This window comes from Mus pahari, chromosome 3, assembly GCF_900095145.1.
Source record: "Mus pahari chromosome 3, PAHARI_EIJ_v1.1, whole genome shotgun sequence".
NCBI lineage: Eukaryota > Metazoa > Chordata > Mammalia > Rodentia > Muridae > Mus > Mus pahari.
Window position 1 is genome coordinate 13,147,842 of NC_034592.1, and position 71,069 is coordinate 13,218,910.

The window sequence follows — 71,069 nt, forward strand, 5'->3', positions numbered from 1 at the left end:
GTCCCCTTTTCTGACCCCTCTGGTCTCATACCAGATCGTTCCCGTCTGTCTCCCCCTGGTCCCATTCTGCGGCCGTCGCGTTCCCCGCTGGTCCCATCCCCCGTCGCCGTTCGACCCCAGTTCTGGTCCCATCCCCCGGCTCCTACACCCGTCCGACACCTCCCGGTCGCATCCGAAACCACTGCGTTCCCCGTCGGCTCTCCTCTAGTACCATCCCGGAACCGGATTCGTTCCCCGTCCGTCCCCCTGTAATCCCATCCCCCGACCCCGGACCCCGCCGCGCCCGCCCACCTAGGCCATAGGCCTTCGCACAGATCCACTGCAGGTTGGCGGCGATCTTGGCCCGCGCCGCGTCGTAGCGGTCCAGCGGCACCAGGTCGGCGCCCTCCGGAGGCGCCTCCATCCTCTTCCAGCCTTCGGCGGCAGAGCGACCGCCCGCGTCCACCATCTGCAGACAAAGGCCGCCGCGGCCCGGCCGCAACAAAGACGCCGCCGCCCTCCCGCGCCGCCCGCCCGGGCGCACGGCCCTTACTTCGCGGCGGCCGCCGCCACCCAGGCTGCTGCTGGATGCTGCGGGCGCCGAGCCGAGGCCGAGAAGGCGCCGAGCGGGACGGGCAGGCGGCGGCGGGCAAGCGCCGGCCAAGGAAGGCGCGGGGCAGGCGCGGTGCGAGCACGGGCCGGGGGCGGCGGCGGAGGCGCGTGCGCGGCCCCGGAGAAGCGGCAGCTGAGGCGGAGGCCAACGGGTGGGAGCTAACGCGCCGCTGCCGCCGCGTCACGCAGGCGCACTTACCGCAGCCCCATTGATCCCCGCAAGCGCAGTAGGCACCGCCCGTAACACCGCCCTCTCGCCCCGCCCTCCTCCAGCAGGCTCCGTACCTGTCCCCTTCTTCAGACGCTCTGGACACACCCTCAGCCCCGCCCCCAGCCCGGTCCTGCCGAGTAGGCACGCCCCTCTAACCTAGCCCAGTCGGTGTCCTTAGTAGCTGTGGACACACCCTCGGCCCCGCCTCGACTTCGTCCTCAAGGCTGTGCACGCGCTAGTCCATCCGCCCCCTCCCCCTCCCCTGCCACAGTGAACCCGCCTCGGACACGCCCCTGTCCGGATCCCGCGCAGGCGCAGTATTCTCTTCTGAGGGCTAGCCTGTTTCCTAGCAACTGGAGAGACTAATCTGCCGCCCTGATGGAGCCTCGTTCCTGCGTCCAGAGACTGGTTCGCCTCTACCTCTGGCAAGGGCTGCTCTCTGAGAACCGAGCGCCCTTAGAGTCTGCACCGGTGCTGCATCTGTGGACAGAGATGCCAAGACGTCTCCGCCGGGACTGGCAGAATGTGCGCGTCGCTGAGTGTACGCGGCTCGAGAACTGCGCCTGAGATTAGCCCAGAGAAACAATCCCCGCAGCTCTCGGGAGTCCGGAGCAACCGGGAGCCCCGCCTCCTCCTCGGTGGGCACTAGCAGATCTCTCACCGACGTTTGGCATCTAAGGGAAATGGATGCCAGCCTAGGACCATCGTCGCGTGTGACCTGCATTTTAGTGCTTGAAGGGAGCAATAGTATATTTTTGAATTCTGGGTACGGAAGGAGAAAGATGTCACTGAAGAGCGGACTGTGTGCGCACCAGCCCCTGGGAAGCCTCAGGAACCCTCCGGCCGGGGCGTGGGTGACCTTACTGACCATCATCTGCAAACTTCAAGGTGTTTAACTTCTGTCATTGCCAGAGCCGCCCTACTTATGAAGAAGGCAGTATGTAGAGTGGATGCTGTCCCTCAAGTCCGAGGAGAGAGTGCATGTGTGTAGTCAGAAAAAGCCACGGATGAGCCTGGGCATGGTATCCCATGTTTGTAATCCCTGCAGTGGGGAGATGGGGGCAGGAGGATCTAGATGAAATTCAAGGCCGGCTTCAGCTACTGGAGATGAGATCCTGTCTCAAAAAACAAAATAGCTGGGTGCTGGTGGCGCACGCCTTTAATCCTAGCACTTGGGAGGCAGAGACAGGCGGATTTTTGAGTTCGAGGCCAGCCCGGTCTACAAAGTGAGTTCCAGGACAGCCAGGGCTATACAGAGAAACCCTGTCTCGAAAAAAACAAAAAAACAAACAAACAAAAAACAAACAAAAAGTGGATAGAGGCCTTGTACTTGCTTCTTGGTCATGATGTTTTGTCCAGGAATAGAAACCCTAACTAAGACAAATTGGTACAAGCATAGTGGGGTGGTATTCCTGTGACAACCTGACCATGTTTGGGGGAGGACTGTGGAAGGACTTTGGAACTTTGGACTAGAAGATCCATTCCATGTTAAGAGCTCTGTGATGGGGCTGGTGAGATGGCTCAGTGGGTAAGAACACCCGATTGCTCTTCCGAAGGTCCAGAGTTCAAATCCCGGCAACCACATGGTGGCTCATAACCACCCGTAACAAGATCTGACTCCCTCTTCTGGAGTGTCTGAAGACAGCTACAGTGTACTTACATATAATAAGTAAATAAATCTTTCAAAAAAAAAAAAAAGAGCTCTGTGATGTGTTGTGTAGGAGCTTGGAAGATAATGTTGAGAACAGTGCAGAAAATGGAGGCCTAGCTTGTGTAATTTCAGAGGGAAAATTAAAGACTTTTCAGGGCCATTGCTATTTTGGATTGTGAAGATTCTGTGGTTCTGGTTAGCTGGGGCTGAAGAACAGCTGTGATTAACAAGATACCAGAACTACTAAAGTGAAAACTTTGCATTACTGGAACTATTGATGCTGGTTAGCTGGAGCTAAGAAATTAGCGATGATTAAGAAGATACCAGCATCACTGAGGTGACATCTTCTGGGAAGTATTATCTGAGAGCATAGAAGCTGTGTTCTAGAGATAGCCAAGGTTGTACCTTGGGCTGTGGCTGGACTTAGTAATGTGTAAGAGTTACCCAGGTGGTACTGGTTTTGAAGGCATGAAGGGGTCATGCAGAGCAGCTGAGGCTCGGCACTGTGAGAGGCCATGGAAGGCCATTGGTGAAGGTGCAGCCTCAGTTGCAATTGATGGCCCAGGACATTGTTTTGGAGATGCCAGGACCATGAGATGACCACCAAGAACAGAAGCAGCAATGGACTACAGGCATCTGGAGCCTAGAGGAAAAGCTGTGTGCTACAAAGGACAGGGCTGGAGAAGTGACCCAAGCCCTTGGAGGAGCCCAGAAGATCGTGAGTTGGATCCCAGACATTGGACAGTTGGAGTTTAATTTTTGCTTTTGATTGTGACTTTGCCCTGATGTTTTTCCCTCTTAAAGGAAATATTTGAGTGGAGCCCACAGTTGAGACTTTAAATTGTAAAAAGACTTTGAATTTTAAAAGATATTGGATATTTTTCTGCTTGTGGACGTTGTACATCGTGGTGCGGAGCCTAGTGCGCACCACGATGTACAACGTCCACAAGCAGGATGAATAAGAAAGTAAGGATTGAGGCTTACTGGTAATGTGTTTGTGTGTCAAGTTGACAAGGGGTCAATTGTACTGGCTAGTTTGGTGTCAACTTGACACAAGCTGCTGCTTGTGGACGTTGTACATCGTGGTGCGCACTAGGCTCCGCACCACGATGTACAACGTCCACAAGCAGTCAATTAGTGTTCAAGGGTGGGAGAGCCCATTGTGGGTGGTGCCATCTCTGGGCTGGTAGTCTTGGGTTCTATAAGAGAGCAGGCTGAGCAAGCCAGGGGAAGCAAGCCAGTAAGGAACGTCCCTCCATGGCCTCTGCATCAGCTCCTGCTTCCTGACCTGCTTGAGTTCCAGTCCTGACTTCCTTGGTGATGAACAGCAGTGTGGAAAGTGTAAGCCAAATAAACCCTTTCCTCCCCAACTGCTTCTTGGTCATGATGTTTTGTCCAGGAATAGAAACCCTGACTAAGACAGGCCTCATGTGGCAAGTATCTCGAGCCCAGCACTTGGGGGGGGGGGCAGAGGCAAGTGCACCTCAGTGACTTCAGAGCCACCCTGTTTCTAATTGAGTTCCAGGTCAGCCGAAACCACATAGTGAGACCCTGTTTAAAATAAAATGAGATAAAAATTGGTTAGGGCTGGGTACCCATGGAGAGACGGAAGAGAAGGACATTTGGGCAGAAAGGAGTGAGAAGTAAGCCTAGTGTCTGTCTGAGGAGCAGTAGACTGGGCTGCTATGGTAGGCAGAGCTAAACCCCAGTGTGTAAAACCCGCAAGGCCCAGAGCTTGGGGCCAAAGGTGGTGGGACAGCAGAACTTGGCCGGACTGGGATGGGGTGGGGGGAATGCCAGGTAGGTAGCAGGACAAACCTGAGAATATAGGAGAGAGAGGAAAGGGGGCCAGGGATGGTGGTCTGATGTACTAGCCCTGTATCCTACAGCTCTGAGGAATCCATTTGCTAGTTGAATGGTTTCAGACATGTTACCTGTGGGTAGAGAGCATTCTTACCTCCTCCCTGCCTTGTCTAGAACCCCGGTGCCCTGTGGAATACCAGGGCAAAGCAGACTCCTTGTCTTGTGAACTGGAGGAAGCATCCAGTTTGCACTGACTGTGATGCTGTCCGTTTTGATAGGTGTCCCTTATCAAGCTCAGGAAATCCATCCATTGTCCATCTGTGTGGTGCTTTGTTTTGTGCCTGGCGGTGATGTAGAGGCTTTTATTCTGTCGTTTATAACATTGTCTGGTGTTCAGATGCTGATCCTCCCCTGTACGCTAGAAGAAATCCCACTTGGCATGGAGCATAATCCTTTTTATACATACTACCTAGCTTTGTTTACTGTGTCTTGGGTGTTCATGGCACATTGTAGTCTGCAGTTTGCCTGTGGTGTCTGTGAGTGGCTTTAGAAGCAGATTGCTAGTGGCCAAGGAAAATAACTTGGGAGTGTTTCTTGTATGCTCTTGCTTCGGTTTGACTTAATTATTTGAGCCACAGACTTACTGCCATGCTGGTCTGGAATTCATTCTCTACGCCGTCACACTGACCTCCAACTTCTGGATTCTTCCTGCTTAGCCTTCCACAGTGTCAAGATTGTAGATGTGCACTGCCATGCTTGGCCCTTCCCACGGTTTTGGGAAGAGATGGTTTCCAAGTATCTGATGCGCCTGCCTTGACCTTGCCTCAGTGGCTGGCTCGGGATGCTCGGGATGCTCGGGATGAGGAGAACGAGGTGAGTGCACGCGCCATGTGCACTTGTGCAGTCAGAGGATAGCTTTCCGGAGTCCACTCTCCTCTCCCTCCGCGGATTCCAGGGACTATAGTAAGCATGTCAGTCTCTTTTAAACACACACACACACACACACACACACACAGAGAGAGAGAGAGAGAGAGACAGAGACAGAGACAGAGAGAGAGAGACAGAGACAGAGACAGAGAGAGAGAGACAGAGAGAGAGACAGAGAGAGAGACAGAGAGAGAGACAGAGACAGAGAGATGTTATGGGAATATGTTTTTGTTTTAATCCCAAGTGTGGGATATAGGGTTACTTCAGAGTGTCCACAGCAGCTGACTCATGCTTTAGCAGGGGTCTGATTTTGCCAGCAGCAGATAGTTTCTATGATTGTGTGATGTTTGGAATTCCAGGAACTTTTCAGAGGCTGTATAAATGCTAGGACCTCAAGAGTTTGTGTGGACTGTTGGTTGGATTCTGTTGGTTGTAGTTTATTGAGCAGCATGTGCAAAGAAGAAAGAAGAAAACATTAGATATCCTGACAGTGAAGATCAAAGTTGTCTCAAGGAACTCTACACCGTAATCATCAGGAAGTAGTCTAATTACCGTCGCCCCCTTCCTACCTAACTTCATTTGGGATTTCTTTCATTCTCCCCTCTATCATTTTTTCTCTCCTATCTAGTGTTAGAAGGGCAGAAGAAGGGTAGAAGAAAAAAGAACCCACAAAGTAGCTAGCCAAAGTCCAGCTCCAAGGGATCAAGCATAGGGACTCTGCGGTGGCCTTTCAGACAGACTTAGTTCATTGCTAGAGGATCACCTGTCTCTTCAGTCAAGTTCTATACTTTGTGTCTTTCTTTTCTTTTCTTTTCTTTTTTTGGTTTTTCAAGACATGGTTTCTCTGTGTAGCCCTGGCCATCCTAGAACTCACTTTGTAGACCAGGCTGGCCTCGAACTCAGAAATCCACCTGCCTTTGCCTCCCAAGTGCTGGGATTAAAGGTGTGCACCACCACACCCGACACTTTGTGTCTTTCTAGGAACCTGTCCATTTTATCCAAGTCCAGGGGTTTGGGCCTAACCAAGATGGAGAGGCAGAGGAGGGGAAGGAAGTTTGGTTCAGGAATCTGGAGAATGGCTTTTGGTTTTGATGATGACTTACTATCCCTGACAGACACTTTTGTGGAACAAAGGACTAAGGGGACAGGCATCCTCAGAGGGTAGAATCCATCAAGGCAGGGAAGGGATGGCAGCAGGAATGTGAGGTGGCCAAAAGGAATGCCTGTGCTCAGCTGGTGACCTCATTTCTATTCAGTCTGGATCACCACCCTGTAGGATGGTGCCACCCACATTCAGGATGGGTTGTCTCACTTCAGTTAAGCCTCTCTGGAAATGCCCTCATAGACATGTCCAGGAGTTTTTCTCATACATGACTCTAAATCCCCCAAAGTTGATACTCAAAATTAACCCTTTTTAGAAAGTTTGAGGTAAAATGAACAGAAGAGTAGGGAAGATATGGGATGCAGTTACTGTAGGAGAGAGACAGGGCCCAGGGAGGCATGGGATGCAGTTACTGTAGCAGAGAGACAGGGCCCAGGGAGAAAGCCAACTGACACAGCTGCTCTAGTGTCCCACACTTCTATAAGGAGCACTTTACCCATGTTCTATAAGTAAAGCCAAATAAATTCATTGGTTCTGCACAGTGAACTTTGATTTGTATTTGGGGACTTATGCTTATGCAGAGGGGATTGGTGTTGTCTCCCCAGGAAGAGAATTCTCACAATAGGTGCAGTTTTAGGAGGGAATCTGGCACTGAGGAGCTACAGAAGGTACAGATGGATGACAAACTCACAAACTCACCTGCCTCTGCCTCCCCAGTGCTGGGATTGAAGGCTTGTGCCATCATGCCCAGCTATGCCAGGTCTGTTTTAGGATTGGCAAGATTATATCATTGGGATGCTCAATGATCTACTGGAACACTGGGAAGACCTGGTGCTGGATGGGACAGCAGGGTGCTGGCATCATACAATTGGGCAGAAACCTAACAGAGAGAGCCTTCCTCCTTCCTCAGCACCAGGAAAGAAAGCAGGAGGTGTAGGGGCAGGAAGGTTGACTGGGGTGGGTACTAGCTAGTTCTGCACTGGTGGCAGAGCAGGGGTACTATGGGTTAGATGCAGAAAAAGCCGGGGACAATTGTCTGGACTGTATCCCCTGGACAGGAGCTGAAACATGAGCAAAGGCTTGGGCAGAGCTACTGAGTTGGACCGGGATAGAACCATCAAAGGATATGCTGGAGTCGTGAGTGACACTGGTCCACGTGGCTAGCAAACAGGTGTAAGATCCAGTAACACAAAGTGCCCTGGGCTTAAGGAACAGCCCTGGGTCACTTGAGACCAGCAGCAGACTGCACAGAGGAAGAACAGACTTGAGCTTAGAGGAACAGTAGCCATCCTGGGATGGTTAGGGCTGATTGCTAAGAGGCTAGTGAGCTTAGTCCTTGGCCATTTGATCAGGCTTCTGCACAGTGCTGCTGTCTTAACATGGGAAGGAGCGCCCCACCTGAAGGCAGGCTGTCCTAGCACCTAGAACAAACTCTACAGGAGAGAAAAGAGGCAGCTTATTGGAGAAGCTATCAAAATTCTAAGGAGGCATAAGGAACAGCTTCTTCTTCTGTCCATCCTTGAATCCTCAGTCAGGATCCAATGAAAGTACAAATCAAACAGTGGGAAATGGCTTATACCCCCACCTCCCAACCTCCCAACAAGCCTGCAGCCAAAGCAGGAGGAAGCCACCCTGCCCTGAACCTTCCAGAGTCTCCCAGAGGAAGGCAATAGTAAGGCAGGCAAGCCAGGACCAGCTCCCCTAACCTGTCTTCTCACAAATTCTGGTTCAAACTGGTCCTCCACCCCCATTCAGACACACAACAGGTATGAACATGAACAGGTATGCTTTAAGTCACCATTGTTGGGCATGGGCTCATCACAAATACCCAGGAGATAATGATGCAGCTAGGAGTTGCAGGGTTCTGAGGACCACTCCCAATCTGTGATGACAGTGAGTAGGGTCCATGTCCCCAAAGGGAACAGTCACAGGCTTGATGTGTATGACCTGCTAAACTCACCATTTCCTCCTCTCTTCCTGGCCCTTGCATCAGAGTTCATACTCAAGCGTCCACACAGACAGTAGGGAAATCAAAAGCACCCTGGCCCAGTGTGCATTGAGAAAGACCACTAACCATCCCACCATGGCAAACATGAAGTTCTGGAAAAGATTATCAAGACAGAACCAACAGGAAGCTGGAAAGAGGCCACCTGGAGGGGCTCCCGAGGGCCCTGAGCAGGGAGGCCTTTGTAACAGTTTACCTGGGACCTGGGACAGCTGTCAGTCTCCATCCCAAGAGCTAAGAGTCTAAAGTGTTCTCACATATACTATATACACACAAATCTAGCAGCACCCAGTTTGAATTATGGCAGTAGCTCCTGTTACTAAGAGGCTGGGTGGCCCACTGAAAGTGCCCCCCCATCCCCTTCCTGGACTCCTGTTAAGGAGCTCAGAGGTGAATTGGGAAGGAGGCTGCTCCAGACCCCAGGGCAGACCCCCTGGGGTCTCCCACCAAAGCTTTATCCCTCTGTGACATGCCTGTGCAAAACCACGTAGAAGCTAGATGTGATTTTAGTAAACCTGTGACTTCAGCACTTAGGAGGCTGAGGCAGGAGGATGGCAAGTTTAAGCTAGCCTCTGCTACATAATAAAACCCAGTGTCCAAAAAAAACAAAAAACAAAAAAAACAAAAAAAACCAACCAATCAAACAAACAAACAAAAAAAACAGACACCAGAATGGCAGTATGAACACAGAACTCAGTAATGTCCCCATCACCTGTCCTGATGACTGTTCCCTGTTCACAAGTGTTTACTGGGTAGAATTTGAGCATTACCGTTGAAGATTATACAGCCATTTGCTTCCTGTGAGGATACAGTGAGCCTGAGTCAAATTGTCAAGATGGGTTCAGTGAGAGACCTTCTCTCAAAAGATAAGGTGGGCCGGGCACGTGGTGGCACATGCCTTTAATCCCAGCACTTGGGAGGCAGAAGCAGGTGGATTTCTGAGTTTGAGGCCAGCCTGGTCTACAAAGTGAGTTCCAGGACAGCCAGGGATACACAGAGAAACCCTGTCTCGTGGGAAGGCTAGAGAGATGCTCAGTGGCTAAGAGCTATACTGCTTTAGTTTTATGCTTGACACGAGCTAGATTCATCCGAAAAAAGAGAGCCTCAATTGAGAAAACACGCCCATTTTCTTTTGTAAGGTATTTTCTCAATTAGTAATGGGTCAGGGGGCAATCCATTGTGGGGGAGGCCACCTCGGGGCTGGTGGTCCTAGGTTCTATAAGAAAGCAGGCTGGGCAAGCCAGCAGTAGCAGGTCAGTAAGCAGCGCCCCTCTAGGGCCTCTACATCTACTTCTGCCTCCAGGTTCCTGCCCTGTTTGACTTCTGTCAGGGACGCCTATGTGATGTGCAAGTGTAAGCCAAATAAATCCATTCTTCCCCAGATTGCTTTGGTTATGGTGTTCAATCACGGCAGCAGTAACCTAACTAGAACAAGAACAATGGCTCAAGTGACCTGGATTCAGTGCCCAGCACCCACATGGTAGCTCACGACGATCTTGGACTCCAGTTCCAGGGGTCCATTGCTGACTTTTGGCTTCCACAGGCACCAGCAACACATGAAGAATACATACATATAGCAAGATATCCATATACATATAAAGTAAAAAAAGTGATGATTTTTTTTCAAAACTAAAGTGAAGAATGATTAAGGAAGATACCCCCATTGGCGTTGTGCATCTATACATACACTGACAGAAACTTAGGTGGGAGCATTTTTCTGTGCTATTTTGACTGATTTGTTTTGTTTTGAGTCAGGATCTCTCTTTTATGTAGCCCTGTCTATCCTAGAATGGGACATGAATACCAGGCTGGCCTCAAATTCACAGAGATCCACCTGCGCCTACCTCCCAAGAACCGAGATTAAAGGTATATGCCACCACACCAGGTCACTATTTTGACAGTTTTGTTAAAAAAAAAAAAAATGGGGCTGGCATAGGCTAGAAAGATGGGTCCATGGTTAAAAGCGCTTACTGCTTCTGCAGAGATCCAGGACATAACAGCTCAAAACTGCCTCTAACTCCAGTTCCAGGGGATCCAACTGCCTTAGTCTTCTACACAGCATACACAGCATACACTTACACAAGAAAATAAATATTTAGCCGGGCACTGGTGGTGCTCGCCTTTAATCCCAGCACTTGGGAGGCAGAGGCAGGCAGATTTCTGAGTTCGAGGCCAGCCTGGTCTACAGAGTGAGTTCCAGCGCAGCCAGGGCTACACAGAGAAACCCTGTCTCAAAAAAAAAAAAAAAAATTAGAAAAACAGAGCTGGGGATATAACTCACTGTAGCACACTTGCCTAGTGTGTGGAAGGCCCTAAATTCCATCTCTGTAATGACAAAGAGGAAAAGAAATTTAAAGCAGTGAAGTGACTTTTAACTTGCTAAGTGTGGTGACCTACGCCTGCTACCCCAGCTCTACTGGACAGGCTGAGGTTAAGGGGTTGAAGGTTTAAGGCCGGCCTGCGCCGTGCGGCATGCCACTCCCTAGAAGACGTTGGCTTTTACCAGATTATCCAAAGGGTGACTAGCACAGGTCTGCCATGAGGTGTCGTGGGTGTGGGTGATACCCTCCGCCTTCATCATCTACCCCTCACTACCTGAGGCAGTCAGGGGAGCTGGCCTTGAGGGCATGGAAACAGGAGAGCTAGCCCTGTCCCCTCACTGGCTGTATCTGAAGCCAGAGAAGAAAATGTACTTTTGACTCCAAAGCAGGTCTGGAGCTGACAAAGGGCTGCAGCCTAATGGGCATGGCGTGGACCCGTCCTGAGCTGGACAGATGTGCAAATGTAAAGGGAAACAACAACAGACTGAATAGCACAGTATATCGCAAACATTTTTTGTAGTGTGTGTGTGAATGTGTATATGTAACTGTATTGCAGAGATCAGAAGACAATCCTCAGGAGTCATTTTCCTCCTTCCACTCATGGACTCTGGGGATTAATCTCAGGTCATTGGGCTTGGTGGGCAAGCACCTGTATCCACTGAACCCTCTCACTAGCCCTCCTTCAAGGTTCTTTTTAGGAAACAAAGCCCTGTTTTTCTACAAAGCCTACGCCTTTGATCCCAGCACTCAGGAGGCAGAGGCAGGCAGATCTCTGAGTTCGAGGCCAGCCTGGTCTACAGAGTTCCAGGACAGTCAGGGCTACACAGAGAAACCCTGACTCAAAAAAAGAAAAGAAAGAAAGAAAAGAAAAGAAAAGAAAAGAAAAGAAAAGAAAAGAAAAGAAAAGAAAAGAAAAGAAAAGAAAAAAGAAAAGTAACTGGTACCAGCACTGGTACCAAAGCCATGATTGGCCACATTTTGACAATATGCCAAGGTTGACTTCGTTGTTTTCCCCTACCCCCACTGAATTCCTCATAGCTATGCAGAGCTTGAAAAGAAAAATAATCCAAAGTGCTAAAACTGATAGTTTCAGCAGTTTGCAGTCAAGAAAGGTATGCTGGATAGTTTGGCAACTGCTGAAGTGTGGCTGTGTTTATATCCAAGAGATAACAGGCAAACGTGGCATCACTGGCTATAATGGATTTATTTGGATTCATATTTGAATGTTCTTAACCACATATGATAGGACTGCTATCCAAATAAAGGAAGAGCCATGAATAAAAAGCAAGACCCCTAAAAAATCAGCATGTCTCCCCCACCAGAGCTTCACCTGATGTGTAGACTCTCCTGGGTAATTGGGGAATGTGTTAATTGAGGTGCTAAAGGGACAATGGAAAGTGTATGAAAGGGACTACAGTATCTCTACCCTAGCCTCTCAGCCAGCACTGGGCACCAGCAGAGCCCAGCACAAGCGGGAGGCTGCCTAACTGCTCCCCCAAGGAGAAAATGCTCCTTAAACTTCGTGAACTAATTAAATTCAAGTTATGCCTCTCAAAGACTAAACAGTGGGAGTGTTTGTTAGTTGGGTAGAGCCCAGCACTGAGTGGTCGCAAACTGTAATGGGAGGTAAGGTTTGTGAGCTGCCCAGGAGTTCCAAGCTTGAATCCCAGCTTGTGCCCAGCCTGACCTTCCTTAATGTAGCCATCTGTTCCTAAGTCCTTCAAGATGCAGCTCACAAGCTCCCAGGGGGTACCCACTTGTATTCTGCTTAGGCATCTCCTGTTCATTAACTGACTAAAGCTCCTTGCATTGCCATTAGGCCTCTGGAGACAAGCAAGCTTTCCCAGGCTTTTGTGCATCCAGGGTTATAGTTCCTAAGCTGAGACAGCATAGCCCTATCCCAGTTCTGGACCTACTACAAAGCGCCTGGCATGCCTGCCCTCCAGGAACTCCCCACTCCACCCAGTAGTAGGCAATGTGCTACCAGCAACTGCACAGTGGGCTGAGTGGCCTGGATTCTGTCTCCTTATTTATTAATCAGGATCTTTGGACCACACAGCCCACACCAGCTCAGGATTCCAGCTTTGTGGGGAATGAGATCAGCGGCCTGGATGGTGGCAAGTAGAAAAACCTCCAGGCTACCCGAGTCCAAATCCGGGGTCTCCCAAGCCCACAGTGCCTCTGGCCACCCCGCTCTGAGTGGTCTTCACACATTTCAAATCCAACTGTTTCTGGGACATAAGCACTGTTTACACTCTCATCGTTCTGGGACCTTCTGAATTCCAGACATAATAAATGTTGCAGAATATACCCAAGGCTTGACTTTGTGTGCCCCAGAGGCAATTTTGTCTTTACACATTGGAGATACGTCCACATTTCTTTGGGATGCACATTAAAATAGGTGTGAAGGGAGATGGGACTAAGCCCAGCAGAGACCCAGGTCTGAGCAGGCGCCCAACAGCAGTTTCCAGACTCTTGCCCAGGTAAAGAAACTGAAGCATAGCCTCAAGGTAGGAATTAAAAAACCCTCACAGGTAGCCCCTTAGTTCCAAAAGATCTTCCATAAGCGGGATAAAACCAAACATCAAGACCATGCCTAGAAAGAGGTTCTGAACACCCAGGGAGACAGCCACTGTGATCAGGAGTCTCCAGTGAAGTCCATGGAATACAGCTGCTCCCCCAGAAAAGAACTAGATGTTCTGTGTCTCCGCACGGTCAGTGTTGGGGGTGGGGAGACCAGACACATGGCATCACCTTCTTTTTTTTTTTTTTTTTTAATTTTATTATATATAAGTACACTGTAGCTGTCTTCAGACACGCCAGAAGAGGGCGTCAGATCTCATTACAGGTGGTTGTGAGTCACCATGTGGTTGCTGGGACTTGAACTCAGGACCTTCAGAAGAGCAGTCAGTGCTCTTAACCAGCGAGCCACCTCTCCAGCCCCCCCTTTTTTGGTTTCTTTTGGCTGGGTCCCACGGGTGAGCAGCAGTCAGTGCTCTTAACCAGTGAGCCACCTCTCCAGTCCCCCCCCCCTTTTTGGTTTCTTTTCTTTTATTATTGGCATCAGCTGGACTACATGCTGCCTTAAACATCATGTACTGGACAGGAAAGGAAGAACGAGAAAAAGGACACAGGAGAGAGGCAGGAGTAACGGCAAGATTCCGTAATAAAAATTGTAATTCATTCAATAGGTTAAGTTTTGGCATTATGAAATCAAACACCCCTTCCCACCCTCCAAAGTTGCAACCTAAGTGAGAGGGTCACCCGTGGGACCCAGCCAGGTATTCTGCATTCCCTCACAGGCTGTGTCAGGCAGCGTGTGGGTGTAATTCTTGTGAATGGTCTCAACTTTTCACTTTCTTTACATAATCTTTGCTTCTTAGACATTCCGGTTCACTGAGGTGACATGTTTGTGGGGAAACATGCTGGTCTGCCTGTGGCAGGCCCTTTCCCACCAACTGGGATTTGAGATATCCACGACATGAATGAAGTCTCCTCTGCAAAAGCCCAGCTTGCCATCCTCCTGGAGGTCAAAGCCAAAGAGTGCCTGGATGTTTGCTGGCTGCTATGGCACCTGCTCTATCCTCGTAGGAATATCTGCTGGTTCCTGGACACAGATGTTGATCTGTGGTAATCTACCAGCTCATTCAAAGAATTAAACTTCACCATCCACAGGAAACACTTCCCAGCTCCAGCTTGGAGCACCTTAAAGTGCTGCACATCATTTCCCCAGGAGCACATTCACTCGCTCGGATCAGGAAGGCCATGTCATGCCGCTGTTTGCTAAGCATTTCTTTTGCCTTAGCTCTGGGGATTTTGCCAAAATATACCAGGGATGTGGTTTCATTTCTATGTAATTCTTGGGGATGAAGCCATCTTTCCATTTGAGTTCTGCCTTATACCAGTTCTGATCACATTCTTTACTCAAAACCTTAAGGATGTCCCCCTCTTTTGAAGCTCAGCTCATTGTCAGCAGTAGCTTTGAAGTCATATTTGGCGATGGCTTCCATTCTGAGCATCACTCATGACCTTCCTGTCCATCTCCTTGTCTACTCCCTTCTTCTGCCAACCCTCCACTCAAGATCTTCACCTTTTATAATTTGCTATGGTTCTCCATCTCCCACTCCCTATCTTCATTTGCCTGTGCAGCTGTGCAGCTTTGCAGCTCGTGGGCACCTCCCAGCTGGGCTCCCATGGCATCCTGCTGACAGGACATGCAGGTACTATAGGCCTTGTACAACCAAGCAGGAGACAAGATCCCAAAGAACCAGTCCCTAAATCACCATGTTGTAGTCAGAGGGTGTGCATGGACATCAAAGCATCCCAGGTAAAGGTGGCAGGGGTCTAGCAAGGGCAGAAAGCCAACAGTCAGCTGACAAAGGAGCATGTGGCTCATGCGCTTGCCTCTGGGTACTATGTACACCTTCCCACACACCCTATTCCTGGTCCACAATCCAGTGTCCCTAAGAAATCTCTATATGACCAGCTCTTGAGTGTCCTGTCCACTTCCTTAACTGTTCCTTGACATGCATCTCAGACTATAGTTTCTCAGTCTAAATGTGCAGAGTTCAACCCCAAATATACCTGGGAGTCTTAAGGCCAGTTAGAAACATGCCATTCAAGTATTTCACAATAAACCATTGGTCTCCTGAGCTCTCATCACAGCCATACTCAGGCCCAGTGTGAAGGTTTGGAAAGTAAATTCTGGGAACTGGATCTCTATCTGCTGAAGACCCCATGCTTGAAGCTACCTTCTAGCCATTCCATCAAGTTTTGTCACCACCCCTACGGCCCACCTTGCTTGAATGCAGGATCTCGGCACAGGTCCTGCCCCCAAGAAGGTTGTAGGCCATGGACCCCAAGGCCTCCCTATAGCCACAAGAGCTCCCTTTTGTCCCCAGTGACAAGTGTCACCCGTGGATCTGCACAGAGACCTATTCACATTCCCTAAGGGACATGGACATACAGAAGTTGAAATGACACAACTGCCCTGTGTTCAATAGAATGAATGCTCCAGGCCAACTGTTACGTCAGGCTTCAGTGTCACTGGACCTATGTCCATACCTCATGGCCAACAAATACAACTCAGAGGCACACAACCTACCTCAACTGGCTGAGAAGTCACTTGGCCATCAATAATGGAGACACAAGCTAAGCTTAAAGCAGGTCAAGGCACAGATGTCCGTCCTCTCTGCATCCCAGCTTTCATTGTAAAATGATAAATTCATGCTTTGCCAGCCAGCCATGCAACATCAACCCCAAACAATGACTGCCATACAGTGTTCACCCAAAAGGCTCCACAGAAGCTGTGTATTAAATAGCAGGCAGCAGTGACGCCACGCTCTCCCCGATGGCCAAAGCAGGAGTGGAAATTTGGCACTTAGGTAGTTACTCTCTGAGGCCCAAGGGCAGCCATGGTTACCACCACTATGGTTCTTCCCCGAACTCGTGACCCAGAGCCAGGGGTTGGTTCAGCAAGTAAAACTGCATGTGAGTCTGATGACCCTGAGTTAGATACCTGGGGCCCATACAAAGGTGGAGGGGGAAAATGGACTCCACAAAGTATGCTCCGATCTTCATATATCATGGTACCTCAAACTCTCTCAAACACACCATAAGCAATTAGAGGTTCTTTTTAATGTCTAAGAACTACAACCCAACTGAAACACTGTTCTATGCTTACCAGTGGCTGAATTTAAAGAAAGTGCATTTGCAACCTCAGGCTAAAAGTGGGCCAAAGGCGGCACACAGTAGCAGAGGAAACACATCTGTAAGAACAGCCAAGAGCAGTCAGTCAGTGGTGACGCACGCCTTTAATTCCAGCACTTAGGAGGCAAAGGCAGGTAAATTTCTGAGTTCAAGGCCAGCCTGGTCTACAGAGTGAGTTCCAGGACAGCCAGGGTTACATACACACACACACACACACACACACACACACACACACACACACACACACACACACAAACAAAAACCTGTCTCGAAAAACAAAACAAAACAAACAAACAACAACAACAACAAAACAGCCAAGAGCAGGAAATCTATTCTTTCCAAACAAAGACCCCTTTCCAGAGCCAGTTCTATGAAGATCTTTATTTTATTTGGATGTGTGTATAGAGGCTACAAGAGGAAATCAGATTTCCTGAAGCTGGGGTTGGAGTCAGACAAGTGGTTGTGAGCCATCCAATGTGGATTCTGGGACTTAAACTTGAACAGCAAGTGGTCTTAAGTGACGAGTCATCTCTCCACCCTCCCTCAGAGATTCTGAACCACGACTCTTCAACACACTAGGCTGACAGGCAGATCCCGTCAGTCTTTTGTTATATGTGTTCTTGCACACACATGCCAGAGTCAGTGTCTAATGTCTTCTATCACTTTCCAGCTTATCTTGTTAACCCCCCAGGATCGAAACTCCACTTACCATCTCCAAATACTGGAATTACAGCTGTGTGCCACCGTGCCTAGCTTTTTCCATGGTGCTGGGATGTGAACTCAGGTCCCCTTGCTTGTACAGCGAACACTCCAGCCACTGAACTACTTTCCCATGTTCTTAGAGTCTTCTGGCTCAGCTCCAACACGGTGAGCGCCAAGGCTGTGGCTATGCCTATACTTCACCTATGCTGCTGCTTCTCAGACATGCTTAAACACACTCAAGAGCTAAATGCTTTTTACAGTAACCCTACAGGGGTCACAGGAAGGGGACTAGATCATGAGCTAGCACGATGAGTCAGAAGAGTGTTTGCTTTTTAGGTCCTTGCTGCAGGAGCCTGCTGAGCTGGGCTTGATCCCTGGGACCATGGCGGAAGGATAGAATCAACTCCTGAGTAGGGCAGGTGTGATCCCCACATTTGTGTTCTGGCACAAGGCACACGAGTACACACACCCATGAGCATACACACACACACTGCTCTACCTGCTGTGCCTGGGGGGGAAGGCCTGCTACTTGAAATGTCACAGCCCCAAACCCAACTTGAGCTGGGCTCAGAGGATTCAGGTTTCCAAGTGAAGAGGTAGCCATGAAAGCTTAGTGGTGGTGGCGCACACCTTTAATCCCAGCACTCAGGAGGCAGATTTCTGAGTTCAAGGGCAGCCTGGTCTACAGAGTGATTTTTAGGACATCCAGGACTACACAGAGAAATAGTCTAGAAAGAAGTGGCAATGACACCTGCCCTGGGCAGAGGCAACGTGTGCACAGCCTAGGGGATACATGTGATATCCTCGCTGCCATGAAGTAACACAAGTAAAAATAGGAAAGGGTTTATTTATTGAAGACACCATCTGTGAGTCAGTCTGGTTAAATTAGCACACTTGACAGAACACTTTGGATCAGGACACGCCTTCTTTTAAATACACTGGGCTCCACAAGCAAACACCTAAGGGTCATTCAAGTAGCACTCCAGGAGCCCAGCAGAGAGAGTATCTGGAGGGGACGGGGCAGCAATCATTCACCTTCCCAATGTGACAGCCAGTCTGTAAACACCTGTCAGAAGCTAGGACTGCAACTTTCAAACCATGTGGCAGAAGTTGATAAGCAGTTAGGTCTGGAAAGGAGAGTCCGCGAAGCTGTGGTCCAGGCAAGATCCCGGCTGGACCCTGTGCCCACTGCCTCATAGGCTGCTGAGACTGCACAGCCAAGGAGCACAGTAGGTATCACCTACGTGCGATTCAGCGTCTGGAAGATTCTAGAGATCTGCAACATGACTGGGCCCGTCTCTGGGTCGTTCATCCACTGGGTGCTGTTAAGCGGGTTCTCCAGCATGTCTTCAAATGCTGTGGAGAGACAACAGAGCTGAGCGGCAGCACCCACACACCAACTAGCATACTGAGCCTTTCTCAATGGCCCTGACATTCACCCTTACGAGCCAACCACAGTGCCTGAGCTACTGACCAAAAAGACTTCAGAGGCCATCGGCAGGGAAGTAGACTGCCCGTGTGATCACAGCACCCCAACTCAGAGCCATCAGCAGGTTAGAGTGGTCAGCTACGCATGCTTACGTCTTTGACAGAGCAGTGGGCTGCCTGTGTGCTCACAGTATTCCAGATCATAGTCCACTAGTCGGGTAGTCAACAGCCTAGACTCATGGCATTCCGACTCTGGAAAGCCACCAGCAGACCCAAAAGTCAGGTTGGCAAACACCCTTTCCACACACCACAGGAAACAGCCGTGTGAAAAACCCTTGGGGCAAATATGCTTTAGCAGATTCTTTTCTTTCTTTCAAGACAGACTTTCTGTATAACCCTGGCTGTCCTGGAACTCACTCTGTAGACCAGGCTGGCCTTGAACTCAAGAAATCCCCTGCCTCTGCCTTCCAAGTACTGGGATTAACTGCAGGTGCCACCAGCAGATTTAATTTTACCATCCTGGAAAAACCTACATGTTCAACCCTAACACAGTGAACATGTCATGGAAGGCTGGAGTATAGCCCAACAGTAATCATTTGCTCAGCATGCACAGGCCCCAGGTCCATCATTAAACACACACACACACACACACACACACACACACACACACGCACACACAGTATTTTTAAAAATAAGAACCTTTTCTTTTCCTCTTTTCTTTCTTCCTGGTTTCTCAAGACAAAGTTTCTCTGTGTAGCCCTGGGTTTTCTAGAACTCAATCTGTAGACCAGGCCAGCCTCAAACTCAGAGATCCATCTGCCTCTGCCTCTCACAGTGCTGGGAATAAAGGTGTATGCCACCGCCACTACCTGGCAAACTTTGATTTTCTAGAGTTTCACAAAATTAGGGCTGGGAAGATGGCTCAACAGATAAAAGCACTTGTCATGCAAGAATGAGAACCGGACTTAATCTCCAGTATTCATATAAAAAGCAGGGCATGATAGCACATGCTTGTAATCCCAGTACTGGGGAGGTAGAGACAGAAGGACCCTGGAGGCTTACTGGCAAGCCAGCCTGGCCTACTCAATTTCCAAGTTAACAAAGGACCTTTGGGAGTTGGCAAAATGGCTTAACAAGTAAAGGAGTTTGCCATCAAGTCTGATGACCTGAGTTCAATCCCTGGGACATAAAAGGTAGAAGGAAAAAAAAAACCCCAACTCTTGCAAATTGTCCTTTGACATCTACATGTTGATGAATGCCCTCCCCACACAAATAAATAATGTAAGAAACATGGTAGGCAGCTGTGGAATGCCACCCCTGGTTGACTTCTGATGTTCACAGCACAGACACATGTTCATCTTCTACACACATAAGAATATATGCGCATGTACACTACACAGAGACATGGAAGGCATCTGAGGCACAGACACATGTTCACATACACATGTATACTACACACAGTGACCCTAGAAAATTAAGGCACATCAGGATTATCTGTACCAGGTAATACAGTAACAATTAGCTTTGGTTTCTTTAAAAAAACACAAAAATATTATGGGAACACATTTTTGTTTTAATCCCAGGTGTGGGATATGGGGCTGCTTCAGACTGCCCACAGCAGCTGTCTGTGACTTTGCCAGCAGCAGACGGTTTCTGTGATTGTGTGATGCTTGGAATCCTGGGGACCTCTTCAGAGGCAGTATAAACGCTAGTCCCAAGGGGTAGAGTGGGTTGTTGTTGGCTGGTTGGTTGCTCTAGGTCGTGGTTTATTAGGTAGTCAAGCACAAAGACAAAATAAGGAGAAATTAGGTATCCTGAGGACAAAAATCAAACTTGCCCCAGAGGAACGCAACACCCCCAGTCAGCAGAAAGTAGTCTAATGATACTGTCACTCCCCCTCCCCTCTATTCTTTTTTCTCCTCCAACTAGTGTCAGGGGTTGAAAGGGTGGAGAAGGGTGGTAGAAAGAAGAATCCACAAAGTAGCCAAATATTGTTACAAGGTAGTATCAATGGGCAGGTGTTCTTTACCTGCACAAGCTTTAAACAAGTGTCATGACTGAAAAACAGACCATAATACCCAGAGCAAAGGGAAAAGAAGAGATGCAGAGCCCAACAGAAAGTATTCCACAGCGCTTGACATGCAGTGCTCAGATGGCTAAGCAATCAGGCCATGGCAGTGGAAGGAGGAAGTTTCAAGGTTGGTGGCAATGGCAGGAGAATAGGAGAACATGCAAACAGGACATAAGCAAGACCTCAGTGCCCAGCCTCTGACCTGCTCATCCCATGCTGCTTACCCTTGGGAACGCAAGCTGCACTCAGAGTACAGGGCACAAGAAAAGCCCTTCTACAGCCAGACAGAAAGCAATTTAAGTGACCAAAACCAGGGTACCATGTTGTCACAGTAACACAATACATCTATAGAACCAGCAGTATGCATTCACCAAACACTGTCTCAGATGGTGAGAACAGAGTCACACAAGCAGTACTATAGGACCGTTGTCCCACTAGCACAGACACCCACATGCCCAGAAGCCAGGCAGGCACACACCCAGCACAGGGAAGGCTAAGGTGGGAGGACAGCACAAGGTTGAGGCCAGCCAGGGCTACATAGCAAGTCTCCGAAAAACAGAAGCACCAGAATGACATACACGCATGAAAGGGGTTCAAGGTGACTTCTACTTACAAATTTGCTAAAATAAATATATTTCTGATAAAACATAAAGGTCATGGGATTGGAGATTTCTTAATTTTTGGAGTTTATTTCTTTATAAATTGGAAGAGCATACCTCATTGTGCAGGAAGGTCAGAGGACAGTTTGTAGAAGCCCCAGGAGGTTGTCAGATTTGGTGGCAAGTATCTTTACTCACTGAGCTAGCTCCCCAGCCCAGGGTAGTTGTTTTTATTTTATTAGTAAACATCAAAAATATCTAATTAGAGCTTGAGAGAGGTATATATATTCCTGCAGGAGATGGCACGAGCTGGCCATCCTGCTGGTGTGGACCTTCACAGGAGTTCTGCAGGGATGGCATCAGCCCTGCAGTGCAGCTGTGGCAGAGAGCCAATGTCCACTGCCAACTCAGTCCTGTCATGCTGAGTGCTGACGCCCTGCCCTGTGAGCAGTCACAGACCTCCATCCTGCCCCTGGGCCCAGACCCCATGAGGTACAGACTAAGTGTGCTCTCTTGGGGTGGTTTATTTCAGAAAAGAGAAAGAGCTGACACTAGCTAAATATACACTTGACAGTCTAAAGAAGGTAAGACTAATCACCCAGTACCTAAGTGAAGGAAGGGCTTCTCCTATCAGGCCAAATGCACCTTAAAGCACACTAACCAATACACAGCCAAGTCAACATTGACACATGAAAAGAAAGCTCAGTCACAGTGTGTACTTAGCATGCCAGGAGCTGAAACCCCAGCACATAAAAAAAAAAAAAAAAAAAAAAAAAAAAAAAAAGTCCTCTGGGCAGATCTCAAGGCAACACCTATTTCTTTCTTTTTTTACTTGTTTGTTGGTTTGTTTTTGTTTTTTCGAGACAGGGTTCTTCTGTATAGCCCTGGCTGTCCTGGAACTCACTTTGTAGACCAGGCTGGCCTCGAATTCAGAAATCCACCTGCCTCTGCCTCTGCCTCTGCCTCCCAAGTGCTGGGATCAAAGGCGTGCGCCACCACGCCCGGCACTTATTTCTTATACTGGCTGGTTTTGTGTGTCAACTTGACACAAGCTGGAGTTATCACAGAGAAAGGAGTTTCAGTTGGGGAAATGTCTCCATGAGATCCATCCGTAAGGCATTTTCTCAATTAGTGATCGAGGGTGGGAAGGCCCATTGCGGATGGTGCCACCCCTGGGTTGTTAGTCCTGGATTCTATAAGAAGGCAGGCTAGGCAAGCCAGGGGAAGCAAGCCAGTAAGTAACATCCCTCCACGGCCTCTGCATCAGCTCCTGCTTCCTGACCTGCTTGAGTTCCAGTCCCGACTTCTTTTGGTGATGAACAGCAATGTGGAAGTGTAAGACATTGCTTAAAAAAAACAGGTGGTGGTGGAGTACAGTTTTAATCTTAACACCTAGAAGCAGAGGAAAACCTCTCTGAGTTCAAAGCCAGCCTGGTCTACAGAGTAAGGCCCAGGACAGCCATAACTACAGGGAGAAACTCTGTCTTGAAAAAACAAAACAAAACAACAACAACAACAAAGATCTACAAACAGCCTGACAAGGGTTAGGGGGAGGGATGTCCTCAGTGTGAAAGATCAGAGACAATGAAAAATACCAAACATAGCCTCAAATACATAATGGACAACTGTGTTCCTTATACTGCACATGCTACAGCCACACACCTGTAAACATGCACGCATGTATACTTTCAGCTAAATGATGGATTTAGAGAAATTTCAAAACTCTCCAACAACCTAAGAGAAATGTCTTTCTGACCAAAAAAAAAAAAAAAAATCAAGGAATCAGAGGACTTCAGTTCCCAAAAGCCACCTGATAGGAAACCAGAAATGGGACAACACGCAGTAATCTAGAAAAAGCCAGTGTTCAGACTGTGTGAAGGACTTCTTCCGTACATTCTAGGAAGAACGTAGAAGGAAGAGACATGGAAACAGGTGAAAGCCCTGTGCTGTACCCACAGATGAGCTCCATCTAGACCAGAGAGCACAGGACACTTTAGGCCCAGGCAGCAATTCCTTCTCTTTGTGCTCATCCTTGCCCTGGAAGTCCAGTGCACAGGCGCCCATTTGCACTGAGGGACAGGAAAGAGTTTCTGCATGCAAGGAAAAAACCCACACAGCACTGGGCAGCAGGGTACAGTCACTCCTGACCTGTGGAATAGTTTACAACACCTCACAGGAGATATGGAAGTCAGTTACAGAAATGGCCTAAAAAAGTGATGCCACCTTTTAAGGAGGGACAAGTGACAGACAGAAAATATGTATAAGAGTGGCCAAACCCTACAAGAAAGTCAAGGAAGGACAAGTCCTCAGGATCATGGCCACACTGGTATGCAGGGGATGATGATGTACAGGAAGGGCATATGAGGGTTCAGGAGTAGGACTAGATGGATCAGATCTCTGCACTCACAGGACTAAAACACTGAGGCAGGGCCCATCTTGATCCAGGAGGCCACTTCAAGGGAAAAAAAAGTGCATATACACAAACACGTGGACTTTTCATCCTGTTGTCACCCCTGAACAGTTCAGAATCTCAGCCACGCTCCTGGCATTGATGTCACATCAGAAGCCAAAAGGAATCTATAGAGCATAAGCAATACTATGTTTTTTCCTGCTGTTTCTTTGAGACAAGGTCTTACTCTTAGCTCAGGCTGATCTGGAACTCTGTCATTCTCTGAGACTGCAGGTGTAAGGCACAGCAGTCCCCAGGTTCCATTGAGACCTGAGTGTCTGCACACACTCCTGGGACCAGTACTGTGGACACAGATGGTGACTCCTGTGTGGGGAGAAGCTACCAGGCTGGCCTAGACCTCTCAAGTCTCCTGCCTCTGCCTTCCAAGTGCTGAGATGTAGGTGTGGCCACTACAACAGTTTTCAAATGAATGGCATGTTCCTAACTATTTAGTTCTAGTACGTTTTTGTTTTGGTTTAGTTTTTTTTTTTTTTAATCTCTTGTATCTTTGGTGTTTTTTTTTTTTAAGATTTATTTATTATATGTAAATACACTGTAGCTGTCTTCAGACACTCCAGAAGAGGGAGTCAGATCTTGTTAAGGATGGTTGTGAACCACCATGTGGTTGCTGGAATTTGAACTCTGCACCTTTGGAAGAGCAGTCGGGTGCTCTTACCTGCTGAGCCATCTCGCCAGCCCTTGGTTTAGTTTTTGTTTTGTTTTTTTGTTTGTTTGGTTTTTGGTTTTTCGAGACAGGGTTTCTCTGTGTAGGCCTGGCTTTCCTGGAACTCACTCTGTAGACCATGACAGTCTCGAACTCAGAGATCTGCCTGCCTCTGTCTCCTGAGTGCTGGGATTAAAGGCATGCCCCATTACACTGTCATCCTATTTTTAAAGGGACAGACTTAGGTTTTATTTATATTTTTAGCATTTATTTATTTATTTATTTACTTGGGGGGGGCATGCACATGCCAGTGTGCAAGCAGAAATCAGCTCTCACCTTTCACCATGAGGTTTCTGGGGTCAAACGCAGACTTGTGAGCAAATACCCACTAAGCTTGCTAGCCCCATTATGTGGGTTTTTAAGATATATCACAAGTAAAAAGTAATTATCAAAGAAATTCCTTATAAATAATAAGCAAAATCCAAACTATACTGTCTCCTCATCTTCTATTCCCATACAGGCCACTGCTCTGCTCTTCCAAGTCCCCCTCTGCAGAAGCTCATCCCATCAAGGCAGAATCTGACTCCCAGGCTTTCAGAAACATAGCTACAATGCCTTGCATAAGCCGACCTGCATGGCACAGTATTTGTGCCCACACCATTTCACTAGCACCTGTTTTGTGGCAGGGAATCCCCTGCCATGTGCTCCTCACCCAAGCTAGCCTAAGTAAACACACATACCTAGCAATGTCTTAGGGTTTGTCAGACCCAGCTGCACCACTGGGTTGTCCAGGATGGCCTGAAAGAGAGGGCTATTGGGATCGATGCCCTGGTCCAATTCCTCAGGGGATGGCTTCCGGTCCCCCAGCAGCCATTCACACTAAAAACCCAAGAACACCAGATGAGCTGTTAGTTCCTTCTCAAAGTACATAAGGTTCACCTGTCCCTTTCTGTGGCTCTCCAAAAGCCCCCATGGCTGCAATGCCTGGAAGGGGCCCTAACGTGAACAAACCTGGTCCACATTCAGCTAAAATAGAGACAGAAGGAAGTATCAGTCTGCATTTCTTAGAAGACCTGGCACTGCAGTTCAATTTGACCACAGCCATGGCCCCGATCACAACACAGTCCCAAACACCCTGCTTTCTTCGAGGGGACCCCAGTATGACAGTATCTCTCCATAGCAATGAGCCTGAAGAGTCTAGATCCAGAAGTGTGTCTGAGCCTGGACTCCACACACAAATGAGAAGGTCATAGAGGCCTCCCCGGACAGAGAGTCTGCCTGTCAGCAGTGCTATGTGTTCATGGCATGATATATGATCCTTTTTCATTTGCTTATTTAGGTATTTTTGAGAAACGGTTTCTCTGTGTATCCCTGGCTGTCCTGGAACTCTCTGTAGAGCAGGCTAACTTCAAACTCAGGGATCTGCCTGCCTCTCCTCCCAAGTGCTGGAATTAAAGATGTGCACCCACATCCGATGGGATTCAATTTTAACAGCTAATAGTCTGCAGAATGTGCATACAAAGTGCACTGTGGGTCCAGGGTATTCTCAGTTTCTATTTGAACCATCTGCCCTAACATTTCATATAAAAAGTGCCATCACCAACTATGTGTGGAAGTCTTGACACAAGGGACATTCCCAATGCATGCCACATGAGGAACAGGGATGTGAGAGTCTCAAAGTGGAACTCACAGCAGCGTTCTGCTGGTTGTTGTTCACTCGGAGGGCATCAATCACTTCCTTCTCGTCAAAGCCCATCTCCATCAGTGAAATGACAGCCTAAGAGGGAAGAACAAGCTGGTCAGCACCTCAGGAGAGGACACTGCAGTACAGGTTTCCTTCAGTCACAGTCGCAGGAAGAAGATAGCATTGGGCACACACGAGGTAGAAAAGAGCACCCACCCTTAAAACCAGGGCACAAAGCAAGGAAATGTTTCATCTCTGTAGCCAAGGAGAGAAGTCAGAGCCTGGGAAGTGCATTTGCTACTGCACATGAGTACACCAGGACCACTGAGGAGACACAGGCCCTAGGTGGCAATTTTCCTTAGCTCTGTAGATAAAAAGCCCCAACCTGGCCAATGGGATTCCATAAAAAATACAAGCCAGGGCTGGATTGATGGCTCAGTGGTTAGGAGCACCGACTGCTCTTCCAGAGGTCCTGAGTTCAATTCCCAGCAACCACATGGCGGCTCACAACCATCTGTAATGGGATCTGATGCCTTCTTCTGGTGTGTCTGAAGACAGCTACAGTGTACCCATATAAATAAAATAATCTTTAAAGAAAAATACAAGCCACAAATGACACCCTAAGAAAACCATTTATTCAACATGCCAAAACCCAGGGAGCAGGGAGCATGCAGCCTGAGTAGGCTGATCTGTAACTTGAAAGTGAAAGACCAAAGGAAGAATTACAAGTCCAGCAAAGAGCAGGAAGATGCATAAAGAACACAAAGGGGAGAAAGTATCAGTGCGGTGATAGTAAGGGAGACCAAGAGTGTGGACCTGCGCAGCTGATGGAAGGCGCACAGGTATCCCGCATCCTGAGCCAGCCCACAAAAGCTCCTCTAGCTCTCTCAACACTGTGCCCCCAACAGCCACAGCAACAGGTGCAGCAGCACTTGTAGAGGACAGAAGCTTGTATGTTCAACTTTTCAAGAGATGTCACTGAGCAGGGAGAAGTCACCTAGACCCAAGCATGGATTTTATATGTGAGGAACCAAGTCCCCAGGCCTGAATGACTCCAGGACCCCTGGTTTCCTTGCACAACACACCCACAAACCCAACATCATACTGAGCCCCCATCACATACCCGAGCATCTGCTCGAAATTCCTTTTTCCTGCGTATCTTCTTGAAGATTTCTGTGAGCTCATCCCGAGATTCCTCATCTTCAACACCAGTTCCCACAGCAGCTTCAGAGGAGGTGGAGGAGGTAGTGGTTGAAGCACTGGCCCCTGCTTGAGCGGCATGGCCTGGAAGAGGTGTGTCAATAGCTGGATCTTCCGAGTGTTCAATTAGCCACTCCATGGCCTGAGGCACTGACATGCTGGAAGGGGACAAAAGATTCTTCTTAACTCCTCCAGGATGGTTACTGAAAACTTTCCTATCCTATGTACTCCAAAATGTTTCAACAGAGTTAGCAAGACCAGCAGCAGCAATGGTGGCATATGATCTCTTGGGATGGAAGCCTCTACAAAGCTCTTACCTCACACCCCCGAGACCCAATAAGACAAGCATAGACACATGCCCAAAACACAAGAGACAAAGGAGTCCAGGTCCTAGGGGCACAGCACAAAGAACACTGCTGTTGACCAGCTCTGTTCTATAGACTTCATATGGGCTCTGAATGAGTATTAAAACCAGAAGTGCAAGAAGACTATTAAGAATCCCTGTCCAGTCAGGAGCAGGTCTGGCTCAGAGCTCTCCTAACTTGAGAGTGCAGGACACATTTAAAGAGTGATTTTTAACCCTCCTAACAACCAGGTATCATGGTTCACACCTTCAATCCCAGCTACTCAGGAGCCTAAGGCAAGAAGACTACATAAGTCCAGGAGTTCAAGACCAGCATAGGTAACAGAGATCCTCAACACACACACACACACACACACACCACACACACACACACACACAGACACACACACACACACACACACACATATGCACACGCACACACATCCTAAAAAGATCCTATATGAAAGCACTTCTGAAGCACAACAGTAAGGTACCTCTACTAAAACACCCGAGTAGAAATGACTCAACTGGACCGGAGAGCTGGCTCCAAGGTTAAGATGAGGAGCTCCTGAGTTTGGTTCCTAGCACCTATGTCAGGCAGTTCACAACAGTCTCTAACTCTAGCTCCAGAAAATCCAACCTCCTCTTCTGGCTTCTATGGGCACCCATACACACATGTACATATACACAGATAAATAAAAATTTTAAATAAATCTTAAAAAAAAAAGTATGACTCCAGAGATTGGAAGGAGAATCACAGGGAAGCCCAGGGCAAGAAGAAAGAAAGCATACTGGTTCAGCCGAAGGGCCTTTGAGGCTCTGCTCTCAGGAAAGCCCATCTCTGTGAGCTGCCGCAAGGCAGTCTCATCCACTCGCTCATCCTCATCTTCATCCAGCATAGCTGAGGAGAGAGACAAGGCCTGCCATGAGGGGATTCCAGAGCCCTTTGAAGCCCCCAGCCTCATCTGCAGAGGCTCACCTCACCTAGCAATTACTGACACCAAACCCTCTCCCCTTAACCAACAGAACTGGCTTGTGAGAGCTGGGGACACTTTCAGGTGCAGCCTAGGACCCACTCATACCATTTGCCTTCTTAAACAATTCAACTGCATCGGGATTCAGTGCTAACAGCTTCTGTGCCACCTCAATGAGAGACACGAGGATCTTCCGGAGTTCTGTCTGGAACTGCAGTAGAATAAAGAAAGAGTTCATGCCCGGTACAGTGATGCACACCTGTAATCCCTGCTCTTGCGAGGCTGAGAGAAGATGATTGCTGGGAGCTTGAGGCCAACCTAAACTATACAGTAAAACCCTGTCTCAAAAAAAAAAAAAAAAAAAATTCTCAGAATGTCCAACAAACTTGCTTAAATCTGCAACACTATCCCGGACATAGCCCTCCAAATTTACAAGAGCATGTTGGGCCTTACCTTTAATCTCAGCTGGAAAGGCAGAGGCAGGCAGAGCTGTGAATTCAAGGCCAGCCTCGTCGACACAGTGAAGCTATTGTCTCAAAAACTAACAAAGAACCTGAAAACACTAGACTGCTACAGCACCCCTTGCCTAGTATAGGGCCTGGAGAAGGGATACCACAGCCTAAAGCTACCTGAGAGGCTGGATCCAGGGCTGAACCCACAGAAACCAGAAAGGGACACATGCTAAGTCAGTCACTGAAGAATTACAAAGCTCTCATCTAGAGGACTTCCTCAAAAGAGACCCCAGAGAGGTCTGGCTTCCAGCAGTGTCCAGATGGGGACCTAAACAAAGTTAAGTGGTGGCAACTTTCCCCAACTGCACACACAAGTACATCTTATCATGGTTGGCTCATGTGCCCATGCTGCAGGCTTTGACTTTAGCTTGGTTTCCTTGTCCAAAGTAACTGGGAAGCTCAGACTATTCCCTGAAAGCGTTGTACCCAGAGCAAAGACATTACATTTCCATACAGCTGTCTGTCTGTCCAGTGCTACAGGTATCTTGTCAACTTTGTAGTTTGACAAAAAACTGTAATTTATGGAACAGTTCAAAAGTAGTAAAGGGGACTAGAGAGATGGCTCAGTGGTTAAGAGCACTAACTGCTCTTCTGAAGGTCCTGAGTTCAATTCCCAGCAACCACATGATAGCTCACAACCATCTGTAGTGAGATCTGATTACCTCTTCTGGTGCATCTGAAGACAGCTACAGTGTACTTAGATATAACAATAAATAAATCTTTTAAAAAAAGTAGTAAAGGGTTCCTGAATATTCTGTTTCAGATTCTTTTTTTAGGGGGCTGAGGAGTGGTCCTAACTATAATATCCAAGCTAGCATCAAACCTAAGCTCAAGCCATCCTCCTGTCTCAGTCTCCTGAACACCAGAACCAGAAGCATATGCCAGTCACCATACCAGCCCCAAGCACTTTTAGAGAGCTTCTCCTCGAGCCCCACACTAGGCAGGTACTCACGTCTCTCATGGTAGTCTGGACAGCAGTCCGGTCAGTGCTGCAGGCAGGCAGGTTGGCCGTTGCTCGAAGAATAGCATCTTTGTCTGGAGCCTTTTGCTCTTGTTTCTTCTGCAGAGAAAATGACTCAAGTCATCAAAGCGACCAGGACCATGAAGAGTATGACAATGAACATGGAACAACAGCCCAGAGAAGAGGAGAACAGTAACCTTCTAAGCCTTAGGTGTGATTCCCTTGATCTAGAGGATTCTGAAAAGTTCTGTGCACAGAACTGGAAGCAGAAGTCTAACGATACGTCAGACATGACCTCACCTGCTCCAAACCATAAGCATGTGAAGACAGACAGAGAGGACGGTGCTGCAGAGTGGTGGTCCTGTGGTGTTTCAACGGGACTGAGGACGAGGCCTCTGAGGAAGCACGCAGCTGCAGTGAACTCTGGGGGCCTCCCTCCATGGACGAAAGTAAAAGATGAAGGTGGCAGAAGCTCACAGATAAAGAGGATAGGAAAGAAAACCAAACCAGCAGTGGCTGCAGCACTCAGCAAGTTCAGAAGGTACAGGAGGCAAACAGTGCACAGGTAGACAAAGTACAGACAGTTAGAAGAGACACACAAAGGATGGCTGGGGCCATGGCTAATGCCAAGAGCCCACAGGGCAGAACCTACCAAGAGCAAGGCTACACCAACCTACCAAAGGGCAGCAGGCCTGGGATTCAAGAGTCAGGATGGTACCTCTGTCTCATAGCCTTTGGCCAAGAGCAGTCTGGTTGGCCTGAGACCCTAGAGTGGAAGGCTGCTCTCAGGGAGGGGGGAAGGGAAGTGGACCTTCCTGCACCCAGCTACTGCTTTGCTTCTTGTCCACCCCAGCTACTCAGACTCAGCAAGCCAACCAGAACAAACGAGACAGGAAGGGTACAAGACGGTCTCTGGCACCGTGAGCTCAGCAGTCGGCACAAGCCACCTAGGCATAAAGCACCAACAAGTCTTCAGGGCTCTCAGATGCCAGGGGCATAAGGAATGCTTCCAAGACCAAGAAGAGGAAAACTAAAAGTAGTGAGAAGAGGAGGAGCAAGTGAGGGAGGTGGGCACCTCAGCACCAGCAACCCCAAGCCACACCCACCTAGTGTGTGCACACCAGGGTGCCACCAGCAAGAGCCAAAGTAGCCAGGTAAAAGGGCTATAGAATGGTCAGAAGATACAGTTAAGGAAACCCACAGGATGGCCCACCAGGCCAGCCAACAACAGCTGCAGAGAAAGAAACCAAGAAAGAAATTATCAAGAGCAATCAGAGAAAACAGGTGTGGTGGCACACATCAGTAATACCAGCACTTGGGAGGCTAGGGGGAAAAGACCTCCAATAGTTCAAAGCCAGCCAAGTCTACACAGAAGCAGAGCTAGCAAGAGCTACATAGCAAGCAAGGCTTTTACCTGAAAACCCAAACATCTGAGGAGCTGTTAGATGGCAGAACTATGGAGAGCAAGGCCTGGTTAGACAAAGTGTGGATCTGAAGTGTGTCTTTCTGTTTTTTCTGTGGTTTTTTTCCAGACAGGTTCCTCTGTGGAGCCCTGGCTGCCTGAGACTTGCTCCATAGTCCAGGCTGGCCTCAAACTCAGAGATCCACCTGTCTCTGCCTCCTGAGTGCTGGGATTAAAGGCATGCACCAGCACCCAGCTGAAGTTGTGTGTTTTAAAGAGTATGTGTTGTCCCCTCCTGTCACTCTTCTTTGTTCCTGACTAGCATGCAGTGAACAGCGTCTGTTTGCTGGTTCTTCCATCACGTTCCTGCAGTTATAGCCTAAAGGCAACGACGCCAGCTGATCCCAGACTGAAACGTCTGTAAAGTGTACATCACAATAAGCCCTCCCTCCTCTAGAATGCTCCCGTAGCTATTAAAGTCTGACACACCGAAGGAAGACAAGACCACACTCAATGCTACAGAAGCAGAACTCAGACAAGCCCTATGCTTCCTGCTGACAGTCCCCAAGTCTGTAAGACCCTAAGATGTAAGCAGGGTGGTCAGTCCTAGGCTTGGCTTTTATCACATGGCACAGCTAAATGTAGAAAAAGCAAATGGCTTTTGGGCCTAGCTACTCTGAGTCCTTTCAAAGGATTCACTCTTCCCAACACGGGGGTTCAACCACTAAAAATCTCTGCTTCTTTGGCAAAGATGGAAAGCCATGCAAACTGCTTCCAGGAACTAAAAGTAGCTTTCAGCTGACCTCAGTGAGAATCCTGTCAACTGTCTGAAAGTACCCAGAAGCACATTCTTCCCACGACCTCAGCTGAGCCTTCTGTCCTCCAAGCCTTAACACTATGTTCAGAAAGCAGGGCTGTGGCAACCAAAGGAGGCAACAGGACCCCAACATCCAACACAGAGAGCATCAGAGAGCTGGCTGCACAGTAGCAATTCAAACAACACACACAGGCCAGAAGCATTTGAGGGCCTAGATACACAAGACAAATGCTCAACCACTAAGATATGTCCCAGGCCCAAGACAAATCGAAATCCTAATATGCTATACTCCTCGCAAAAATGAGGACTTCAATGACAACAGTGAGTAAACAGGACCAGCTTCACCCAGCATTGGCTATCACTCAAAGGAAGAGGCTAGGAGGGGGAGCTGTAGCCTTATCACTAAGAGGCTACATCTAACGATGTAATTCCAGAAAGAACAATGAATGCAGAGTACCTAGAGAGCCAGAAGAGAATTACTGAGGATACAGCTGAAGGAATTAGAGGTGGGCTGCGGTGGGTGTCAGTGGCATGAATAAGGCAGCCAGAATCTGTCACTAACACCAGTAGTTGAGTGACCTCCTTTAGGAAACGTGAGTCTATTTTTATTAGATTTGTAGTACTCTTTGACTCTTAATAACTGCATTATTTTTACTTAGAACTTGAAGTAATGCCATGATTTTTAACTTTGCAGTTATGTACTATATCAAGGCAGCTCTAGCAAGCTACTAGCTAGGTGCCTTAAGTACCTTAAGCAAGCAGCAGGCTACATAGTTTGTAGTCAGAACTATGTTTTTTGTTTTTTTTTATTACTTATTTATTTACTTATTTATTAACAAGTGTTCTTAATGTATACTGGCCTGCCTGAAGAGGGCATCAAATCCTAGTCATGAGCTACCATGTGGTTACTGGGAACTGAACTCAGGATCTTTGGAAGAGCAGCCAGTACTCTTTTTTCTTTTCTTTTTTTAAAGATTTATTTATTTATTATAAGTAAGTACACTGTAGCTGTCTTCAGACACTCCAGAAAAGGGCGTCAGATCTTGTTAGAGATGGTTATGAGCCACCATGTGGTTGCTGGGATTTGAACTCCAGACCTTCAGAAGAGCAGTCAGGTGCCCTTACCCACTGAGCCATCTCACCAGCCCGCAGCCAGTACTCTTAACCACTGAGCCATCTCATCAGCCCCAGAACTGTGTTCTTAATAGTTACAGGGACTTCAAGTCTAAACATCCAGTTAGAACTGTAACCTGCGCTCTGCTATCAGCTAGGAAAGCAGGGTGAGGCCCAGGATCTGTCTGGTGGAGATGGATGGAGCAGCCTGCCCATGTGCCTAGCCCACACCCACCCATCACTGTGCCAGGTGGTCAAAGATAAGGAGGGTGTGAAGGCCTGACACTCTCCTATATCCTTGGCCCCAGCAGAAACCCCAAAGTAACTCATCTGCTGTCAGGTCATAGGTCCACCCGAGAGTTGGCCTTCTTTAAGACCAACACTATCTCCCTGGCATTTCAAAGCATGTATAAGAAACTCCAGAGTCCTGAGACAGGAAAAGGTGTTAAACAAAGGTGACTGCCCTTTAAAAAAGTACATCCTGGGACTGGAGAGATTGCTTAGCACTCAAGAGTGCTTGCAACTCTTCCACAGAACCTACATTCAGCTCCTAGCACCAACTTCAGGAGGCTCACATCCATCTATAACTCCAACTCCAGGGGATCAGATAGCCTCTTCTGACCTCTATGGGCACAGACACACAGACTCATAGAAATACACAAATAAAAAAATAAATAATCTTTATAAACAATTTCCCTTCCCTAGGCACAGGCATGTGGTCTGGTGTTAGAGCAGACAGGCTACTGACAGGATGCATCTTGCACTGCATTAGAGAACCTTGCTGAAGGATGTAGTTTTCCTGAGGCCCCTTGGTAAAGAGAAGGTGTAAGCCCCAGACTTTACACAGACTTCAAGACATAGAACTCGGCATAATTGCAAAATTGCAAGGACAGACACAGGCCAAACCAGATGCACAGCTGCTTGTCACCTCTCTGCATGCCAACCCTTTATGTGCAGGAGCCACACTGGCAGCAACATGGAGGAAGCACCTGCTGAGGACAGTGTTCTCACTCTCTTCTGTCACTGTTCAGCAATCACAAACACACTCAGTGCAGTACAGGCTCAGCCGTGATGAAGAGCCCCTTATACCACACAGACTGTGGAGGGACTAAACAGTCCCAGAAAATAACATAAGAGACGGCAAGGGAGAAGCAGTGAAGAGCCCTAGTTCCTAACGTTGACACTGACCTTTTCTTCTGCTGAGACGTCAGCCATCTTAGGGAGTGGAGAAGGAGCACGCTTTTTTATCAGTAACAAGACGTCTAGAAAAAATAAGTTATATTTATGAAGTCAGTTAGTGTTCCAGAGCCATAAATGACAGAAAAGGTACCAGATGGGGATCAGGGAGATGTCTCGGTGGTTTAAGGGCTTGCTCTAGACAATTGAGGACCGGGGTTCAGACCCTCAGAACCATTTGAATGACTGGTGGGCATGGCAGCTTGCCCATAGTTGTACTACTTGGAGGCAGAGGCTGGAAATCCCCAAATTAAGCTGGCTAGCCAGAATGGCTGTATAGACAAGCTCTAGGTTCAACAAAAGACTCTGCCTCAATGAATAGATGTCAACCCCAGACTTCCACAAGCATATTTACGAATGTATACATACTCTGTGTGTGTGTGTGTGTGTGTGTGTGTGTGTGTGTGTGTGTGCATGCGCGTGCGCGCGTGCGCACGCACATGACACACAAGAATGATGCTTAATGCTTGAGGTTAGACAGCAGGATCCCACCAGGTGGTGGTGGCGCACGACTTTATTCCCAGCACTTGGGAGGCAGAGGCAGGTGAATTTCTGAGTTCGAGGCCAGCCTGGTCTACAGAGTGAGTTCTAGGACAGCCAGGGCTACACAGAGAAACCCTGTCTCAGGGGGAAAAAAAAAAAAGAAAGAAAGCAGGATCCCTGGGTCCCTCCTAAGCCAAGCCAGCATCCCCTCCTCTGCTTTGAAGTGGCCACTGGGTCACCACAGATGACCTGGGTTTCAGAAGAGGTCACTGAACATCCTTGATAACCACAAAGAGTACCAGTGGACATCCTGCATAATGTTTTTATTTTCAAGAGCTCAGTTCTAAAACTCTGTGCGGCAATAGATAAGTGATCTAAAGCATGAGCAACCTGTAGCCAGTCCACAGTTCACCATGGCGGGGGAGGAGGGTTGAGGTCACCTTCTCCTTCATTTTGGATTTGGTCATAGCCATCATAAGTCCTTATTTGAATGACATACAGAAAATAAGTTTTGTCCCAGAGCCAAGCATAAGTGAAAAGTGGGTGTGCAGAACAGAAGTGTCTCACCTGCACCCTCAAACAGCTAGCCACTGCAATGAGTACTTCCAGCACAAAATAAAGCCACAGAAGCTCCAGGATCTGGTTTTGCTTTAAAACGGGACTAAACATAACACTTGAATTTGACTTCTCAGATGTCTACCAGCTGTTTGGTTTAGGTTTCTGCTACTTTTCTCAAGTACACCAAAACATGTACTCCTTTTAATTGAAAAAACAAACAAAACAAAACAAAAACCAAACAAACACAAAACCAGTAAATCTAGTTCTCCTGCTCTTGTGTGAATTCAGAAAAGCGCCTTGTGGGTGGCCCGGGGATGCAGGCTCCATGTTCTACGGACTCTGCCTCACGGCCTCCTCACCTTGGTCCTGGATGTTTTCTTCCAAGATCGTTTTGCCGTCACTCAGCACTCTCCCCGCAGCAGCGTGTATTAGCTTATGGTGGGCCACGTTCTTGGGGTCTTCTAAGCTTCCATGGGCACCCTGGGGGAAGAACAAGCCGCAAATCTCTAAATCAGAAGTAAATTATGATAGGAGTAACGCAGAGCCTGACATCTCAAGCCACACATGGAATTACTAAGGTTTGTCTCTGTTGTCTCTCTGTCATGTGTATATGAATAGTGTATATATGTTTTCACGTGGGTATGTACATATGTTTCCACAAGAACACGGCAGCCAGAGGCGAATGCTGGGGGGGGGGGTCTTCTTCAACTACCCACTTTATTTTCTGAGACAGTATCTCTCATTGAACTTGGTTTATCAATTCAACTATGCTGACTGGCCAACAAGCCCAAGATCCTCATCTTTGACCTCATCCTCACCACCTTAGTGCTGGGATGACAGATATGCTGCTGACACTGGCTTTCACACAGGTACTGGGGATCCAAACCCAAGTTACCATGCTTGTATAGGAGACACTTTACCAACTGAGGCACCTCCCAGCCCATGGAATTACTGCATTTTCATACTAGTCAAGACATTAAAGCATAAATGACAGTAAAGACTCCCCATACATGATACATGATTAAAAAACAAAAAACAAAAACGGAGTAAAATGCCAGCAAGCATTGATCCCTCCACACTCTCAAGCTTATAACCAGCCCACAGTAGACACCCAAGATGGCTAAGAGCTTGGGAACAAGATCCTACTGATAAGCACTTGCAACCCAAATCACTTTAGTTTAGAAAGATGTAGAAAATGATTTTAGATGAATATATGCCTGTGGTCTCCTGAGGATGTGAGGATCTAGCTGCTTTATGCATTTACTTTTCCCTCTTCAGCAGACACACAAAAGGCAGAAGAACTGCACAGAGAGAAGACTGCTTTCCAGGAGCAAGGTGGCAGGCGATGCCTGCCCAGAGAATACCACTAAGTCCTCAACAGAGCAGCACAGTGCACAATTGGCCTCAGCCTAGTCTTGGGCCCTAGCAATAACCAACTCAAGATGCAGCCTACAGGAGATCAGGGGGCACACAGCTGTGTTTGTCTCCAAGGCCCTAGAACCTAGTGACAGCATCAGGCAGAGGAGGTAGAAAGTAACAGTGCTACCAAGGAAGGAAGACAGCACCTCTGAACGGACCCAGCAGGTGATCCTGCAGGCACTATCTCATGATAAGTGACTTCACATACTGAGTGGAGCCTTGTACAATCTCTTCAATCTTCCACCACAGACAGAGGCCTGGCAATCATAACTTATGATCTCAGCCCATCTCCAGCACTCACTCATACAGAATGCAAACACATCATCTCCAATGACAGTCTTGCCTGCCTTTGGGCCACACTTATCATATATCTGATTGCCAAGAACACACTGCTCATACCACATGGCACAAATGGGGGATCACTGTGCCTGTGAGTTTGTACAAGTTTCCACACGTCCACCATTGCCGAGCATCAGACAACTTTTCCAGGCCCAATACCAAGTCAGCTGCAGCCCCTCCCCCAACTCAGAACAAGGCCAAGGGCTATAACTATGGGCCCCTGGTGTTAGATTAAGAAGAAGTTCAGCTGGGCGTGGTGACGCACGCCTTTAATCCCAGCACTCGGGAGGCAGAAGCAGGCGGATTTCTGAGTTCGAGGCCAGCCTGGTCTACAAAGTGAGTTCCAGGACAGCCAGGGCTATACAGAGAAACCTCTCGAAAAACAAAACAAAAAAAACAAAAAAAACAAAAAAAGAAGAAGTTCAGGGACCTTAGTGAGAGGACTCACTGGTGCTCTCTAAAACCTGAAAGGGACTGGCACACAGGCTTGGAGGAGGAAGCTCTGGCCCATCTGTCCGTCCCAGAGTGGGCCACTGTACACATTCAGGACGCAGGGTTCTTCAGGCCTTCCTGGAAGGTACTGTGGGTACCATGATGCACACTCAACAAAGGGCCTCTGTATACACAGCTACTAACCGAGGAGAGGAAAAACAGAAGCATGCATTTCCCTCTAGACCCTGGCATTTTACAGTACCAGAATCTTGCATCAGTCTCAAATTGGAACCAGCTTTGAAAAGTGGACCATCACACTCAGACAAAGCTGTTAACTGAGGGTTTATAAGATAAATCTCCCCTACAACAACCAACTTACTCAACATTGTGATGAAACAGAGAACCTCAACTTCCCTAGAACCTGAAAATGGCTCTTTAATAATGTCAATTTGTTTGAATTAAGAAATACCTATGAAGCTGGGTGGTGGTGGCGCACACCTTTAATCCGAGTACTTGGGAGGCAGAGGCAGGTGGATTTCTGAGTTCGAGGCCAGCCTGGTCTACAGAGTGAGTCCCAGGACAGCCAGGGCTATACAGAGAAACCCTGTCTCGAAAACCCAAAAAAAGAATAGATAAATCTTTTTTAAAAAAGGTTAACAGGCTAACTCTTCACAGGACCTGGGACGGTTTAGGCTTTGGAGGAGAAGTCATGTGCTTCATCCAGATGCTACACTACAGAAAAGTTCCTCCACACTACAGCTCCATCACAGCAGACCACCACTAACCTAACCCCCTTTAGAAAAGAGGACTTACTGTGCCCCTTTCCTGGATACAGGCAGTGGAAGCTGGGGAATAAAACAAAAAGGAGAAGGCAAAAAAAAAAATTAAGACTTGAAGTAACAAGCCTCTCCTTGATACAGCTGTAAACTCCCAGGAGTGTTGTGGGAGAAAAAATTTTAAAAACTCTATCATACCCCTCAGGAAGTGAGGAAAGAAGAAAAAATAATAGTGATAACAACCCCAGTAACCAGGGTGTACAGCACAATAAAGAGAATGGAAGTCAAGTCAAGCTAACAGTATCTTGTGCATGACAGGTTTACAGTCAGGTACAACAAGAAAATCACCTTTTCTAATACATGCATTGTGACTCCTAGAGCTGATGGGACCCGGAGGTGGGTCAGTTCTAATGCCTCTGCTCTCTAGTCCTGTAATTTAGAATGCTGTGAAATTCTCCTGCTACTTCAGCCCTCAGACCTGGAAAATGTGGAGTAGAATAGTCTCAATTTAAACAAGAATAATGACAAAAAGGGTCAAAATGATACAACTCCAATATCAACTGGAATATTAAAAACCACAAATAATTAGCATATCAAAACCTGCTGCCTAACTATACTGCCCCTAAAATGTATTAGTTAGCATCTGTGAATCATCTCCCCACTCCCTTCAAAGAATACTGCCATGCTCATTATGTGTATCCACACCATGAGTGAGTTAGGCAAGAGATCACAGCAGTGAAGGTGACATCCCATGCTGATGTGGTTTGAGGCTGACAACACCTTCCGTTCCTTCCATCCTCACACTGCCTTTCTATCCCAAGCTCAGCCCTGAGGAGCTGACCTAGGAGGTGACATAGCATAGTACTAGGCCAGCATGGATGCTAGGGAACATGGATGCTAGAGTACATGGATGCTACAGGCTTTAAGCTTGTGCTGAGCCTCTAGGTCTTGCTATTGAGAAAATCCACAGGCTCAACACAAGTTTAAAGGTTGGGGACTCCTTGGGCAGTCTAAACTACATTTTGTCCTTGAGCATGTGAGCCTCACTGAGGTGAACCCCAGACACTGAGACCCATGGTTTCTCAACATCTAATGCACTGCAGAAGAGGGGCTAGACACAGGAGCCTGCCTGACATTACACACTGACTACACAGAGGCACACAGAGGATAAACTACCCATTGCAAGCAGCTGCTCAGTAACTTGAAGATTGCCATTAGAGGAAACACAATGCTCAACTTTAACACGACCTACTGCTGTAGATCCCTAACTTTCCAAAGAGTCCCATCTAAAAAGCTATCTGGCACTAATCTCGTCTGGCATGGTGCTTCCACAGGCCACCAGTGTCTAACAGGCATCTGTTTCCTCTTTAACTGGGAGCAGTTAGAGCCAGGAAGGCTTTAAGAACTAATCCCAAGACTTACCTAAAACTGAAAGGCTAACTATACTACAACGTTCACTGAATGTAAGTAAACTTAACAAATGCCACTTGCTGGAAGGAGACAGTCGTCCTGGACCTTCCCACTCAATCAACTGTTGCCCCAATAGAAAGTAGAAGGCAAGGAACTTGTCCCACAGTGACACTATTTTAAGTGACTACAGCTAAGTGTCAAGTCCCGGCCATGGGCTCCTAGCACCTGGCTCTTCAGGCAAGGAGCCAGCCCTCTTATAGTGGGATCTAGTTACTTCCAGCTTCTGGAGAAAACTAAAAGCTCATCCCAACAGCAGGCAAGCCCCCAAACTAGAAAACCAGGAGACCTTGCCTTTGCCTCTCCCGGTCTCTGTTCACTCTCGCCTTCACCTCCCTAGCACGTTGTAGAAATTAAATAAAGCTCGCTCAACAGCCGGGCCAGATGCTCTTCTCTGAGCCGCTGGGTTTGTGTTTGGAGGTGTAGAGAAAAGGAGCGGAAGGCGCTGCCCTGGCCCGGAGGAGCGAAGGCTGGGAGCAGCGGGCTGCACCGCAGGGACTGGGGACGGGTCCAGAAAGAAGCGAAAATCTGGCGTCTAGGTAGAGATAGGAGTGTCGGGCAGTTGGGAGTCTGGGGGTTGGGGCGGAGGCTGGGACATAAGTCTAGGTCTCTGGTTTTCAGAACGGAGGCAGAGGTGGAACTGGGTCGTAAGGAGCTCGGCCTTACATGTTTGAGGCAACTCTCCTTGAGCTTCTCCACCGATGTGTCCTCGGTCGCCTCCTCCAGCCACTCGGCGCCGTCGGCTGCGCAGATGTGTAGCCGAAGCACCTTGCCCGCGAAGATCTTCTCTTCCTGCACGAACATCGCGCCGCCGCCCGGGCCTGCACCCGCCGCCCGAACCCGTGAAGGTCACTTAGGCTGGCGGGAGGACCAGGGGCGGGGCCGGGCCGCCGCGCGCTCCTTCGCTGGCCGCCGCCGCCCCGCCCCGGCTCCTGTCAGCTCCGCCGCCCGTCACTGAAGGGGCAGGAGCTGTACCCTCACTGCCACTGCCCGCGTCGCCGTCGCCGCCCGGAGCGCGCAGTCGCAGCCGCGCCGGAAGTGCGTAATGGGCGCCCGTGGGTATGCCGGGAAATGTGGTTTTTATGGTAGGCGTTCCGCTGTTGCCCCCACCCCCACCCCGCCCGCCGCCGCGCCGGAAATAGGTAAGGTGCGCCAAGGCACGCCGGGAGTTGTCGTTCCCAGGTAGGCTCACGGCTCCCTTACCAAAAATTACTATGTAAGGTGGGTCAGATGCATACTGGGAGTTGTAGTTCTCAATTATACCTCGTTCCTTCAGCAACGCCCAGCCTTGCTACCTGATTTGGTCTGTTGGAATTGAAAAGGGCTCCTGAGTTAAGTACACAAGATGATAATAAGTCTAGGTCAGGGCACTAGAAATGTGTCACAGTTGTAAGTGCTTGCTGTCATGCACAAAGCCCTGGGTTTGCTCCTTGGCGCAGTATAAGCCTGGCACAGGTTTATAATCCTAACGTTTAGGCAGAACCACCCGAGGTTCAAACAGGTCATCCTTGACTACATAATGAGTTCAGGACCACCCTGGAATACAAACGCGCGCGCGCGCACACACACACACATACACACACACACACACACACACACATACACACACACATACACACACACGCACACACACACATACACACACACACACGCACACACATACACGCACACACATACACACACGCGCGCGCACACACACATACACATACACGCACACGCATACACACACGCACACATACACACACACGCACACGCATACACACACGCACACACATACACATACACACACGCACACATACACATACACACACAACACACACACACGGCGGGGGGCGCGAGGGCTCTGGCTCAGTGGTGAGGATTACTTTCTACTCTTGCTGAGGATCCTGTGTTTCTCAGAACCCACAAGGTTGTTCAGAATCATCTTGAAGATCAGACACCCTCTTCTGATTTCCAAAGGCATGCCAGTAATATTGATACATATATGCAAGCAAAATATTTACAAAATAAATCTTTTTAAATAAAAAACAAAAAATAAACAGTTATTAGTGATCCAGGAAAGGTGGTGTGGAGGTGGGAGGAACAGTTCAAGTTCATAGTTATCTTTGACAAGATCCATGAGATCTTGCCACAGATCTGCGTCTTGGCAGATGGTACAGAACTAAGCAATAGGGTTGTGAGGAGTGGGTCTGAGGCCCCTCCAGCTGGTCTTCAGTCCCCCAGACCTCTCCCCAACAAAGCCCAGGCGACACAGCCCATTCCTCAGAAGCCTTATTGTCCGCTTCCTCCTGGAAGCCTGTCATGGCGCCGCCTAGGGCATAATAAGAATGTTTGCAAGTATTTCCACATAGCCCATTCAACATACTACCACTGGATATGCTGAAAGAAGTACCCAGAAGGACACGGGACAAGTCCCTTCCATGTGCTTGATCTGGCTCTGCAGGATTCCCAGGAGTGGGGAAGTGAGCCGAAGGCATTGTGGAGACAGTGATCTTTGCAATGTGGACCTGGAGACAGCAGATCCTCTCCTCCAAACCCTCCAGGCGACTATGTGGACACAGAGATAGCCCTCAGAGCCCTGTGAGGAAGGATGGGCGGCCCAGCCTCCCCTGTCAGCCCGACTACAGAAGCTCTTTGGATGCTCATGCAGCCTTCAGGGGAGAAGGCATCTCCTTCTACTCGCCAGCTGGGCTAAGGCATGGAGCTCACATGGAGACTCAGCCTCTGCCCATCTGGTGCCATTCTGTACCTTGTCCAGTCTCAGTCTCTGCTTCAGAGAACATGCTGTCCCCTCCCCGCCTGTCCACAGGAAAGTGCGTGCTCGTAGAGTGCCTGCTGTTTATGCTGGGGATGCAGCAGGGGAGGGTTGAGTGAAGTCCCTTGGCTGGCAGATCCTCTTTTCCTACGATGGGCCACACAAGGTTCTGAAGACTCTTAATTAAAGCAACAGAAATTAATTTTAGCCACCTCAGAGAAAAAAAAGAAATGTACAGAGTGGTCCCTGGGTACTCTCTCAGAATCTCCACTGGCTCAAGTCCCAAGGTCATACTACACAGGCCCACCTAGGCAAACGCAGGACTACTTCACACTGGATCCCCTAGTCCAGACCCCACCTCACAAAGCTTGACAAGTAAGATCCAAACAACCTGTAGCTTGCAACACTACTTACACCCTTAGGGTCACCTTCCTATCCATATGGTTTTCAAGAATAGAACAAATCAGATGCTCCCAGAGCCAGTCAGCTCTCCATCTTAGTTGGTCGGAGTATGGCAGGCCCAGGGCCCATCTAGGAACCAGAGAGCCAGCCCTGGCAGAAGATCTGTGGCAAGATGGCTGCCACACCAGGTACTGGTCCCTGCCCCAGCACCAAGAGTTTACTGGAGGAGGTGGCTGACAGGAACATGGCCCTCCTTCCCATGGCTTCCCACCCTCTGCCCTGGGAAGCACCCTGGGGAAACATGCCCTGTGTAGTGTCGGCGTACATGCTATGTTGGCATTAGCTATGGCAGACAAGGTGAGAAGGCTCTCCCTGCAAGAAGGGCATCAACTCTGATCCAAATGCTCCTGCTAGCCATGAACAGGACAGCGTCCCCACACTGCAAATTTTACAAAAAAGGGGGATACTGCAGTACCTGGAGCAGGCCACTAGAAGGCGCGAATAAGCCGCTGTCAGCTCAGAGCAAGTATTTGTGAGTTGGCTGGTTGTATGGAATGAGTGTGCATACTGTGTAAGCATGTAAATGGATGCACATATGTTTGTGTGCAGATGTATATGAATGCATTTATATGGGAGTATGCCGGTGTGTGTTTGTGTCTGTAGGAATACCAGTATGTATGGTACTGGTAGGTGGTGCACATAAATGCATGAGCAGGTGTGCAGGTGTGCAGGTGTGGGTGCGACCTGGAACCCCAAGGCTTGGCATGGCTACTTCTAATCAGCAGATCTCTGCAGGGCTCAGAGTTGGAACTGTATGGAAACAGTGCCAACCTGCAGGATGGGATGTGCAGAGCACCGAGGAGCAGNACCACCAGAGGAGGTGCTGGGAATGGGCCATGAAGGATAACTGTGTTTTCCAGGGAACAAGTGAAGGAAATAGAAGGGCATGCTTCCATGCTCCTCTGTGGTGCGCTGAGGGGGTCCAGTCTGAGAAGTGCATCTCTGGTCCAACACTTTCCAATAGGAGAGAGGGGAGACAAAGCCAGTACCACGTCTTCTGATTCAGCTTCTGAAGAGCCCCTGTCCCCCCAACCCCCGCCCCAAGGCCTTCCTGTGCTGTCTAAACACTGGCCACCATGGCTGACCACAGTTAGAGTGTCCTGGGATAGCTACAACTCCACGAAGGAGCCTGTGGCTCGAACCAACAGGAACGCTTTCTCACCTGTGCTGGGGGTCAGTGATCAACATCAAGTTCCCAGTGAAACTGGCCATCCCAGACCCCTCCCAGGTCCTAGTGGCTCTCTCAGCCCTGGACGCCCTGGACGCCCTTAACCTTGGCTCAAATAGCTGGACTATTCCCGCCGAGTCTTCGTGTTCTCTCCTCTTATAAGGAAACCCATTGTTGAATTAGTACCACCCAAACTCTAGAACAAGCTCATCTGAGATCTTAAACCAAAGGACCTAAAGACCCTCTCTTTCAAAGCCATATTCTTGGGTTCCAAGTGGGCATGAGTTTGGGGACCTTCAAGTTGCAGCACTAGCGGAGAGGCCGTGGGCACTTACTAGCACAATACCGTGTTGCTGTCCCCTGTCCTGCCTATGCTACTCCGTCCTGCACACACAAGCCCCCCCCCCAGTGACAGTTGGGCTCAATTTTGACCTCTCAACTCCCCGGGAGGTGAGCCCCAAGGATCCGGTGCCCAAGGTGGACAGGAACGAGACAGAAAGAGCCCCCCTCCCCCAAGCCACAGCATCAGGAGTTGTGAAATGTGAGTGATCCCCAAGGTTAATTAATTATTACATTAAAATGCACCCGTTAAGGGGCCGCAAACAGGAAGTATTAATCACCATCTCCTCAGACTGACAGGCACATTTCCCTAAGTTCTGCTTGCTGCTGACTTAACCAAATGTTAATCTCCCCGCGGCTGCCATTTCCCATGAAGTCACAGCTCATGAATATTCCGACATCGCAATTTGCTTTTTATAAGGACAGACTTATTATTTCATTTTTAAGTTTACTGTCATGAATAGTAATTTGCCAGCTCCCAAAATAATGAGATAGCAGCCATCGTTCCAGTCATCTGGGAGCTGGGCCCTCAACTGTGCAGCAGGGTTCTGTTTCTTCCTCAAGGGACCAAGGGGACGCCAGGACATCTTGCTACTCTATCAGCTTAAGGGAATGTCAGCTGTAGAACCAAGAGCAGGCTAGCTTGCCCCTGCACTGGGCTAGCCTGCCCCTGCACTGGGATACTGTCCACTCTTAGGCTCCTATGACTGGAGTGAAAGGATGGGAAGCTTGGCCCAGACCAGCACAGACCCTGAATTCAAGTCCTAGCTGTGCTGTAGGCTAGACCTGTGTGACCTTAACCACACCCACAGGCTTTTCTGTCTGGAAGTAGGAACTAGGACTGGACACCTAGCTGGACTTTCTGCATCACCTCTGTGTCTCTGAAACAAAAAGTCAAAAACCAGGGGTCTGGCCTGATGTCAACCTTCCATTTTGTGCTAGTAGAACCTCAGAACCGGATGAAGTAGTAGAGCCTCCTGCAGCCTCTCTGGAGCGGCTTCCTGGGGCTATTTCTACTGTTTAAGGCAATTATAGGCTGGCCCAAGTGCCCAATAAACCATAGCAATTCACTAAATTCACAGTAAGTGAAAAATCAGATTTCACAATGCCCTTCCCTGGTTGTTCTTGTAGGAAGGGATATATTCCAAAATGCCTCCTTTGAAAAAGAGCTCACCCCCTTCTGGCACTATCTTCACGGGGCCGGGGCTTCATCCCAGCCTGGATGAAGAAAACCTCTTTCCCCAACCTTCAAAGGTTCTATTTGCTACTAGATGCTCACCCTCTGCAACCAGACTGCTGTCCCTCACCTTGCCCTGTGACTCACTTAGGGCAATATCTATAATAGAGCCAATAGGCTGAGATTTAGGCCTCTCCCCCTCCCAGGCTCCACCCTCAGCGACCTCTGGGACCCCATGTAACCTGCCCACTTCAGGTTCTCCTGGGCCCTCCCTTTCCACAGTGTGCCAGCGGGTGGTTACCATATTTGCCCTTGACTGTTTAGAGAGAATAGATGAGGAGCTGGGGATTTAGCATGGAGGTGAAAAGCTTGCCTAGTGGGCTGGAGAGATGATGTTAAGAACCCTGAACAGTTAAGAGCACTTCCAGGGGGACCCAGCAGACACATGGAAGCTCACAACTGCCTGTAACTCCAAGATCTGACACCTTCACACAAACATACATGCAGGCAAAATAAAATGCACAAAATAAAAATAAAAACTTGCCTAGCAAGCTCAAAATGTTGGGTTTTGTCCTCAAACTGAAAAAGGAAAGAATATAGGAGAGGCCACAACATAGGCCAACCCTGCACATGAAGGGGTCTGAGAGAACAGCTACTTGTGGTATGTGTCAGGACAATAGCATAGAGGTTATGTGAAAAACCAAGATTCCTTCCTGGGCATGCTGACAGGTCTGTAATCCCAGCACTTGGGGGCAGAAACTGATTGCTGTGATTTCCAGGAAGTTGGAGACAGGAGGATTACTGCAAATTCCTGGCCAGCCTGGCCCATAGAGTAAATCACAGGCCAGCCAAAGCTACGTAGCAAGACCCTGTCTCAAAAAGAAAGTCGTGGAGAAGGAAAAAAGGAGGGGGCAAGCATTGGGTACCCTGTGGACCCATGGTGCCCCTCTGCTGGTAATCAGAGTATGGTCCAACAGGCTTGAGACACCAAGTCAACCTCAGAGACACCAGACAGTAGGCAGTTCTGTCTGTGCACTCCCCATAGAAATTATTGGATTGGGATCAAAGTTTTACTGTAACCAGTGTCTTTAACCATCCTGGAACCATGTTCCTGGGCTCTGATTGACTGGGGCCTGCAGAGGCTTGGTTTGCTGGAAGGCTGCATGCTCTTCACTGGAATGTGTGGGACGTGTGGTGGTTTGACCCAGCACCATTCAGGTGGAATGGTGATCCTTACTGGGAGAGGATCCTTCCTGGGGTGAGGCTATTGCACATGCAGTTGTCTTTAGCATCCTAACTCCTGAGACCAGTAGTGAGCACTAACCTTCAGTAGCACACCCTTGGTCTTCCTTTGACAGGATGATAAGCTCTCTTAGGGGGAAAGTCTTGGGCCAGGTGTTGTACACAGCAAAGAACAGAAGCCAGACTTTCCCCACTTCCAGTTCCAGCCTCACCTGGACCTTTCTGCCCTGAGAACCAGACTCCCAGGAGACTCCTGAGAACATGGAGAGAGCCAAGAAGCCCAGAGATGAGGAACAACCTTCTCCGGGACACTAGTACAGCCAAAGATGAGACCCGGGCTTCTGGAGCCCCACTGGGGACTATCTGTGGCCCACCAGCATATTCCTTCCCTCTACTGAGATGTGCATAGCCCCAGGAGGTTCATCCCTGTTTGTAGGGACAAAGTCCCGAGGAATCCTGGAAAGTGTCACCAAACATCTGCCCTGCTTTTGTCACTGACAAGAACAGGCTCAGAGGGAGCCTCAGAGGGAGCTAGACCTCCATTTCCCAGGCAGGTTCCCCGACTCCTTCCAGACCCGTTCCCACTCCCTCACACCTTCATACCCTTTTTGGTTGGTTGGTTGGTTTGGTTTGGTTTTGGGTTTTTTTGTTTGTTTGTTTTCTTCGAGACAGGGTTTCCTGTATAGCCCAGGCTGTCCTGGAACTCACTTTGTAGACCAGGCTGGCCTCGAACTCAGAAATCTGCCTGCCTCTGCCTCCCGAGTACTGGGATTAAAGGCGTGCGCCACCATGCCCAGCTTGGTTTTGGTTTTTGAGATAAGGCTTCTCTTTATATCTTGGAACTGACTCTGTAGACCAGGCTGACCTCGAACTCACAGAGATTTGCCTGCCTCTGCCTCCTGAGTGCTGGAATTAAAGGCGTGCGCCACCACTGTCCAGCCACATGCCCTCTTTTTTTTTTTAAGATTTATTTATTTAATATATATGAGTACACACCAGAAGAGGACATCAGGTCCCTTTACAGATGGTTGTAAGCCACCATGTGGTTGCTGGGAATTGAACTCAGGATCTCTGGAAGAGCAGTCAGTGCTCTTAACTGCTGAGCCATCTCTCCAGCCCCCGAATACCCTCTTTTTTTTTAAAGACTTATTTATCTTTTTGTATTTTAATCTATGAGTATTTTGCCTGTGCACATAAATGTGAGTGAGTGTGTGTGTGTGTGTGTGTGTGTGTACATGCGAGCATGTGTGCAAATCTGCTATGTGTGTGTCTGGTCCCCGTGGAGGCCAGAGACTGGTATCCTGGAACTGAAGTTAAGGGTATATTCAAGCAGCCATGTGGGTGCTGGTATTGAACCTGGGGTCTTCTGAAAGAGCAGCAATGGCTCCTAACTGATGATTCATATTTCCTGCCCATCAGCTGCCTTTCTTGCTGCTCTCAGGCAGGGCTGTGTGTTGATGGACTGATCCAGGGGACTTCCGGTGAGGCGATTGTCACTCTTAGTGACACATAAAGGAAAATGATGATCATGCCCTCCACATTGTCTCACTCCTGTTAGGTGAGCCAGGGCACAGGGGCAACTGCCTGTGGTATGAGCTATGGCTTCTAGTTCAGCACTAATGCATAGGAAGATGTTCAGTGGCTAGTATTCCGCGCCCGGATGCAGGAAGAACCCAGCGCCACTTCTGGGAACACAAGACATTTAAGTGACTTCCTTGATGAATATTTCATGATTTACATTAATGGCTTTCTGGTGTTTTTCATAACAAAACTCTCCACATTATGATGGGTTAAACGTGGTTATTCCGGCTTTCTCCCTCTCCCCCCCCCCTCCCTCTCTTCCTCCCTCCCTCCCTCCCTCCCTCCCTCCCTCCCTCCCTCTATCCCTCCCTCCCTCCCAGAGCAAGGTACAGTGTCCCTCAGCCCTCTATTAGACTCCCCTTCTGTGAGGAGTCACATTCCAGCTGTGACATAAGATGGGGGCTGCTGGAGCAGCTTGTGCCCCATAGATGGCCAGGGCTACACCTTGAGCCATTTTACAAAGTAGCCTGGGTGTGATGCTGGAGAAACCCAGCCAGGACCTGGTTCACATGTCCCAGCCTATGAACTGTGTGGCTTCTCCAGACTCAAACTCTAACCCAGAAGTGCCTGGTACCACTCTCCCAAGAATCTACTCTTTCTCAGTAACTGAAGCTGCATCCAGGTTCGCCGCCTTTACTTGATGTCCCATCCTGTCCCAGAACACTACACATCATATCTAACGTTTGTCTTAGTTCCACTTGGCTGTGACAGCATCTCAAACATTCTCTCCTTTGGAGGCCTTGATGGCCTAGAGTCTCCCTTTGGTCCTACCTTCCATGACCATGGTGTTGGCCTGTAGAGGCCGCCCTCATCCCACCTGCCAGTGCAGACTGTCAGCCTCGATCCCCTGACAGAGCCCGTGCTAGGCTACACTGCAATAAGATACCATTCCATTCCTGCCCTAGGAAAACAAGTCACTTGCCCCTCTCATGTGAAGAGTGGGCAGTCAAGCACCTAAGTGACTTGGGATGTTCTTCTGTGTGAGAGATTGATCACTGGTCACTGCCTACCTCCTCACTCACTCCATTTAACATAGACCCAAGAACAAAAGCACTCCAGCTCTAACCCAGGGCTCCTGTTGCCCTGGCTGTTGGCCTTTCTGGTTGGTTCCTGTGTCCTTTGATAGAGACACAGCTGTTCTCACTCGAGGATTTCTAAGTACGTCATTTAGTAAGTTTTAAGTCAACTATATAGTGTGTGTGTGTGCGCATACACACAAACACACACACACTAGTATTTGGGGTTCATCTATGTTGTAGTAGGCATTGCAATGCTTTCCTTCACAAGGCTGACAATCCCCAGGAATTTCCCAAAACTATAAGATATATGTATTTAGCCTTTGTTCCTGGTTCCAGACACAAGTTCCTTAAATGCTAGAAATGCCACAGAGGTAAGAATGGATTTGGGAGTCTTATGGAGGTGGTGGGAGTGTGGGGAGCCTCCATATCTTCAGAATGAGTGTTCTAGGAAGAACACGGGATAGAGTTGGTACTGTCACCCCCTGACATCAGGGAAAGGTTGGGCTGAACTCGAGGACTGTACCTCTGAGATGGTACCAATGTGAAGCTTCTCAATTGGATTGATCTTCTTGAAGCTTAAGTGAGACGATGCTGGAATTAGGCCCTCCCTCAAATTAATTAGGAGCCCCCGTTTCCCTTCTCTGTCCTGGGCGTTGTCATCCAGTATCTCACTGACATGGATCATAGAAAACAATGAGCTAGTGACTAATTCAGTATTGTTCTGACTAGTATTGTCCTAAATCCCACAAATCATCTTAGCAAATTAGCCAACCTGTTTAAGTGGTGTGGTATGCAGCAAGTCACACCAGAGTATACAGGAGGAGACAGCAGGATAGCTCAGCAGGTAAAGAGGTCTGCCACTCTAGTTCAATACCCAGGACCCTTATAGTGAAAGGAGATAAGCACTGAAGTTGTCCACTGAAGTCCACATGTGCACCATGACATGGCAAGAACATACCCACACATACTTCTTATCAGGACATCAGGTGAGCAAAGCCCTGCACAAAGGGCATGTGGGCACAAAGGCACAGGAAGGGCCCTTCTCAATGACCCTACCTGCAGGTGCACAGGAAGGGTCGGGGTGGCTGGATGCCTAGGCGAGAATCTGCCAAAGCCCCCACCTTTGCCCCTGGATAAGGTTCCTTCCTTTCTTCCACCAAGAGGCTCTAGGAAGCTGCAAGTGACCCGGGGCAGCCAGCACTTAGATGCTGGAAGGAGAGCACAGAATAGCCACTGTCCGAGACTCCGAGTCTGAGTTGAGCTTCAGGGTTAGATGGAACCTTGGGCTTCTCGTTAGTGAGTCTCGGAGGACCTGAGCCATGGAGGTTGGCAGGGACCAAGAGGCCACATGGGCATACTGTCTCCTCCCCTGGGATACTTAGATAGCTTATTGTCTAGAAATGTTCCTGCTAGGACAGAGGTTGGGCCTCCCACAGGAGCACTCAGGGAGCCGGCACCTACCTGGTATCCAAACTGCACTGTCCTGGGCTGAAAGCCCTGCTGGAGACAAGGTGTCACCATTCTTACCATCCCTACAGTCTTCGTGCTGAGGTTCACATGACAGAAGGCACTGGGAGGGAGGGTTTCCATCTTTAAGTGACTACACATGCCTCCTACACCCTGGATGTCCTTCAAGAGCTCATGGGACAACTATGAGTTGGGCACTGCCCATACAGCCCAGCACCCAGATTCCCACAGTGACCACAGCAGGCATCTGCCTGGTCCCTGTGAGGCAAACCCTAGCCTGGGCAGCAGAAATGTGGTTGTCTGGTATGGCCATACTCTCATGGGAAACAGGCAGATAAAGGGAGGGACTGTCTGCTTGAGTTGTTCCAGATCTTAATTCCTTCCCCAACCCCAGCCACTTCATCCTTCCAGCAAAACCAGAAGTTTTGATAGGCTGGCCCTGCCCAGTTGGCCTTCCTGGTGTCAAATGGGATGGCCTAAGCCCAGTGGCCAAGCAGGTACCAGCAGCTCCTTGGGCAGGCTGGGACACAAGTGCTGTATTCATGTTTTCTGTCGAGGAGGTGGCAGGGACGCTGTGTTCTCCTGGTGCTTAGCCAGACAGCATTCCCACCCCTCCCCAACTCCGGTGTTGAGTCTCGGGCACTGCTCATCCCCCAGATACACAAAGCTTACAGTCCAGACCCCAGAGACACCCTTGATTTGAAAGGAGGGTACATAGGTAAGCGGTCTACAGGCTTAAATGAGATCAGAAGCCCCATGTAGTAGAGTCAGGCCACCAATGACTCCTGGCCTAGGTAGTGGAAATAGGGACACGAGCACCTTCCATCCCCACAGGTTGTCATAGAGACACTCAGCACTGAACTCTTGGCATTGAGCACAGATGTGTGAGTTCTCTGGATTCCCTTTACTTCAAGTGCTCAGGCCACAGAGCTGATGAGTCACCCTGTTGGTCCTCCCAGCACCTCTTCCAGTGTCTTCCATCTGACTCTCCCACTGCACCATCCTTTCCCATTTTCCTACCGTACCCTGCCCAGCTTCCCCTGGTTCATCCCCTGGGGCCCCCTTATGTACACTCCACTTAATGGGGACTTCCACAGAGGCCAAGCCTCCACCATGACCTGGGGGAAACATGCCCAGTGTGTCCTTCAGGTTTATGTCCACAGACTGAGGAAATGAGGCTAGAATATGGATGTGGACATTGTATTCTTGAGCTGGAACCTGTTTTAGCCATGGGGCAGGGCTTGTCTGGATTATCAGGTCTAGGACAGCAGAGTCACAGCTAGCATAATTCTTGACAGCTGCCCACTATGGAGTCAGTGCACTTGCCTTCTGTTCAAGGATGGAGAGGAGTACAACCCAAAGTGAGCAGACTTTGTCATTCAAGAGGCCATCTAGGACAGGACAGATGTCAAGGTCCCAGGACCTCATGACTAATGGGATTTCAGGAGTCACAAAGCCTTGGCGCCAATACACACATTATTCTAACCCTCGACAATCAGTTGACTCCACCTCATGCCCCATTGAAACCAGGAGACCCTTGGAATTCTTCTGAACTCCAAGCCCAGTCATGTGTCTGCGTGTTGAGGACAACCTACCTCCTATTTGTCAGATGCCCCACCCAAGAGCAAATACATTGGAACTCCCTAGGCAGCAATGACCCCCCCCAACATGACTTCTCTGGGGTACAGCCGTGTCAGAGCTGAGTGCTACCAACCAGCTTCTGTGGGGCACAAGACAGCTATGGGGAAGTGGGGAGGGGGAGACGCTGATGAAAGGGAGCCATCTCTGTAGCTATGACCTGCTCTGAAATGGGTCTATAGCAGGGGCTGCAAAAAGAATGTTCCAGGAAGAAACTACGCCCTCTAAGGATCCTACCCTATTCCTCTAGCTGCATAGCTCCATCGTGGGAAGAGAAACACACTGGGAGGGACGGGGTGGGGAACCAGTCAGCCAGGACTGCATCATCCCCACTCGCCCTCAGCTGTAGAGACCCTTCCCTGTCAAACCCAGGGCCACTGCTACAGTGTGACCCTGGGCATAACCGTCAGATACACCTAGGCCCTGCCTAGTGGCTGCTTCTCTCTAGGAGTCCTAAGGAAAGCCCTCCTTACCTAGCCCTCCTAGGGCCGGGCATTTCCCAGGCTGGCACAAAGAGTGAGACCAAAAGTAATTCTTAATTAAATAGAATGTGAACCAGAGGATTGTAGAGTGATTTCCCAACTCAGTTGTATCTGAAGAACAAACCCCATTCCTGTCACTTCCACCAAGTGCACATGTTCACAAAGCGGGGCAGACAGGGCTAGTGAGGAAGCTGGGCCTTTCCGGGCACCGTGCTTTGCCGAAGGCACTTTATGGAGCTCCTACCGGCAAAGGGAAATGACTGCCGCCAGCCTGATTTATTTGCCCCGACACTTTGCAGCACTTCAGATTAATAAAAATATTTAATAAAGAATCAAGATGGTTTATCTGTAATGCAAAGAGAATTGCGTTGCCTATATTTTTATTACTGAAAAATTGGAAGCAGGAAGAAATAATGTTATAAGCTACTGTGTAAATGACAAAAATACCCATTCCAGTAGTGTGCTTTGCACAGCAGCCTCTCTCTGCCCTGTAAACATAATGTATGGGTCGTCTCTTTCCGTGGCTCGAGCAGCCTGCTCACTGAGGACTTAATATGGCCCCACTCTCTATGGCGCAGGGAAGTGATTAAATAAGAAATAAATTTGGCTGTCATTGCATTTAAAATCAAATCAAGGATCATTTGTTACCCCAAATGAAGCTGTTCTCCTTCCCCGCCTGTGAGTAGGCTGCTATTTGCCGAACCATTTAGAAATGTGTGTACAGTAAACTGGCGCGTAATGGCTTGTACTATAACATGATCTTTATGGGGCTGCCACACCGGGCTGCAGCTGGAGCCCAGAAAAGCACATGGCTTTTTAAATTTAAAGTTATAGGTGTGAGACCCCGCAGGCTCGTCTCCCATACATCTGAGTCTCGTTGACAGAGATCTGGGGCAAGATGGAAGGAAAGAGGGCTTCTGTCCTGGTCCCCTGTCCTCCCTCCTCCATTAGCTCTGCTTTGAGTAGCTCTCCCACCCTCGGATCACAACTGACCCTACTGGGTGGGAGGAAGGTTCTCCTCCTAGGAAACAGGCTAGGGCTGTGGCATAAGTGACAAAGAGGTCTCAAGACTCAAGTGTCTACCTGGTGTTTAGGGGTGACAAAGCACGGCATTCCAGAGTTCAGGGGTCCCAGGCAGCCCGTCAGTGGCTAGATCCCTCCAGGCTCTCACACAGTGGGCAAGGCTCTCACACAGTGGGCAAGGCTCTCACACAATGGGCAAGGTAGCCTCCATTCTGCTGCGTTGGTTTTTTTGTTTGTTTTGTTTTTCAGAGTCTCTGATGAGAATAGTTGGACTGGCTTTAGCATACAAGAAGTCAAGGCTGAGGAAATGTGCTGCGCCTATCTATACCTTGGGCTGGCTGTCTCCAGCCGATAGTGCTAGGTAAGAGCCTCTCAGAGAGAGCAGACTCCAAAATAGGTTCAAGTCCTGACCCCCACTCCCACCCCAGGTCCTTAGGAAGTGCTTTATGTCGGGTGGGTGGGTGGGGATGTAATTAATTAGTTGAGATCTGGCCAACTGGAGTATAGAGGTCCATGACGGTGCTATGGCCAGTGTTCTCAGGATACAGCCACACAGAGGCAGAGAAGCCACTTCTGGGCAGCAGAGGCCCAGACAGGAGGCTGAGAATGCAGGGGTTCCAGACACCACAGGGCGGTCGATGAGGAGGAAGGGCTTCCTTAGTGCCTTCAGCAGCTGGAGGTCCACTCACAAAGAGACATGGGACACCTGAATTTGAGAGAGGAGCTCTCAGCACTGGGCTTTGACCAAGGTAGCACAGAACTCTGGATGCTAGATGCCCCATGCTGCTAGCCGGGCCTGGCTCAGGTCTTGAGAAACACCACCATTGAGGGAGCAAGTGACCATGTAAGTGAATGAGTGAATGAATTGGTGAGTGAATGAATGAGTGAATGAATGAGTGAACCTCCTTTTTCCAGCCCGCTGCATTCATCTTTTCTGTGAAGTCACTTATTCCTGCTCAGCCACGAGGTATAATGATACAGATGCCTGCCTGGGTCAACCAGGCAACAGGGAAAAGGGACAGGACTATGCTGAGCTGGAAGCCAGCTCTGGCACTTAGGGTCTGCTGGGAAATGCCTCATAGGTACCTTTGCTGTGGCCTGTGCTGTTTTGTTTAGAAGAAAGGAGCACCTCTCATGCCCAGGGAAACCTCAGGGCGAGCCCGTCCTGGCTGTGCTCTGCCCAAATCCTTCCAGCCGCAAAGCTTTGGTCCCCAGAGCCACAGACATTGGGAGGGGATGCTTCGCCAGGGTAGCCAGGAGAGAACCACTCCCTAGCTAACGACAGAAAGGCCCCTGTCACTGGCCTCTAGTCTAGACCCTCCACTCTTTGCATCTCCAGATCTAATGTCCCTACCTTTTTCAAAGTTGTCACCTTTGCTCAGCTGTGGAACACTGTTATGCTCTGTCTCCATGCTCCAAGCTCTTCCCTGGATAAGGGCTGGGCGGTGTTTGTATTGGGACCTGGAGAAACAGGCCTTATACCAAGGAAAAGATCCGAGGTAACCCCAGGGCAACCCTTTCTCCTGCCTGCTCCTGGATATCTCCCTGCCCAGCCTCTGCCAGTTACTCCAGGGACAACCGCAGTCCACACCTCCTTGTCAGTCACTCTTCGTTGCTGTCTTCATCGGGAAGACTTGCTAAAAGCCTATGAAGTCCAGATGGAGTAGAAGCAGGCTTGTCCCCTGCCCTAGCCAAGTCCTCAGAAGCCCCACCCCTGTGTTCTCTGGGGATGATATGGATCCCAAGTAGCCTGAATGGCCTGTGTGGCCTTGGCTTCTCAAGTCAGATCCCTGTTCACTGCAATTGTGTTTCTACATCTTGCATCCTGGCCAAAGAGTCTCCCAACCCACTTTCTTCACCTCTTAGCTCCCCTTTTTGTTCAGGAGATACCCCAGGGTTCCCCTTGTGCACATACTAGGCAAGTGCTCTGCCCCTGAGCCACAGTTCCAGCCTGGATGGTTCTTTCAAAGATGAGCAGAACACATCTCCTGGAGCCCTCCTCCCAGTTGTCTAGACTCCCGAGGAGGAGGCTCTCTACTAGTATAGATAGAGCCTGCCACTGGCACGCTGTGGGTAGTGAGCAGTGTCAACAGCAGGAGTGTGAGAGGGCCTGGAGAGGGGCTGGCTCTGAAGTCACAGCGGACAGGAAGGTCAGCCCTATCTGGTGACAAAAGCAGATCCTGTCTGAGCCGGAGCCTCTCCAGGAGAGTGGGGGCACCACGGTGCCCACTCTGAAGGGCTTGTGGGAAGAAACTCTCAGGCCATGAGGGACACCTCTCTGCCCTCTCCCCCTAGCTCCAGGCTGAGCCTAATCTCTGACCCCAGCCCACACAGAGTCTCGTATCTCACTGGAGCCGCACCAGCATTCGTCAAGCTGCCAACCTTCAGAGAGAGTCTGAGCAACCCCTTTCTACCAAGGCTGGGGGCGGGGAGGAGGTGGACAGCATCACCAGCCTGGTGAGCTTGCGTGACAGCCTTTCACCTGGTTGACGCATGGGGTGAAGCCCCTCAGCCCTGGCTTGTTGGATGTCCTGTGTCCATGCAGTTCAGGAGCCTGTCCAGCTTGTGTCCACAGCTGTCTTTGCCAAGTACATTAAGGTTAATGTTGCCATCTTGTTAATGGCCTGCTGTGTTATAATGTGTAACATAAACTTAAAAATTAATTGCCTCACCTTCTGAAGTGACTCTAACTGCTCCTGAAAGGAAATATGGCTAATAACTGTAATTTTAACATCGATTCTTATAGGGAGGTTATGTTTGACCAAATATCCGTTGTTAATTCATGATTTCACCTTTTCTCTTCCCTCAGGGTTGGGGTGTGGTGAGGTCTTACTATGTATTTTTAGGCCTAACTTGAAAAAAGCCCCAAGTAAAATAATCAGTCTTTGTGTGTCCATTGTGAATTGTGGCTGCAGGTACTACACGTAGTTACAGGGTGCCTGACTTGCCCTAACACGTGGGTGTTTCTAGTGTTCAGCTAAGTACTAACACTGGCCCACAAACACGGGCAGCTCTAAGTTCTAGGTGGGCAGGTTTTTTCCTTAACCATAGGGAATACGTAGGATGCAGAAAGCGAACCCCTCTTTCCTGTTGGCAACTGCCAGCTAAAGTCGAGTCAGTAGGAACGGGAAAGGGTGGCCTCTGTCGCCACCAGCCTCGACTCGGCTTGCTAATCAGAGGCAGATACTCTTCTCTTGCCATTTTCCAGAGCACAGGGCCTCAAGCCAGAAGAAGTTTCTGGTCCTGCAAGACCTGAGCCACTGGGGCCACTCCCAGGGACCCTTTCTCACAAATCAGCATCCAAGAAGGCCATGACAGAGCATGGCCCAGATAGCTGGGAGGCATTGCTGGCCTAGAGTGCCTCAGGGCCCACTGGCTGTGGGTGGGGGTCTGGGTGGGAGTAGGGGGGTCGGGAGTGAAGATTCTGCACACTGCGGCTCCACCACCTCTCAGTACAGCTCCACTTCTCGGAAGTGGGAGACAAGGATCTGTTCCACTTTATGATGATGAAGACAATGAAGCAGGAGAGAGAAGAAGCCAAAGAAATAGGTGTATGCCCGTGTGTGTGTGTGTGTGTGTGTGTGTGTGTGTGTGTGTGTGTGTACACACACGCGAGCGCGCACAAGCAAGCAAGCAAGAACACAGCACTTTGGGGTCATCCACACTTGCTTTGCAGCATCTCTGGTCTCTGAGGTTATCTAGGGGGTCTACTAGACCATATATATGCCCAAGGCTAGGCCAGCCCTAGCTTCAGGCAGCTCCCGAGTACTGTAAGGGAGTCCCAGGGTTAAGTCTAAGCCACAACACATTTGGAAAGCTAAGACAGCAGTCCCAGAGGTGGGCACTCCACCCGTCCCTCTGGCAGCCTCCTGTAGGTGAAGGTGGCAGTCTCCCTCAAGGATTCTAGCAGAGACGCCTGCAGGCTCCTGCCTCAGCAGGTGGACTTTTATTACCCAGAGAACAACAAATCATTCTGATGCTAATGGGGATGAACAAGCACTTAATTATGAGGCCATGACACAGCAGGATTATTAATCTTAAGAGATGCAGCCCTGTCCAAAGGCCAGGCTTGCAAATGTTCCCTACCTTCAGGAAGCCTGGGACCTGGCATTGGCCTCAGTGAAGCAGGCAAAAGAGGGCTATCTGAGCTCAGAGATGAAGGGGGGTGCAGTGTACTGAAACTGGGGGGTCTCTGAGAGTGCCAGGACTGGAAAGGTGTTGGAGGCTCTAACATCTTTATCCCACAGAAGGAGGCCTGGCAATGTAGGTCTAGGCTGACAGAAAGCCGGTGGAACCTGAGTTCTGGGATCTCGAGAGACAGCATGCAACAGAGCTGACTGAGGTGTGACCCCAGCAACTCCTCTCATTCACAAGGATGAACTAGGGCCAACATTGGAGCAAATAGGAACTCAGCATCTTCTCCCAGTGCTTCCCAGTGATGAGAGGTCTACCACCCTCACGCATGCCCAGAGCCAGGAAGGTTAGACTGACAAGAGTCCAGTGCATGTCTGCTCTTCTAGCCCGAGTGAATTCTGGTATCCAGCATCTTCAGGGTTAAAAAGGAGATGTCTCGACGCTGCTGAATGAACTTGTAACTGATTGGCCACCAGATTCATAAGAAGACCTGAGGATAGTCAGGTCTCCAGCCTCAGGTGACTCACAGAGCAAATTTAGAGGATGCCAGTTCCTGCCTGGACATTGGGTACTACATGGGTGACCCATACCCAAGTCTCAGTGGTACTGTGTACCCCTAACTAGGGTCCTGAGGGATTTCAGGGCTGCCATCTCCCCAGAGTTCCTGAATCACTCCTGAGGTGTGAACCCTGGAATCCCCTGTTTCCTCCGGATCTAGGAGTACCCAGGGGCTGCAGCGAAGGTGGCTGGAGAGAAGCCGATGAGGACACTAAGGGATGACACCTTGGAATGCTGCCAGCTCCGGGGGGAGGCCAGCTAACAGCCTGGTGCCAGGCCGGGCAGCTTGTGCAAACCGCCTGCGAAGCAAGCTGGCGGCTGGCGGCGCTTGGCAGGCAGCGTTGGGGGCTGTTTGCAGACTGCCGCCAACAGCTTCGCAGCTGAAATTGCCCTGGGTAAACACAGGAGTGCATCGTGCCCACAGAAACTGGGAGGGGCAGGGAACAGGAGATGTAGAGGGCTGTTCTAGGGTGACTGGAGCCTTTTGGGAGGCCCTTAGTATCTACTGGCCCTATCTGGATCTGACTTGGTCTCTGGGTCCTGGATCTAAGACTGGCACCCAGCTTCCCGTCTCAAGGATGTGAACCGGGAAGGCTGATGGGGTGAAGGCGGCCCTTTACCCTCCCTTCTGTATTTTAGGGGGATTGCTCTCCACACTTTGTCTGGGCTCTCTTTGAGGAACCCCTGGCCTTATAACACTGACCAGAGGGAACCCATCACCCTGTGCCCCTCAAGGGAGGGACCTGAGTGCTTTGGTTCCCATGTGTCTGGGCTGACATGTATGTACTTTCCTGGGTATCACCCACTGAATCAGTGTTTCTGACACCTCAAGCACCTTAAGGCCCAGGGAGCCGGTTCGAGGAGCTCTGCAGGAGATGAGGTAGGGAGAGGAACAGAGAACAGAAAAGGGGAGCCCTGAGGTAGGAGACAATAGAGAGGGGAGCGGGTGGAGAGGTTGCTGGCTTCTGGCAAATCACCCTCCTGGACAGCTCCTGCCAGAGACCTAGTCTCCACTCCCATGGGGCTGTCTCAGCTCCGAAGACTGGGTCCCCTAACGTGGCTGCCTACGGGCTGCCCATAAATTAAACTACTTTCAGACAATAGGTAGAATCTTTGGACTCTTAGGATTTTTGAAGCACAAGCAGGGTACAGTACTGAAATGATAGTCATCAATGTCGCTGTTATGATTTTTCTGCAGTGTTGGGAATCAAACCCAAGCCTTCATGCATGCCAGGCAAGCGTTCCCTTTATTCCAATACAGGGAACATGAAATGAAGGTTGTGAGGATCACACCTTGCACATGTGAGCCTTGGCCTGCACAACCTCTCCAAGCGGTCCCTAGCTCTGGGCTCAGGCCATCCCATTCCATCCTTGTCCATCTGATCTCAGCAATCCAAGATGTTGCATTCAAGAGAGGCTTCACCTTGACTGGTGGGGCTCCTAGCCAGGTCAGAGATATATGTGACTGCTTTGTTAGCCATGCACAGGGAGGCCACTAACTCTCAGGGCCACACAGTACCACAGATCTACGGGGCCCAGGCATCTGCCAACCTCTGTGGAGGCCACTGAGTTCCCCAGAAAGAGGTGATAAATGTCCACCAGATTATTAATAGCACGAATGCCCGTTACAGGAAGTGTGGTAGGAACACAGCCGCCTTGTGGGGAGAGCCGATGATTGTCCAGCTACAGGCTGAGGCTCCTCCCTTTCCTGGAGGGACAGAATGATTAGATTTATTGCTGGCATAAGATCGCCCAAGCACTTAGCGGCCTCCTGGTCTGGTGTGAGGGGAAATGGAGGAGAGGCTGAGGTGGGCTGGCCAGTGGGGCAGTGGGAGCAGCTCCAGGAATCATCCCTTCCCCCACAGGTTGGGCAGGCCTGTGGAGAGGAAGACCGCAGGAGGCCCGCAAGAGACCCTGAAGCACCTCTGCACCCTGCTCAGGGAAGATTTCTGATTGTCCCCAAGGCCTAGTGGCCAGGGAGTCCCCAGGCTCCTCCTAGGCCAGGTACTCCCTGTCAGTAGGACTTCTTCTTCTAGTGTGAGCTGCTTAGACAGGTCCTACCTGAGGGGGGAAAGAGAAGCCTCAGGAGGGCCCCATGATGTAGACCAGGGCAGCAGGAGCCACTCTGACTGGCCTCTGTCCCTGAGCGCAGGATGGAGGGAGAAGGAAGAAAAGGGAAGAGGGGAAGGAGAAGAGAGATTGGGGGAGTGAAGGGTGAGCAAGCTGGCCTTGGGGGTTGGGAGGAGGTTCTCTACCCACTTGGTATGTGGAGCGCCTCAGCAGGATGGAACTGTCAGACACCAATATCCACAAATATCCACTGAGTCTTCAATTTCCATATAATGGCTGTCATACTAAATCTAAATTTAATGTTTGTGTGGAATCCTGAGTTTAAAGTAGCCTCGCACGACTATCTGCTTGGTGGCTCTACTGTAAATACAGATGCCGTAAGCACGGCACTCAGAGTGCCTTTGTCACCTCTGCACCTGGGCCAGCACCTGGTATAGCTCCAGGAAGACGAAATCTGTGGACGAACACTGAAGGGCTTGACTGTGGAAATCTCCAGGGTCTTAGGGTTTTACTGCTGTGAACAGACACCATGACCAATGCAGCTCTTATAAAGGACAACGTTTAACTGGGTTTGCTTATAGGTTCAGAGGTTCAGTCCTTTGTTATCATCAAGGCAGGAGCAGGGCAGTATCCAGGCAGGCACGGCGCAGGAGGAGCTGAGAGTTCTATATCTTTATCAGAAGGCTGCTAGTGGAAGACTGGCTTCCAGTCAGCCAGAATGAGGGTCATAAAGCCCATACCCACAGTGACACACCTACTCCAACAGGGCCACACCTCCTAATAGTGCCACTCCCTGGGCCAAGCATAAACAAACCACCACAACCAGGTTAGTGGATGGGGCTGATATGATGTCTGAGTATCTCAGGGACGCTGGAGATATAAAGCTATGCCCATAGTACCAGGGTGTGGTTAGAATCCTTTTGGGCCACCAGAACTTTTAAGTACAGTGGGGGAGGGAGGTTACAACCCCAGGGTGGTATAGGAGTCTCAACTTGGGCCTCAACCCACTTATGCCTGCCTGGCTAGCTTGGATTAGTGCTCCTAGTGGGCTGCCATAAACTCACAGAAATCTGCCTGCCCCTGCCTCGCCAGTGCTGGGATTAAAGGTGTGCGCCACCACACCCAGGGAACCTGGCCATCTGTATAGGTACACTTGATATCACCCACTACTAATATGTTGTGCATGGCAGTATCCAATACACACTAAATGTCCATGGGACTTCCAGTATCCACTATACCTCAGTCAAAATCTCAGAGAGTTCATACAACTCCGAAGGTCTCGCACCCAGGGGATGGAGCTGGGGCCCCGTCACTGGCAGCTCTATCTCCTGGGTGAGGATCTGCAGTGCACGTGTGTGCAGGTGGCCTAGTCCACAGAGACACCTGGCTGAAGCAGCCTCAGGGGCAGTCTTGTTATTTCTCTGTTCCATCATGAACTGGCTATCACCTTGTTGTGATCCTTACAGAGTGAGGAATGGGCTGGGGACACCAGAGTGTCCCGGGTCCACCTCAGAGGACAAGGGAGATGACTAGAGGCCAGAGATGCCTGAAACCCTGACCAAGGCTTCTGAGAGAGAAGGCAGTGTAGCGTGGTGTTTGCTACCTTGCGGGGCAGAGGGTCCAGACTAAGTATATTTTAGCTCTCAATAAAAGGGAAACAGAAGAGGGGGCTGTGGGGGGCACCTCTCCTTCTTTGACCACCCTGAAGGAGGTGTTATTACTCTGTTTATAGAGGGAGAAATTGGGGGTCACGGTGTTCAGAGTCATAAACCAAGGATCTTTCTCTTTCTGTCACAGGCAGGCATTGGTGGCTGGAGCCAGCTTTCCCTCAATTCTTGGTACAAAATCATCCTGAAATTCTTTTTATAATATTTCATTTTTATTTGTTCATTTGTTGTATGTGTATGAGAGTTTTGCACTACTTGCATACCTGATTCCCATGGAGGTCAGAAAAGGGCATGAGATTCCTCTAGCACTGAAGTTACAGATGATTATGAGCCACCAAATGAGTGCTGAGAACTGAACCCAGGTCCTCTGCAAGATCAACAGGGCTCTTTACTGCTGAGCCACCTCTCCAATCCTTTAGGGCCAGATGGGCTGTGGGGTCCTATGGGACCCAGGCGTTCCAGTCTTCCCAGGGACACACTTACCAAGTACTTACTATTCCCAGGTACTGGTGGGCACTTTGCAAAACTTACCACTTAGGTCTCCCACACCCTGACAGTGGGTATCAGTGTTACCTCGGCTGACTGGAAAAGCCAGAACTAAGAACTAAACCAAAGCCAAAGTGGAAATTGTGGCTGGGATTCCTCCATTCCTCCCTGCTTTTTTGAAAGCTGTGGACAGACTCTGTGAGTCTTGTGTCTAGCAACCCTCCCCCAGGCAGGCCATTCCTCTGAAAGTTTTACACATTTTTTTCAGATCTGGTTCTCTGCCCGGATCACAGCCACGATCTCCACGGTAATTGACTGCTCTCTAATCAAATTGATTTTCATTCCAGAGAGCCCTGCTGTCCGCCTCCGTTCCAGGAATGGTATTCTGTGCAGTTGGCGCTCGGTGCAGATGTATAATCCAACAACAAGAAGCAGAGGGCATAGTGGGCCTCTGCCAATTGAGTAAAACCTAAATGGCCTGAGATTTTAGGCCTAATAATTTATGTTTCCCACTCGGGAAGGGTCACTTGCCAGCCTATCTGCCACGTGAAGAAAGGCTTCTCTGTTGTCTGTAGGTGACTCGGGGTTCACTTACTTTCCAGCCAGGTTGTCAAGCAGGCCTCTTCCCATCCACCCTGAAGGGCCTCAAGAATGAGCCTTCCACACCTACAGTGCAAGCCTCCCTTTGCTCAATGCAGAGCTGAGTCTATCTTCTCTGTAGATCGGGAATCCCAGCCTAGGCAAAGGGCAAGGTTGTCCCTGCCTGGAGACACTTTGTCTTCTGGATACATTAGGCCTGCAGTATGGTGTTGGAGTTTTAAGCCACTGATCCAGAGGCTAATGACTTCCCAGTCCTGGGCATTGAGCACAGAGAACATAGGTTCCCTCCACTGGACATAGGGTTTCTTTAGTCAGGGTCAAGTCCAAGGCCCTTTAGGCACCCCAATTCTTCCAGTGTACATCCTGTAGTGTTCTCCATGTGCCCTGCATCCAATTCCTTGCACCCAGGTCCATCAGAGCCAATGTCTACCACATTTCATTATTTCTCTAGGTAGAAATGAGAGGGGTAGCCCTCAAAGGCTTCAAGACCACCCTAACAACCCTCCCTACACCCCTTGGCTGGACCCTTGTCCTGTGACACTCATAGGCAGAGAGGCTGGATACCCGTCAATACCAAGCAAGGCTCCCCAGGCTTTGCTGGCAGCAGAGCAAGGGCCTCCTTCTTGCTCCTGTTGCTTCCTGGCTGCGTTAGAGCTGATGTCCTTTCCAGTTTTCCACTGCAGCATTTACGTGGTAGGACATGTGACAACAAAAGAGATTTCATTGTGAGAGGTTAATTTGAGGGGTGGGATTAGGGGACCTCCTAGGACTATTTAAGTCTTCTTGGGAGCTGCCCTCATGAGCTGAGTGATAGACTTCAGCCCCCTCCTCTCTGAACCTTCAGGGGGTCTCAGGATTCATGAAGTTTGACCTTTAAAGCTTCCACAGCCTGAGGCTCCAGGAAGCACTGATCCTGCTCCCCTGGGAGCATGGAGCCTGGTGTCTTAGTTAGGGTTTTACTGCTATGAACAGACACCATGAACAAGGCAAGTCTTATAAAGGACAACATTTAGTTGGGGCTGGCTTACAGGTTCAGAGGTTCAGTCCATTATCATTAAGGCGGGAGCATGGCAGCATCCAGGCGGGCATGGTGCAGGAGGAGCTGAGAGTTCTACATCTTCATCTGAAGGCTGCTAGGTGAATACTGGCTTCCAGGCAGCTAGTATGAGGTTCTTAAAGCCCATGACCACAGTGACACACTTCCTCCAACAAGGCCACACCTTCTCCTACAAGGCCACACTTACTCTAATAAGTGCCACCCCCTGTGCCAAGCATATTCAAACTACCGCACCTGACATTCAGAGGAAATGTTGTCAAAGGCTATGCATGGGCCGCTGGGCCCACACCCATCTTCTCTCTAGCTCCAGAATCTGGCTTTACCAGAGCAGAGCAGCCACGGGTTTGATGAAGAGGAGGTATGTCCTAGTTAGGGTTATCATTGCTGTGATGAAACACCAGGACCAAAGTAACTTGGGGAGGAAAGGCTTTATTTGGCTTGCACTTCCAAATTATTGCTCTTCATCAAAGGAATTCAGGATAGGAACTCAGTCAGGACAGAAACCTAGAGGCAGGAGCTGATTCACAGACCATGGCAGGGTGCTGCTTACTGGCTTGCTCCCCATGGCTTGCTGAGCCTGCTTTCTTACAGGACCTAAGATCACCAGCCCAGAGATGGCACCACCTACAGTGGAACCTCCCCCTTCAGTCATTAAGAAAATGCCCTACAGCTAGATCTTATGGAGGCATTTTTTTTTTCAGTTGAGGTTACTTCCTTTCAGATGTCTTTTCCTTGTGTCAAGTTGGCCCAAAGTGGCCAGGACACTGGGCCTCCTGTCTTCATGTGCCAGTGCACTTTGTGGCAGGATATCTCTGGAATGCAGTTCACATGTCAGATGAGACCCCAGCCAGAAGTCATTCTTATTGAGCCTGGCTGTGGCTTGTCAGTAGTCATAGCTTCAAAATCCTAGTTGCAAAAACCCAGGCTAGATGTGGGTTAGCATTATGGTTGCACCAACCTGTCCTTAGAGCAGGTAATTCATCCTCTTTCACTGGGAACTTAACCTCTGTGGCTTTAAAACAGGTCTGCAACAGCTCTCAGGACAAGCTGGCCTCCCCCTCTTCCCCATATTTTCTCCCGGGCAGCTCTGGGTCTATTAGAAATGGTTTCAGAAGTCAATATATGGCAGCACACACCTTTAATTCTGTTAACAGAAAAGAGAAGAAAGGTTTAAAAGCACACAGCTAAGGCAGGGAAGCATAATAACACTTTCTGCGTCCTTCTCAGACTCTGCAGCAAACGACAGGACGGTCAGAGCTGTGCAGGGAGATCCCAGGGCCCAGCATGCCCTCCAGACCAATCCTGGGCGAGGCATCATCACATTAGAAATGTGGAGGACAATGCACTGCATGCTTCATAGATGGAAAAACACAACACTGGCCAGTGTCCGCCTCACGGGGAGAAGAGAGCGTTCAGAAAACAAGTTAAGGACAACACTGGCCAGTGTCCGCCTCACGGGGAGAAGAGAGCTTTCAGAAAACAAACTAAGGTCAGAGACCTTGCCTGGCATGGGTTCCACTCCCAATACCATAGAAGAGGAAAGACAACTTAACATGTAATGTTGTGTGGTGCAGGTGGTTCGGACTGGGAACCTATATGCTTAGCTGTGATGATGGGGGTGAGGGCGGGGTGCCATGGCTCACGGGCAGAAGTCAGGGAACGACTTGTGGGAATTATTTCTCTCCTTCTACCATGTGAGTCTGTACTCCACTCAGGCTGTCAGTCAGCCTTAGTGGCAAGTGCCTTTACCTGCTAAGTCATCTCACTGGCCAGTGGCTTGGTTTTTTTTTCCCCTGTCAATATAGATCAAATGAGAGTACCACATCCCCTAATGCTGGTGAGAAAGCAGGACAGGAGGCATCAGAGAACTCCATGGGCAGGGAGATCCTTCCTCCAAGGGCTCTTGCAACTCCAGCAAAACAGTTAAACAGATGTGGGCTGCTCATTCACATCTGGTCCATTCCCAGTCTCAGTACATAGTGGTAGCCTATGAATGGCAACGTGGATTCACAAAGGTGAATGCAAAGATGGCTGTGACCCCATACGTGGTCATCTGTACCCTCAGCACATCTACTCTCCACACACAGGACAAAGCCAAATCTACCAGAAAGCAAGGGCCACCCTCTCTGGTATGCAGCGTGGTCCCGACATCACAGGCCTTTTCTAGCTACAGGACATCCCCTGAGCCCCTGCACAGCCCACATTGACCTACAGAGCCAAAACTGCATTTTAACAGCTTAGGTAGAGAAAGCTCCCTTGTCCACACAACTGGTAAACCTGGGGAGATTGAGGCACACAGAGACACGTAAGCCCACAAAGAGCTGGCACCACACAGGCATCTAGTGTTCAGTTAACACACCTTTAATGTGCTGAGTGATCTCCCACAAAGAAAAGGGGCTGGCTACTTGGTAAGCAAAGATTAGCTGAAAGAGGGGCAGAAGAAAGACCTAACAGGAACAGGGACAGGACTCTAAGGACATTGGCCAAGCAGAGCAAGTGGAGGAAAATGACCAGGGTCCCCAGCATTTGGGGCTCATCGCCCTGGGGAAGAACAGGAGCTCTCGTTCTAAGACATACAGGGTTCTGGAAAGGGAAGGACTGAGGTATTCACAGCTATTCTGTGCCTAGCCCCGCCTTGCAGGTTTGCCCTGTCTGGTGTTTGAAGCAGCATGCCTTGCATCTGTTTTCGTGTGGAACTAGCTCCTCTGCTGTGACTTTGGGGACAGAACCACCTGAATCACAAAACATTTACATGTTCCCGGGACACTGGGATAGGCAACTGTCTTGTGTCTCCTGTTCTGAGTGACTTCAGCTGACAGGAACGTGCCTCCCTCTGCAGCCTAGGAGCACTGTTTTCCTTGAGGGCAGCTGAAGGGCTAGATACTGGGTGACCCCACCACCTGGGGTGCTGAGGTAAGCAGCAGCTGTGTCCCATATGCCCTGACCCCCTAGTCTCCCCAGCAGCAATGAGGGGTTCCTTTCTATCTCCTCCACTCTTGAAATGCAAGTGTGCATTCATGAGTGGAGAAGATCTGATCAGTGATGGGCCACGTGTGTGACTCTCTAGCTCCAAAGTGGTTAAGTCCTAATTCCAAAGACTCTTGGTTTGTGTTCCCACCATGACACATTTTGTTCCTAATGAGACCTTTCCCAGAATCTATTCTGTCATTAAGCAATGCATGGCATATACATATTTTAGTAAAACATTATGGGATAAAATTTAAGATTTTAAATGTAATTTACATCTATATAATAGTTGTTTGTATATGTGTGATGTGGAGGCCCATGCACCATAGAAGGCGTGCATTGTGTGTGTGTGAAGTCAGAGGACCACCTCAGTGCCAGCCCTGGCCTTCCACCTTGCTTGAGACAGGATTTCTTGTTTGTTAGCCAGCACACCAAGCTGGTCTGTAAGCGTTTGGGAATTCTGTCTAATTTTCCATCCTGCCATATAAGCACTGGGAATACAGATGGCTGTTACCATGCCCAGCTTGACATGGGTTCTGGAGATCCGAATTCTGCTCCTCCGACTTACACCTTAAGTGCTTTACTAAATGAGCCATCTCCGCAGCCCTTGTTCTAACTAACCATTGTTAAGTCTGCTGTGTAGCCGCTGCCACCGTTCATCCAGAGAGCTCTCACCTTCGCAAGCAGACCCAAAGTCCCCACCGACGCTGACTTCTCAGCCAACTCAAAGCCTGACACCGACTTTCTGCCATCTGTCTTTATAGATTGGAGGACTCTGGGGACCTCATTTCAGTAACGTCCCGTAGGACTTGCCAGCATTTGGGAGCTGTCCCTGTGGGGGAGGGTGGCAGGTTTCCTAAGTGGTGTTGTATGTTACGGACTGACCCACGGCTTATCCCTCATCATGGGTGGACACGGGGCCCTTCTTTGCTGTTGGAATGATACCCTGAGAGTTTGAGCAGCAGCAGCTCTTCAGGGCCACATCCTTGTTGCCCGCTGGGAGTTCCTTCTGCCTAGCACCTAAGCCTCCTCCTATAGGGAGGCACTGGAAGGTTATAATGGGCCAGGCTGCCTGACTAAGACCTGCTAACCCCAAGAAATGGTCTCTGAGCACCGTACTCCACGATAAGTGCCCAAGGCTCCACTGATGACGTACTGGATCTCATCACTGTCCCCTCCGCAACCGATGACGTACTGGATCTCATCACTCTCCCCTCCGCAACCGATGACGTACTGGATCTCATCACTGTCCCCTCCGCAACTGATGACGTACTGGATCTCATCACTGTCCCTTCCACCCACAAGGAACAGGGCACATACCTTATGTTTTCCCTACTTGGTGAAAGATTAGAGAAATTCCTTTGTGTTGGTGTGTGTGTGTGTATGTGTGTGTGTGTTGTGTGTGGTCTGTCCATGCTGGGTAGACCAGTAAGGGGATGAATAGGTGACCCCACAGAGGCAAGTGCCAGAGGAAGACCCCAGTCCCAGTCTAGGAGTCCCAGTCTCCAACTCAATTACATAGAAAGGCCTATATGGAATGTCTGGACACCCAACATCTCCTAGGCCGAACATCGGATCCTGAACCAGGTCCTGGAGTTTCTCTGTAGAATTCACAGGGGAAGCCCTGGCTTCATGAGAGCTGACTTACAATCAGGGACCAGGAACCCCATCCTCAGAGAGCTGTATATTTTTAGTCACCTGGGTGGCCAAAGTTAAGCTGTCAGTTGAGTCCCTGTGACTGTCCTTCCAAGTTAGGGATCACAGCTAGTTCTTTGGGAGAGACCTATCCCCTGTTTTCATCCCAGGGTAAGGCCAACAAGGCAAGGATGCGGCCATGGATACCTCCTCCTCCACAGAGAGCCTAGCAGGACTGGCCTGTGTGTGTCAGGGGCTACCCAAGGCTTCTGTCAAGAGAGACAGATCCTGCCTCATCAAGAGGAGACCAGATGGCCAAAGTGCTAAGAAAAAAATGACAGTTGAATTCTCTACATAGGATATCTATATCATGTGCCCTGCGAGGCTCAGGGAACATCACAGAGGCAGACAAAGTAAGAGGTCAGCGTGGATGGGACATTGTGGAATGCTGTCTCCTGGGTATGGCATGGACGTTGTACTCTCTACTAATTCATAGCACCTATGGTTACCTGCATAAGACTGGGATGGAGGGAAGCCCCTAAATCACTGAAAGGTGCCCCCCACGAGTGTGTGTGTGTGTGTGCACATTCACATGAGTGTAAGGCCTGCAGAGAAAAGAGAGAGGGTTCACAAGGCCCCACCTCTCCCTTAGAATCTACAGGTAGTTAATGGATATTGTGGCAAAGAGAGAGACATTATCTTCGGTGGTACAGCCATTTACCTCTGCTCCTGCAAACAGCCCTTCACCCAGGTTTCTGTTGTTTTACTTTTTATCTTTGTTTTAATTTTGCATGTATGAGTGTTTTTCTGCATGAAAACTAGGTGTTGCAGTGCCTGCAGAAGCACCCAGAAAAGGGTGCTGGATCCTCTGGAAACTGGAAGAATGCGAGAGAAGAATTGGGTGCTATGTAAGAGCTCTCTCTCCAGCCTCTTCACTATGTCTCCAAAAGCAACCCAAATGAAACTCATTGTGTCACACGCATAAAAAATGCTTAGGAGTGCGCTGGTGAGATGGCTCAGTGGTAAGAGCACTGACTGCTCTTTCGAAGGCCCTGAGTTCAAATCCCAGCAACCACATGGTGGCTCACAAACCACCTGTAATGAGATCTGCACCCTCTTCTGATGCGTCTGAAGACAGCTACAATGTACTTATTTATAATAATGAATAAATCTTTGGGCCTGAGCTAGCGGGATTGACCAGACCAAACAGGCCGACTGGAGCAAGAAGAGGTTCTAAATTCAATTCCCAACAACCAGATGAAGGCTCACAACCATCTGTACAGCTACTCATAAACATGAAAATAAATAAATAAATCTTTAAAAAAATGCTTAGGAATAAAGGGGACCAGTTGGAAAGAGGAAGGGTATCAGTGGGAGAGGGACAGAGAAGAGGGTGAATATGACCAGAATACATTATCATAATGAAACGTATTATTATATGTAATTCATGTGTGCCAATAAAAGAGACCAGAGTGCCATGAATGGGTGCTTCTGGGATGACTTCTGCTCTTGGGGTGACACACATTTTTTGAGTTATTTATTTATGTGTATGAGCACTCTATTTGCACATATAACTGCACGACAGAATAGAAC

General features: G+C 49.3%; 2 protein-coding genes and 1 pseudogene across 6 annotated transcripts in view; all 3 read right to left on the reverse strand.

The window, feature by feature from the left end:
* Positions 1-787, reverse strand: part of Camsap1 (calmodulin regulated spectrin associated protein 1) — a 60,173-nt gene extending 59,386 nt beyond the window's left edge. For 2 of the 4 annotated variants that reach the window (XM_021192353.2, XM_029536172.1), the window contains exon 1: positions 292-787. In XM_021192353.2, the coding sequence (XP_021048012.1) occupies positions 292-448 (157 nt within the window). In that variant the 5' untranslated portion in view covers positions 449-787. The remainder of the gene's footprint in view (positions 1-291) is intronic. The other 2 variants (XM_021192357.2, XM_021192356.2) reach the window with 1 other exon arrangement.
* Positions 788-13,933: 13,146 nt separating this feature from the next.
* LOC110319469 lies at positions 13,934-14,675 on the reverse strand (annotated as a pseudogene).
* Positions 14,676-17,855: 3,180 nt separating this feature from the next.
* Ubac1 (UBA domain containing 1) lies at positions 17,856-40,944 on the reverse strand. Of its 2 annotated transcripts, XM_021193327.2 has the most exons (10): positions 40,616-40,944; positions 35,876-35,996; positions 34,428-34,501; positions 29,899-30,006; positions 28,543-28,645; positions 28,253-28,361; positions 27,041-27,275; positions 25,924-26,010; positions 24,974-25,112; positions 17,856-18,378 (listed from the first exon to the last, which is right to left on the reverse strand). In XM_021193327.2, the coding sequence occupies exons 1-10, from the start codon at positions 40,751-40,753 to the stop codon at positions 18,263-18,265; spliced, it is 1,230 nt and encodes a 409-aa protein (XP_021048986.1). In that variant the 5' UTR covers positions 40,754-40,944; the 3' UTR covers positions 17,856-18,262. The 2 variants fall into 2 exon arrangements, with proteins under 2 accessions (XP_021048986.1, XP_029392522.1); XM_029536662.1 differs by lacking the exon at positions 24,974-25,112.
* Positions 40,945-71,069: the final 30,125 nt, after the last annotated feature.

Bases quoted from the DNA above. Each gene is read 5' to 3' on its own strand.
- Ubac1 (XM_021193327.2), bottom strand. From the start codon at position 40,753: ATGTTCGTGCAGGAAGAGAAGATCTTCGCGGGCAAGGTGCTTCGGCTA. The intron at 34,502-35,875 runs GTGAGGAGGCCG...TATTTTTTCTAG, and splicing joins AGAAAACATCCAGGACCAAG to ACGTCTTGTTACTGATAAAA. The intron at 25,113-25,923 runs GTGAGTTCCACT...TTGGGTTTTTAG, and splicing joins ACAACCAGCAGAACGCTGCT to TGTGAATGGCTGCTGGGGGA.